At 32.0% G+C, this 61777-nt stretch overlaps 7 protein-coding genes and 1 pseudogene across 11 annotated transcripts; 2 read left to right on the forward strand and 6 right to left on the reverse strand.

Moving 5' to 3' along the window:
- Positions 1–3954: 3954 nt before the first annotated feature.
- LOC114405340 (myosin-11-like) lies at positions 3955–14960 on the forward strand. The gene is made up of 37 exons (XM_028367919.1): positions 3955–4092; positions 4199–4342; positions 4460–4605; positions 4701–4860; positions 5017–5075; positions 5437–5596; positions 5678–5827; positions 5935–6071; positions 6167–6313; positions 6402–6503; positions 6638–6695; positions 6780–6881; positions 7279–7316; positions 7510–7636; positions 7722–7892; positions 8058–8189; positions 8327–8436; positions 8561–8621; positions 8889–9066; positions 9242–9447; positions 9528–9647; positions 10069–10167; positions 10258–10479; positions 11268–11398; positions 11601–11712; positions 11804–11848; positions 11943–12197; positions 12277–12432; positions 12536–12742; positions 12859–13002; positions 13432–13502; positions 13599–13698; positions 13814–13870; positions 13977–14033; positions 14114–14194; positions 14318–14400; positions 14518–14960. Exons 1-37 carry the CDS (start codon positions 3955–3957, stop codon positions 14639–14641), a joined length of 4590 nt encoding a protein of 1529 aa, XP_028223720.1. The 3' UTR covers positions 14642–14960.
- Positions 14961–15956: 996 nt separating this feature from the next.
- LOC114407722 (F-box protein At5g03970-like) lies at positions 15957–18615 on the reverse strand. 3 transcript variants are annotated; one of them, XM_028370932.1, is made up of 2 exons: positions 18496–18615; positions 15957–17875 (listed from the first exon to the last, which is right to left on the reverse strand). In XM_028370932.1, exon 2 carries the CDS (start codon positions 17843–17845, stop codon positions 16640–16642), a length of 1206 nt encoding a protein of 401 aa, XP_028226733.1. In that variant the 5' UTR covers positions 17846–17875; positions 18496–18615; the 3' UTR covers positions 15957–16639. The 3 variants fall into 3 exon arrangements, with proteins under 3 accessions (XP_028226733.1, XP_028226734.1, XP_028226732.1); XM_028370933.1 differs by having other exon boundaries at positions 15957–17878; XM_028370931.1 differs by having other exon boundaries at positions 15957–17937.
- A 7212-nt stretch (positions 18616–25827) lies between these two features.
- Positions 25828–31916, reverse strand: LOC114407724 (inositol phosphorylceramide glucuronosyltransferase 1-like). The gene is made up of 10 exons (XM_028370934.1): positions 31414–31916; positions 31148–31268; positions 29966–30151; positions 29626–29789; positions 28679–28786; positions 28369–28506; positions 28142–28276; positions 27554–27836; positions 27318–27441; positions 25828–26214 (listed from the first exon to the last, which is right to left on the reverse strand). Exons 1-10 carry the CDS (start codon positions 31666–31668, stop codon positions 26073–26075), a joined length of 1656 nt encoding a protein of 551 aa, XP_028226735.1. The 5' UTR covers positions 31669–31916; the 3' UTR covers positions 25828–26072.
- A 1104-nt stretch (positions 31917–33020) lies between these two features.
- LOC114407725 lies at positions 33021–35146 on the reverse strand. Its single transcript, XM_028370935.1, has 6 exons — positions 35011–35146; positions 34745–34822; positions 34563–34632; positions 34108–34217; positions 33378–33492; positions 33021–33290 (listed from the first exon to the last, which is right to left on the reverse strand). Exons 2-6 carry the CDS (start codon positions 34806–34808, stop codon positions 33206–33208), a joined length of 444 nt encoding a protein of 147 aa, XP_028226736.1. The 5' UTR covers positions 34809–34822; positions 35011–35146; the 3' UTR covers positions 33021–33205.
- A 2842-nt stretch (positions 35147–37988) lies between these two features.
- On the reverse strand, positions 37989–39156 carry LOC114405341 (annotated as a pseudogene).
- Positions 39157–44152: 4996 nt separating this feature from the next.
- LOC114405342 lies at positions 44153–45274 on the reverse strand. The gene has a single exon (XM_028367921.1). The coding sequence runs from the start codon at positions 45272–45274 to the stop codon at positions 44153–44155; it is 1122 nt and encodes a 373-aa protein (XP_028223722.1).
- Positions 45275–53310: 8036 nt separating this feature from the next.
- LOC114407726 (histone-lysine N-methyltransferase SUVR4-like) lies at positions 53311–58351 on the forward strand. 3 transcript variants are annotated; one of them, XM_028370938.1, is made up of 8 exons: positions 53311–53743; positions 54461–55362; positions 55546–55811; positions 56542–56608; positions 57048–57098; positions 57365–57458; positions 57707–57790; positions 57907–58351. In XM_028370938.1, exons 1-7 carry the CDS (start codon positions 53449–53451, stop codon positions 57772–57774), a joined length of 1743 nt encoding a protein of 580 aa, XP_028226739.1. In that variant the 5' UTR covers positions 53311–53448; the 3' UTR covers positions 57775–57790; positions 57907–58351. The 3 variants fall into 3 exon arrangements, with proteins under 3 accessions (XP_028226739.1, XP_028226738.1, XP_028226740.1); XM_028370937.1 differs by having other exon boundaries at positions 57707–58351; XM_028370939.1 differs by lacking the exon at positions 53311–53743 and adding an exon at positions 53948–54075 and having other exon boundaries at positions 57707–58351.
- A 475-nt stretch (positions 58352–58826) lies between these two features.
- Positions 58827–60562, reverse strand: LOC114407727 (peroxygenase 2-like). The gene is made up of 6 exons (XM_028370940.1): positions 60224–60562; positions 59887–60036; positions 59632–59717; positions 59439–59533; positions 59234–59359; positions 58827–59141 (listed from the first exon to the last, which is right to left on the reverse strand). Exons 1-6 carry the CDS (start codon positions 60333–60335, stop codon positions 58988–58990), a joined length of 723 nt encoding a protein of 240 aa, XP_028226741.1. The 5' UTR covers positions 60336–60562; the 3' UTR covers positions 58827–58987.
- Positions 60563–61777: the final 1215 nt, after the last annotated feature.

The raw sequence follows: 61777 nt of genomic DNA on the forward strand, positions 1-61777 counted from the left end.
TTCATTCCACTGTCTGCATGCAATGAGTATTTCTCCCTCCCGAGACATCATTTTGTAAATCCCAACGGTGAAGATATACGGAAGTGAATTGCAAACCTGGTATACAAATTTCATAACGATCCAACGGTTAACAAGTCCGAGATCATAGTTATATTGGGACGGGGTTTGGGCTTCTGCGGGAAAGGAGAAAGTTACGATACGAAGGGAATTTGTATCACGTCTGATATTTTTTCACAATTTCCAACGTTGAGAATGTTCGAAAATGAGTTTTGAATCTAATGCTCAAATTTCACGACGATTCAACGGTTAAGGAATCTGAGATCCTCATTTTACTAAGACACAGGTTTGAGTGTATGCAGGAAAAAAAAAAGATTTTGGAAGGAGAAGAGAAAGTGCAAAGACCATTGTCAGTCTATAAACTAACTTGTCCCTATTTATATGTATGTACTCTTAGCTTATTATTTACTCTATTTTTTTATTATTTTATAAAAAAGATATCTATTTTATTTCCTATCAAATGAATAAATAAATTATTTTTTTTCTTTCAAACCATTATTTTAATTAATAAAATTATTTCTCCTTTTTTATTTAATTATAAAAAAAATCTTAACGTTTTTCTATAAATAAAAATCTTTTTTAATTTATTTACGAAAAATAGGTGTTACAAATGCCATTATAATAAAAAAACATTCTCAAGTTAAAAAAACTGTGATTTCTATTTTTTAAAAAATTAAAATTTAATTTACTATTACTTGTTTTTTTTTAATCTAGAATATTTATCCCATTTAACATGTATTTTTGTAACTACATATAAAATAATTATGCATACATTCTTTTATTGTACTTTTAAAAATTTTCCAATTCACTTTTTAAATTTTACTTAAATTTGGAAATACTTACTCATAAAATATATAGTACTCCTCCTGTATTCATACTTTTCTTTTTATCAATTCATAAAAATATTTGATATTAGGTTCAATTCTTACGGATAAAAAAATATAAGTAAAATTCAATCTCATTTTTACCTTATTTAATAATATTATGTTTAAAATATTCTTCATTTATTAAGATATTTGCACTTAATATCAAGTTTTAATGAATGATATTTTTAAAAAATATTTGTTTTTTAATTGGGAAAGATATAATTATTCCCAATAAAGTTAACTAATTTTTTTAATGAGTATGAAACCAATTTTTTTTCTTATAAGGAAATATATAATTAACTAGTTAATGAATAATAATTAATAAAAATAATATTATTCCTTTTTTTTTAATATAATAGTATTTTCTTTAATCCTTATTATAAAACACTTTGCTGATCAATCATACATATCAATAAAAGTAATTAATTCAGTTGTTTTTATTAAATTTTTTAAAAAGTATTACTAACGTAAAATAAGCAATAACTTGTTAAAATGTATACTTACATTACTTTATTATTATTATTATTAATTTCCTAATTAATGAATTATAAGTTTGCATTTCAGCGCTTCAATTCCACTTTTGCTATGATAAGCTGCTGCATTCTATTTCTAGGCATTGATTTAAAGGCCATAAATTCTAAATTGCACGTGGTATGACCTGTGGATCAGCCAAGATCGTTCTATTGAATCTATTCAGATCGCAACATATATCATTATTATTATAAGGCAACAAATAAAGTAATCACTAAAGAAACTGGTATTTTCTTCAAGACGTTGATATTTTGTATCATATGGTCAATAATAATTGGGTGGGGGGCAATTAAAGGGTGGTTTCCTCGAAACCAGTCTGCCTCCAACACATATTGAGATCTTTTTTGGGTAACATTTTCTAAAGTTTTGTTGCTATTTTTATATAGCTGTGTTTTGATCATGATTAAGATTTATTTTTCTATAATAGTATATAGATTATATATTCGCTCGTTATCAACGGACATTAGCTTATAAGATCATCTGCTGTTTTTTAGCAAATTAAATGAGCCGAAATCAAATTTATAAAGAGTCTTTAATTCGGGTGATGTTTGATAAAATTTTGAAGATTCTTGGATCTTGGGACATAACGACGTATGCTAAATAACATGTTCACATTAGATTTAACCAAAAAAGAAGATTTAGAATGTGTGTACTTAAAATAACTCTTAATTAATATCTACAATCTTGATCTAGATAACTTCAAGAGAAATTTTGATCTACATATTTGCAATACGATCTAATCTTGTAAAGAAAATGAGGATAATTTGGTTGCTAGTTTTTTTTTTTTTTTGAGATAATAGTTTTATTATAGTGTTTAAACATGAGTAAAAATTCCTCATTTAGACAAGTGAGATTCATTATAATGTTTTTTTTTAAAAAGCCAAAACATATATTATATAGATAGATAAGGGTTGTAACAAATGACAAAACCATAACAGTGTCTCCTATGAATGCTTAGTTAAATTATAATGTTTAGCTAAATTATACTTCATACATTTATGATAGGTATCACATTTAATTATATTTATAAGTACACTTTTTTTGTGCTTTTGTATTAGTTGGTTTAATAATAATTTATTTTCCATTAATTTTATTTTATATTTATAAGTAATAATTAGATAGTTATTTGTTTGCCTTAAAGTGTGTTAAGAATTATTTTTGTAGAATTTGATTATTTTATTTTAGTTTTTTTTTGGCTAAATTATAATTTTGTTCCCACTAATTTTCTAAATTCATGATTTTGATTCCCTTAATTTTTAATTATAACATTTGATCCCTAGTTTTATAAATTGGTAATTTTAGTCCACTGTATAAATTATTAACTAATAATTATGATTATTCGAAATATTAAATTAATTATAAATTAAATAAAAATTATTAATCATTAATTTTTTAATAAAAAATTATTAACCCTAATGTGATGGTGTTGTGGGTGGAATTATTAGTAATTTTTTATTAACTTTTTTAATAACTTATGGTTTTAATTCATTTATAATTAACTTAATAACTTAATTAATCAAAATTATTTGTTAGTAATCTATTATGAGAGTCAAAATTACTAATTTATAAAATTAGGAGATCAAATGTTACAATTAAAATTTAAAAACATCAAAATCATGAATTTAAGAAACTAGAAACACCAAAATTATAATTTATTTATTTTTAAATTTTTTATTGTAGTTCGTGATAATAACAAAAAAATCTTTAATCGGTGTTAGTCACTTTTCTTCTCTTGACCATTATTTATACGAGAATCATCTTTATTTAACAAATTAAAAAATATATGAAAAATAAATTATTACAAAAACTTAAATTTCACTTACCAATTATTCTTGTTTCTAAAAAAAATAAACTACTAATTATTTTAAATTTTAAAATTAACATATATAAGATTTAATTACGATTACATTCCTTATTAAAAAAAAACTTGAATTCATATTAAATTTGGAAATAATATATTCTTTGGAACACATTCTTTATTAATATTAATTTAAATTTATTAGATATAAAATATTGCTATTCACATTTTTTATTTATAATTTCTAATAAAATAATTAATATTAGAGAATAATACTTGGATTTTGGCAATTAAAGTAAATTGGAATGGTTTATAAAGTAGCGTAGGAAGAGAAGAGAATGGACCGAAATCCGTTAAAGGTGGGAGAGGAGAGTTGAATAGTAAGCACATCACGAAAGCAGAGGGAAGAAGTTGGCGAAGTTACAGGACGGGACGTATTGTGTCGTTTCCAAGAGCCACTCGATCAACTCGATCCACAATATTCCACTTAATACTCACTTTCACTTTCTCTTCTTTCTTTCACAATTTCTCTGCATCGATCTCTAACTCATAATTACTTGCATGTCTCTATGAACATACTGCTTAAGGCCACCAAAACTTTCCACTTTATTACACCTCAATAATGGTACGTCAATACTCCTTTCGTAGATTACATGCATAACAAAATTAACAAATTAAATGATGATCCATCTGCATGCATATATGCAGGGGACTCCAGTGAACATTATTGCGGGTTCTCATGTCTGGGTTCAAGATCCACAAGTATGTTGGATTGATGGACAGGTATCCAAAATCATCAAAGGAAATGATGCTGAAATTGAAGCAACCAATGGAAATAAGGTTAATTTGTGCTTGCTTTCTACTTTCTAGCCTCACAACAACATGATATTGTAGTAATTAAGAATTGTTACCTGTGTACGTGTGTTTGTATTTTGATTATTACTAGGTTGTCGCAAAGTTATCAAATATATATCCCAAAGATACAGAAGCTCCTCCGGGTGGAGTGGATGACATGACTAAGCTTTCCTATTTGCATGAGCCTGGAGTCCTCCAGAACTTAAAAACTAGATATGAACTGAATGAAATATACGTATGTATGACTCTCTTCCCAGCTTTAATATCATCAAATCCAGCATTGTTTATTTATTATAGCCCAACAACTTGTTACCTTTTTTATTTTATTAATTGCTGTACATGCACTTGGCAGACTTATACGGGAAATATTCTGATTGCAATAAATCCATTTCAAAGACTACCTCATATTTATGATTTGCACATGATGCAACAATACAAGGGAGCACCATTTGGAGAGTTGAGTCCTCATGTATTTGCAGTTGCTGATGTTGCATATAGGTAATCTAATTAAATTTCTTCTAATTATAAAACAAAGTCCGGTTCTGCATGCATTGAACCAAATTTTAGATTGATGAATTCATTAATAATACCAGGGCAATGATTAATCACGACGGGAAAAGCAATTCAATTCTGGTCAGTGGGGAAAGTGGAGCTGGTAAAACCGAAACTACAAAAATGCTTATGCGCTACCTTGCTTTCTTAGGAGGTAGGGCTGTCACTGAAGGACGAACCGTTGAACAACAAGTTCTTGAAGTATGATACCACAAATCACACACTTTTTTTAACTAATAATTTTTTCCTTTTTTATTTATTTCTAGCAATAACATTCCCTCTTTTTTTCTTTTTCTTTTTTCTTTCTATTAAACTTTGACTCATTTTAGACTTCTGCGTTAACTGATCTGAGTGCAGTCAAATCCTGTTCTGGAAGCATTTGGCAATGCTAAAACTGTCAGGAATAACAATTCTAGGTGAGTCTTACACGTGGAAAGTAAATAATTTCTAGTTTTATTCTCTTTGATACGTACCCTGGTATTTTGTTGAGTACTTGTTACATGTGAGCAACAAATTACAAAGGATTGTTTGTATTTCACTCTCCCCAATAGCCTGATATATAAATTAACTTTGTCGCCATTTTGTCTCATTGCATTCCCCCAGTTCTCTATTATACTGCCAGAATATAATATGTTATGACAACAGTTAAATTTATAAATTGCTGTTTATCAATTTTCTTTCCATAAATGAAACATTAACTGCTACATCATGCGAGTATCTAAGTTCAATCTTTTACCAATAAATTAGTTTCAAGTTCTCCTTCTCTTAATGGTGCAGTCGTTTTGGTAAATTTGTTGAGATCCAATTTGATAAGAGTGGAAGAATCTCAGGAGCAGCCATTCGAACATACCTTCTAGAGAGATCTCGGGTTTGCCAGATTAATGATCCTGAACGAAACTACCACTGCTTTTATCTTCTTTGTGCTGCACCACAGGAGGTTACTTGCTGCATAATCCACTTTTTTGAGGGATTTTGTTTTCAATTATATAATAAACTCATTGCATTTTTTTGCTAACAGGAAATTGAGAAATACAAATTAGGAAATCCCAAAACGTTTCATTACCTTAACCAGTCAAAATGCTATGAACTGGATGATATAAATGATTCCCGTGAGTATCTTGCTACCAGGAGAGCTATGGATATTGTCGGAATAAGCCAAAATGAGCAGGTGTTTGTTTTTCATGAGTATGAGTTTAGCTTCTTTCTTGCTAGAATATGGAACAATGATTTTCCTAGTTCTTACCTCTCCGCTTCCCCTTGATGTCTTTTTGTCAGGAAGCAATTTTCAGAGTTGTTGCTGCAATTCTTCATATAGGGAATATTGATTTTGCCAAAGGAAGGGAAGTTGATTCATCAGTTCCAAAAGATGACAAAGCCAAATTCCACTTAAAAACAACTTCTGAGCTTCTTATGTATGGATGCCACTGTATTATTACTCTCTATGCCCATATGATTTTTGACTGCCTTTTTAAGATGATTGCCATCATTGGATTTCTCATTTTATCAGGTGCGATGTTCGTGCCTTGGAAGATGCATTATGTAAGCGTGTCATGATAACCCCTGAGGAAGTTATAAAACGGAGCCTTGATCCCCAAAGTGCAGCAATCAGCAGAGATGGCTTAGCAAAAACAATTTATTGTAGGCTCTTTGACTGGTAAGATGCTGAAAATGGAAAAGGAACCCATAAAATACACGAGGTAAAAAGATTTTGATCCCTTGTGCATTAATGTGGTGGTTAACAGGTTGGTGAACAAGATTAATAGTTCAATCGGACAAGACTCCAATTCTAAATCTTTGATTGGGGTGCTTGATATCTATGGTTTTGAAAGCTTTAAATCTAACAGGTAATATATTGAGTTCAGAAGAAGAAACATGCCTATCTATACAAGTACTTCACACTACTGAAAATATTGAAAGCAACTACCTCTGCTTGTTTTCAATCCTTTGTAACTTATTTTCAGCCTATCATGCTCTGCAGTTTTGAGCAGTTCTGCATTAATTTTACAAATGAGAAGTTGCAGCAACATTTCAATCAGGCAACATCTAAGACCATGATAAGCACTTAAAGTTTTCTTATGACCATCTTTTCTCTGCTTAAACATTTTTTTTGTGAATTCCAGCACGTGTTTAAGATGGAACAAGAAGAATACAAGAAGGAGCAAATCGATTGGAGCTACATTGAATTTGTTGACAACCAAGATGTTTTGGACCTTATTGAAAAGGTCCCATCCTTCTTTCTTTTTTTTGTCACTTTCTTTGAGGACGTTTAGTTCATTTTGAGTTCGAAAGTAGTCAACTTCTATGTTCAGAAACTTAACGAAGTAGAAAGCTAATGCTACTATGCTTTTGATATGCTTATTGTCTTATCTATTTAAATTCCATTCCACAATCTATTTTGTGGACTATACATCCCCTTTAAGTAATGAAAATTCTATTAATCCCAATTGGCAAAGATCAACTAAAGATTTACAAAACAACTGCCCACATTTATACTAATTTTTTACAGGTTTCTCCCTTTAAAGTTCCACTAAAGTTCAATCCCTTTTTCAGGTTATCTTTCCAGTATTGTCCTCTTCTTCTTTTTGTACTAATCTTATACATTGTTTTTCATCATTGCAGAAACCTGGAGGAATAATTGCACTCCTTGACGAAGCTTGGTAAAATATTGTTTGCTTCCCTGAATATCTTCATTAATAGGATGGAGATTCATAGATTTCTAGATGATTTTTAGCCTTTTCCTTTCGGTGACATGGACCAGCTTTGGCCATATTGTTTTAAATAAAAAAACTCTGCTACAATCGATATTGATTTACTCCTTCATTCTAACTTCCCCCTTCTCTTGTCTTGCAGCATGTTTCCAAAGTCTACACACGAAACATTTTCAAACAAGCTTTATCAAACATTTAAGAATAATAAGCGCTTTATTAAGCCAAAATTGTCTCGAACAGATTTCACTATTTCTCATTATGCTGGCGAGGTATGACTTAATCTCATGGCACCGGCTTCTGCAAAAAATAAGAAATCTTTGTTAATTCATTATTTCAACTGTCATAAATGTGCAGGTGCAGTACCGGTCTGACCAATTTTTAGACAAAAACAAGGATTATGTGGTTCCTGAACATCAAGATTTATTGGGTGCTTCCAAATGTCCTTTTGTAGCTGGCCTTTTTCCTCCACTTCCAGAAGAGACATCGAAGTCTTCCAAGTTTTCTTCAATTGGTTCTAGATTTAAGGTATCATTCTTTTCTCTGGTCTTTATTGCCAAATGTATGGACTTTGTCAAAAAAATAATAAGCATGATGCATCAACATGTACCCATGACATGGCCATCAAAATTGAACTGTAGTCTTACAATCAGGGTGCTAACAAACCATGTTTTCATATCCCGAATGATGCAGCTGCAACTACAGCAATTAATGGAAATACTAAGCTCTACAGAGCCTCATTACATTAGATGTGTGAAACCAAACAACCTCCTCAAGCCAGCAATTTTTGAGAATGCCAATATTATACAACAACTTCGCTGTGGTGTGAGTATAGTTTGAAAATTTAACTTGATATTCCTCCGTTATTTCACTCTTTGTACGATGGCTAGTACAAAAGTAAGGCCTTGGTATCTTCACATTTTCAACCTTTCTTCAGTTGTCTCTAATGCTTGCCCATACAGGGTGTTTTGGAAGCAATCAGAATCAGTTGTGCTGGCTACCCTACTCGCCGTGCTTTCTTTGAATTTGTAAACCGATTTTCCCTTCTTGCTCCAGATGTCACAGAAGCACAGTAAGAACTCTTCTTTCATATCTTTTATGCTCAAGAGGAAGGAAGTTTTGGCTTTATGTTTTCAAACAGTTTGGTACCAAATTTCCCGAGTGCTAAATTGCTATGTTTTTTCACCTATGGGCAGCCATGATGAGAAGATTGTTTGCCAAAAGATACTGGAAAAAGCGGGGCTTAAAGGATATCAGGTACTTCAAAATGTTTCGCCAGAATAATTATTTGACTCTTGTTTTCTTTTTTACATATAATTAAAGCTCGTGTGGCCATAGCAACAGCTACAATTCATGGATAATTATATCATTAATATATAATACCTCTTTCAGCTATAACTAATAATTAATGTCAGCAAGGATATTGTGCAATCACGCATCACATAACATGCATATATGTATGTAGTTATGCTCCACTCACACTCATGGCCACAATGTTCATTTGATTGGCTGTCAATTGTGTAGATTGGAAAAACAAAGGTATTCCTAAGAGCAGGTCAGATGGCTGAACTAGATGCACAGAGAGCTAAAAAACTCAGTAATGCAGCAAAAACTATCCAACGGCGTATACGAACCCATCAAGCTCGCAAACATTATCTTGAACTACGAAACAAGACTATATATATGCAGTCTGTGTGCAGAGGTGAAATATTATAAAAGTGAAATAACCTAAATCATTTGTTAGGTAGGATAGGTGCAATATCGTATGGACTTCCTAAATAGAATGGCATATCTCAGTTCAGTAGGACATCTTACTGCTTAATCAGTCTCCTTTCTCTACATATTTTTAATTTTCACATTTATAATATGTTTTATAGGAAGACTTGCATTCAAACTTTATCAACACAAGAGAAGGGAGGCGGCTGCTGTGAAAATTCAGAAGAACATACGCAGATATGAAGCTAGGAATACCTATATTAAACTCCAAGCATCAGTACTTACTTTGCAAACAGCTTTAAGGGCAATTGCTTCCCTCAAAGAGTTCAGATTTAGGAAACAGACTAAAGCTTCCATCATTATTCAGGTTACAGTTGACTAATATATGATTAGGAGCATCCATAAGGGTCATCAGTATTCAATATTTAAATTCTCGAAAAATTGCAGGCTCGGTGGCGGTGCCACAAAGCTGCTTCATATTATAAGAAGCTCAAGAAAGGTTCAATTGTCACACAATGCCGATGGAGGGGGCGCATGGGCAGAAAAGAACTTAGGAAAATGAAAATGGTAAGTTTCTACATTTTCCATTGTTCCTAATTTATCTTTTTGAGTACCCCCATCATTTAACAGAACCCTCAGAAACAGGGGAATGAAAATGCATCCAACCTATATAACTGAAGCCATACAAGGCAAAAAAAAATCCGATATTTTCTGTTACAAAAGCAAGTTTCATATCAGAAAGGCTTATAGTTTTATACAATGTTCATATCCACATGGGCTGAAGTGAAGGTCATGCGATATTTCTCCAACACAATCCTTTTTCCTTAATAGTTTTATGAATGATCAAACGGAACCAATTAAGCTGCTCCTATGACTCATTGTTTCATGTTTAAGTAGCACAAAGCCACAAACCTTGCTTTATTTACTATTCCTGATTCGTTTACGTCTTTCTATCTACTCTCTCTTGACATTCGTATCCCTTTGCTAGGCTGCAAGAGAAACTGGCGCGCTTAAAGACGCAAAGGACAAGCTTGAAAAAAGAGTGGAGGATATCACTTGGCGTCTTCAACTAGAGAAAAGTTTAAGGGTGAGATATATGCTTTGCAGATACATAAATTTTGGAGATCAATTTCAGCATAAGAGACAGCCCTAAAGAAAACTATTTTGAATCCTGCAGACCAACCTAGAAGAATCCAAATCACAAGAGATAGCAAAACTGAAGAATGCACTGCAGGAGATGCAGAACAAAGTTGATGAATCCAATGCATTGCTTATAAAGGAGAGAGAGAATGCAAAGAAGGCCATTGAAGAAGCACCTCCTGTTGTTAAAGAAATTCAGGTTATTGTTGAAGACACTCAGAAGATTGAATCACTAACATTGGAAGTTGAGAGTCTAAAGGTAAGAAAATTCGGTTTTACAACATTTAATCTTTGTTGGGCAACCCCAATTTCAATCATGCTTCTATTTCTGCATAAAATGCTTCTTAAAGTGAAATATTGTAGAGAATATGTACTTCAACGCATACAACTTGTAACATTCTTTGAGTGGCTCGTGAATTCTTATGCCTCTTTTACTACTTTTCATTGGTTAATTGGAACAAAGTTTCATAACATTGTTGAATCCTTGGCAAGCATACCAAAGTATCATACAAATAGTATAAAATTAAAAGTATGAGAATTATATCCACAAGGACTTGTTTGTATCAAGCTATTTGTACAAATTCAACAACTAGGCAAAGGATAATTTAGGTTTTTAAGTTAAGGTGATTAAAAAAACAATAAAAGCAGAACAATTAAAAGGTGAGCATAAACACAAATAGTTGGTGGAAAAAATAAGCAAAATGCAACAAAATAAAACAGGTGAAGAATTTTGGGAATTTAGGGTTTTGGAAGCCATGGAGGATCAACAAGCTCTGTTGATGCGCGAAACAATAAAGTGGATTGACATCATTGTGCATTCTCTTCTAAATTCTAATTAATACTTGATACTCAACAAAATATATTATTCATAATAGATGAAAATCAGACAGTTAGTGTCCTACCACATGATGATAAGAATGATTAAATTAAATGTTTATGCATGAGGAAAATAATCTCTTTTTAAGCTTATAGCAGTATACTTAAGTTGTTGTGTATAATGGTTATCTCGTCTAAATGTTGTTGCCTTGGGATTTTTTCTTCTCACAGACATCCCTTGAGTCGGAGAAACAGAAAGCTGACGAGAAATATAATGAAGCCCAAGCTTGTAGTGAAGAAAGGGGGAAAAAATTAGAAGACACAGAGAAGAAGGTTCGTCAACTCCAAGAATCCTTAGCCAGGTAATATATTCTTTTTGAAGAGAGTTTCTCTCTCCTGAGGAGTATGCTAAATGTAATATTATTGGTAAACTGATCAAACATTATTCTTTCTGTCCTTCTTCCCTGAGTAAAAATAATAATTATTATTGTTACTACTATGCCGGATGAATTTATATCTAATTATGTGAGACGAATGACCAAATCCACATAATTCTTTGATTAGGCTAGAAGAGAAAATTACTAACTTAGAATCAGAGAATCAAGTTCTGCGTCAACAAGCCCTGTCCATGGCACCTAATAAGTTCCTCTCAGGACGCTCTAGATCAATCATTCGGGTACTCCTTAGCTTGGAATGAATCTTATAAACATAATAATAATATGAATACAAAGATGGTTTAAAGCATTTTTTATTATCTCTGTTGATAGAGAACGGACAGTGGACATCTTGGAGTTGAAGCAAAGACAACTTTGGTAATTAAATTCATTTTAAATCTTTGTTACTTGTTTTGGATATGTATATGAGGATTTGACTTGCCTTCGTTTTTTGACTTGATAAACTAATCAGGATATGCATAGCACATCAATGAACCACAGGGAATCTTCGGAAGTGGAGGATAAACCACAGAAGTCACTAAATGAGAAACAACTAGAGAACCAAGACTTACTCATTAAATTCATTCCTAAACAGATAGGTTTTGCTGGGAATAGACCAATTGCTGCTTGTATCATATACAAATGCCTCTTGCATTGGAGATCATTTGAAGTTGACCGTACTAGCGTTTTTGATCGTATAATTCAAACTATTGGGCATTCAATTGAGGTGTAAAATGCTGAACTTTCGTGTGATATGATTTCCTTCTTTGGCATATTTATCTCACTAAAGTTTTATTCGACCTCAGACCCAGGATAACAATGATGTTTTGGCTTATTGGTTATCCAACACCTCTACACTTGTCTTGTTACTCCAGCGCACACTTAAGGCAAGTGGTGCTGCTGGAATGGCTCCTCAACGACGTCGTTCTTCGTCAGGGACAGTGTTTGGGAGGATGACTCATGTGACGAAATACAACTTCTTATTTAAACAGATTAAGTTCAATTGAGAAACTTTCCTTCTTCAGATAAGTAAAAGTAAGGTCTTTCTTATTACTTTTGTTGCAGAGTTTCCGTGGAACTCCAGCAGGAGTCAATCTTTCCCTAATCAATGGTAGCATGAGCGGAGGCATAGATGCGTCGAGACAAGTTGAAGCCAAGTACCCTGCTCTTCTTTTCAAACAGCAGCTCACAGCTTATGTGGAAAAGATATACGGAATGATTCGAGATAACTTGAAGAAAGAAATTTCTCCCTTGCTTGGGTTATGCATCCAGGTATAACAATTTCTTCATTATCTACCATGCAAATTTATTAAGCTTTTCCTTTGCTGGATTGCCTTTTAAATTCACTGATTCAATATGTATCGTTTGAATTGAACATGGTGAGATAGGCGCCTAGAACATCCAGAGCGAGCTTTGTTAAGGGATCATCACGTTCAGCTGCAACCACTGAAGCCCAGAAAGCTTTGATTGGTCACTGGCAGGAGATAGTTAAGAGCCTTGGGAACTTTTTAAATACTTTGAAAGCAAATCATGTTAGTCCAACCTCCTTTGACTTTATCATCTTTTTTTTTCTTTCTAATTGATGCTTTCTCATAGCAAAATTCGCTAAGAAATGCTAGTTCTGGCTCTTCACGAAAACATATTAAATTACATTATTATAGTGAAATCACAGGCTTCTATTGAATTTTTTGTCTCCTGAGTTAGACATAATTTTTTTTTCTTTCTAATTTCCAATATTATATATATAAAGTTGGTTTGTGTTACTACATGATTTTGTATATAATTAAAATAAGAAGGCTAATGTATATAGGGAGGGCTACAATACATGATTTTGTGAAACCTCGGGGAGGTTCATGTATTTTATCTTCTTCCCATAATTTTCTTTTCGTTTTTTCTTTGGTGAGCCTGTATTATTTAGTGCTGTTGGAGTAAAATATGTTTGTTCTGCTTGATTTTGGCAGGTTCCCCCATTTTTGGTTCGTAAGGTGTTCACTCAAATTTTTTCCTTCATCAATGTCCAACTTTTCAATAGGTTAGTTAGTTCTACTTTCATTGTTTTGGGGCTGTTTTTTGTTCTGGAAACCAGAATTCTCATTTTTATAATCTTGCATCTTCATTTTTCTTGTAGTCTTCTTCTAAGACGGGAGTGCTGCTCATTTAGCAATGGAGAATATGTGAAATCTGGTTTGGCTGAATTGGAGAATTGGTGTAATAATGCCACTGATGAGGTGCATTACTTCACATTGCTGTTATACTATGCAATTCTTTTAATTTAATAAGGTATAAATATATACTAACCTCACCCTTCTCCCTTCCTTCTCCGGGGAAAAAATGCAAATGCAGTACGCCGGTTCAGCTTGGGATGAGCTCAAACATATAAGACAGGCTATTGGATTTTTGGTATCTATCTATCTTGCGTGTATCCATCTGATATGCATGGTACTTGTTCTAATGGTCAGTAAGATAGTAAAATATTAAAAACTGACCTTCCCTGCCCATAATTTAGGTCATACATCAGAAACCAAGGAAAACGCTGAATGAAATAACTCATGAACTGTGTCCAGTAAGTGAAAACAATCTTTTACTCTCTAGTTAATAATTCACTTTCCCAAATACCTACCATTTTCACTTCCATATTCACAGGTCCTGAGTATACAGCAGCTATATCGGATAAGCACCATGTACTGGGATGACAAGTATGGCACACATAGCGTATCCCCTGATGTAAGTCTTTATACTACTCAAACTAGCTAGATTTAAAATCTTCTATGCCAGAAAGCTAGCTATCGAAGGCGGTGTGCAGAAAAAAACTATGTTGAGCTTTGCCGTATCAATGTTTACATCTAGGTCATATCCAATATGAGAGTGTTGATGACTGAAGATTCAAATAATGCAGTTAGTAATTCTTTCCTGTTGGATGATGATTCAAGGTAAGCCGGATATTGTTCAACCATGAAATACTAATTATAAGTAATTAGTAGTTTTTATTATATTAAAAAGTTTAGACCTTGTCATTAACCAATTGGAAGCATATATCTACTTTGCAGCATTCCGTTTTCAGTTGATGACATATCGAAGTCGAAGGAACCCATAGATATCTCTGATATAGAGCCCCCACCAGTAATACGTGATAACACTGGCTTTAGTTTCTTGCTGCCACACCCAGACTGAATATTCTCGAGACATCAAATCATATTCAGCTAGATTTTATTTTGGGGAAACTAGATTTTTCTGTGCTTTGGTTACCTCAGAAAGAATATTGTATTTAACATGCCAAATTTATTTCTTACTAGTTTGAAAAAGGGATGACATGCATAGTGCAGATCTTGCGGGGCACAAGCATACAAGTCTTTTTCCATCCAATTTTCCCCATTTCCTTTTCTATCGGGATATGTCACTCGTAAGCACCTTATTTTTCTTAGGATAAGATTTTGTACCTAGAAACATAGAAATTTCACCAAATTTTACAGGAATGAACGATGATTGCCTAAGGCCAACAGTTTCTATCAACAAAATACTTTATTTATAGACTTTTTAAAAAAAATTAATCAAAAAAGTTATCTAGAAATTTAGAATAACTCACACAACTTCTTCAATGAGTCTTAACACTTTTAGATCTACTTATTCACATTCTCATTCTATTTTATTTTCCAGTTCTTTTTTAACCTATTACTATGAAACAATGAATTTTGACATACTATCTTAACAATAAACAGTGAATAAGGGTCCAGACTAGTTCATGACATTATAAGTATCGATGATTTTATTTCATATATTTTATAAATTTTCATTTAGTCTTCGATTGTGTGAAAAATCATTTACTAAAAAATGAAAGACTTTACAAACTAAAAAGAATTAAGAGTTAAAAACAATCAAAGAATGAAGTGGTGAATACTTACAATTTTGAAAAATGTCATTTATACAACAATACAATAGTTTATACAACATCTTGAGTTTATCTCTACTTTGTACATCATTTATTAAAGGTCATAATGATAGAGATATAGAAAAAAAATGTAATTGTTGTTATAAGTATACTTTACAATTTCATATTAATTTAATGAGTTATCTCCCTCACACATATTTTTACTCTCTAAATAATCAATTTTAGAAGTTGCTTTATGAATAATTTAAAAGAAATCCAAAGCACCTTTGTAGCGTGTTTGGAATCGCGTTAACAATAGAAGAATCACATTTCGTTAAAAGCTGTAATTATTCTCTTCTGAAAATTACATTCGTTTTTATTTTAATACTTAATCGGCTGAAAATTACATCCGTAACAGAATCCGTAAGGTGGAATCAAACACGCTATTAATCTTTTAACAGCTGAGTTAAGGTGAAAATTACACCCATACTTCGCATTAGTAAAAGTTCCAAAAGATCCCGAACCTACAGGATTCATACGAATTTACATTCGTAGCCGTACCAACATATTGTACTTTCTAATATATACACAATGCTATATTTCTCTAGAAAATACACAATGTATGAAAACTAGCGTAGAATAGCTTCCACTGGTGCTGTTCTCTAGTAGAAACAAAACTACCACCCTTGAGCACACCGAATGTGTTTTGCTAAAGGACATCAGTTTTCAATGTATGAAATTCATATACATAGTTACCATAATCAAACAAAACTATATTCAAATTCTACTTTAACAAAACCAAACAAAAACGGTTAAAAACAAGAGTCTTGCATCTTCATCTTTGGAAACCATTATATGCAGCTTGTTGCGACTGTATCAGGCTGCAATTCTGAATTCTTCTACGAGAAGACTAAATAGAACACAATCAAAAGAGTAATATTTTTCAGCGTTTTGATAAAACAGCAACCTCTAGGCATGTACAAGAGAAATGAAGGACCTACTAATACTATGGCTAGACTTCAAAACAGAACAAACAAGTTTAAAGCGTAGGGTCCGTTTACTTTGACAAAATGTTTTTTGGTTTTTACTTTTAATTATAAAATTGTTACCTTGTTTTCAATTTATTTCCAGTTTTCAAAGATTTGTATAGAAACTAGTGAAAACAACTTTTAGATTGAAAACAAGATGATAGTTTTCTAATTAAAAGTGAAATCAGAAAATAAAAACAAACCCTTAACTTTTAGATTGAAAAGACCAAGTGCATATAGATTGAAAAACGACAAGTTTTCCCTTGTTCCATGATGTCATGACACCGACACCGAGGAAGTGTGTGGCCAAGCTGGTAGAAAGTAAGGAACTACTTTGCTAGATTCCCATGAAATGGTACCTCCACGACCCTGATAATTAACAATTTCCACCGTTTTGGTCTCCAAATCACACAGCAAAATGTTCCACCCCGACCTAATGAAGATAGATGTAGAATTCTGAGGAAGGAATGACAATATCTGAGTTTCTTTAGAATGTGTGCTTAAAGACGGCATCTGCTTCCATAATACTTTAAAGTTTAATCTCCACCTCAGAATCCACTTGTACTTCAGATGAGTGCAGTTGCAGTAAATAGATGAGTTGGCTCCTGCTTCCTTCTCAAGTATCCATATCTCCAGACCCAAGTTATTGCTCTGGCCATACTGCAAAAGCCCATCAGATGACTCCCCAAGAACAGATTCCTCATGCTCGTGTGTTAACACACCTGTTGGTAGTTTTATCAAGGCTATATACCTGTCTCCAAGACGAGGATCATAAATGGCAAGTTTTCCCCACATTGCAAACCAGTGTACAACCCCTCCAACCACCATAGCTGCCGTCCTCGGGCACAATGCTAAGGTTGTGGAGCACATCAGAGTGGATTGCTTCCATTGTCTACTTTTTGATGAGTAAGTCTCAATTGAGACAGTGTTGCGTTCCTTTAGTTTGCATTCACATCTTGCACGGATCACCTTGTAGCATATGTCACTATCCAGATATTCCTCAACAATCAATGCCATGCACAGAACTTTATAGAATTGCTGAGGTTCTGGGAGTTCATACTTTTGCTTGGTCACAGTATTGTACACATAATATGCCTTTGGATGGAAACCAGAAAGAATAATGCCTTTGGAACTATCAACGAAGTACCCAAGATGTTTGAGGATTCCAGAAAGTTTCAAATCATCACCGTCTTTGCAAGTGGACAAGATTGGGAGGGCAGGCTCCCAACGAGGGCGACGATAGCCATCACGAGGTCTTCCAAGATATAAAAAATTGCATACAAAAAAACCCAAAAGTCGAAAACTTTGTCCCCATTGCCTCACGTAGCATTGACGAAATGAAGGACTGCATATCACACGCAGCCATATTTTTGATACGATAATTAATTTGGAGATAGTTGGTGGTGGTATTCGAAGTAGGATCTCATGCAGGATGTCATCACAGTTAAGTGCAGCGGGATAAACACTATTATTACGTTTCATCCTCTCAGTTTCTGTCAGGCCAGTTATATCCTGCTGAGCATAAACTAACAACATCTTCAGAAGAGCCAAAAAGAAGTACAGACATCTCTTAACTGATAATGAGATACATAAGTTCAGTCATCGACAATATAATAATAAATAAATAAAAAATAAGCCAACCCCATGTTCACCACTAGTCTAGATTTTGCAACTGTGATGACAAATTCAAACCCACTTATTCAGGGTTTCAGACATCAGAGGCAAAACTTAAATACAATGTGCATGAATATCTGACCAAGTATAAAACACGGTTTTCATATGAATTAACATAACCATCTTTTGTTTCATCGGGACAACCTGAATGTGGCTTTATATCAGTTAAAAGTAAAAGCATATTTATAATTTATGCTATTTCACTTGGTTCTTCTACTTTTCTGAGGCTAGTAAGTATTTATTAACACAATTTGCAGGAGACCCAGTTCCTAATCAAAAGTTTTTCTTTTTTTTAACTTCTTTTTGTGAAACACACATGCAATCGGTTAAAAGAATTGAACAATAAATGTATTCCTTCTGCGAAGAAATAAAATCGAAAAGGGGAAGTGGAGGGTACAGGATAATTGAATGCAAAGAATAACATTGACAGAAACAGAAATGGAAATGGATTGACTCACTCTTCAAAATTGGGGCTTCAAAGGTGAGAGCTTGCCCTCGTCGAAAGTCGATTGATCAAGCCAAGAACGAATTTTTAATATTAGAATCACATTTTATGAGTTGGGCATTTACTGTGCTGTTATTGCGTCCGCTTAAATTGTGGATCTGTCTTGCAATAGCCCATTTACACCATCTTATTTTTTTAATCTTTACACCCCGTCTCTCTCACTTTTTTTTAACATATATTCCGAAAATTAGTTTTGGAAATTTTTGGAATATAAATATAATGGGGTGTGCGAAAATCAGTTACTCCGAATGTTATACCATAATGTGTGTTTTTCTACTTTTGTATAGATGGGTAACTTTATTTTAATTTAAATATGTTTTTTTTATATAAACTAGCATAAGAGTTTAATTTTTATATATAGTCAATGTAAAAAAAAAATTATAGTATCATGATTGGGTGACAAAAGTAATTTACACAATTTATGGTTATACAATAATGTGAAGAAAAGAAAAGCGTACTGTCGATTCTAATTTAATTCTTTACATTTTTATTTTATTTTTATTGATAACAATGCCAAAATTATATAGTTTTGAAGAAAATTTCTTCTTCTATATTAGCATGGTTGGTACACCATTTTTTTATAAAACAAAATGTATGCCATTTTTTAAAGAGAAAAATATCAATTGAGAGGTGTATTTTCTTATGTATCCATTAAAAATAAAGGAAGTAAAAATTATAATAGAAAAAATAGCATCAAAGTATCAATTTTTAACACCAAACATGAGCTTATGGTTATTCTTTTTCTTGTCTACTAATATGTAACATTAGCCTCATCAATGCTTCTTTAGTTGTGTAAAGGGGTTTCATAATTGTTCCGACTACTCTGATTTTCTAAAACTTTTTTGTTTATATTTTTTATATATGCTTTTTTTTACACTTCCTATATTCTTCAAAGTTTTTTCATATTATTCATCCATTCTCTTACTTCTCCTTTTTCCCCTTCTTATGCCTCACTTTCTCGATGGAATATATATATTTGTTGAATGTGGAAATTTATTTATGAATTCTGTACTATATGCAGTTATATTAAACAGCTCGTAACCTTTAAAACAAATAATATGGTTGGGTATTTTCATAAAATATTAAAAATTTTCTAAACATTTTAATTACCATGGTAATGTGCAAAAAAAATTTACCGGCAAAATCCATATGTATACACTCAGACTCAAAGATGTCAAAGAAACTCCTTATTTAGATCTTCAATTTTAAAATCATTAGCAACAAATGCAAAATCTCATTTTGTTTTCTTTTGGTAAAGTAGAGGGGGGCACATGTATGTATAGTGCTCTTACTTTATTTAACTACAAATGAAATTAATTTTTATAACTTTTTAATTTACTACAAAATTATTTTCTGTATTACTCTTTATTTTTACCACCATTTTTTTAGTATTTGTATTTTTTTTATGGGCCCAATGACTCGATCCCCTCGTTTCAGCTATAATTCGCGGAATCTTAACCCAATTGGGTAATAGAATATTCATTTCCATTTATCTTCCAAGTTCCAACAATAAATAGATACTACACTACAAAATTAGGTTTTATCACTTTTACTTTTATCTTTTCCATAGTATTTGTTTTTTTTTTCTCAGTGGACCCAATACTTTAGATTCAAATTCTAATTTTAGTAAAATCTAAGAGCTAATAAGGTAATAATATATTCCATTAATAATTTTAATAGGTTGTTAGTGCAAAATATTTGTATTGCCAACTAATTATAATAATTCACGATTAAAATATTATACGACCATGTAAAACAAATATTAATTATTAGTTTATTCTAATAAAATGCAAAATAATTTTAAAAAATGTTATATCTCACTTCGAAATCTATGTCTCTTTATAAATACAACTTGTAATCTCCGGATTCTCAACAAATCTAATCCCCTCTTTCCTAACTTTCTTCTTCGTCTTCAAAGTGTTTTTGAAGAAAAACGTGATGAGACTCTCAAGGTTGAAAACAACATCAGTTTGGTGCAAGATCAAGTATTTGTTTGTGGGGATGTCGCTGCGGTTATTGGAGCCATGGCCAAATATAATACCACAAGAAAAGAGGTAGCAAGAAAGAAACCTGAAGAAATGTGCACTCTAGGCAAGTCTGATGCTTGGCTTTAATTTCATCGATCGATCTATGTTGTAAAACAAGGAGGAGGATTATATGATTTTCTGTTTTATTACAATGTCTTTCAATTCGACCAACCCCTCCCCTCTCCTTGGACATAGATAGATAGATGTGTTATGTTGTTTTCTCTTTCTATTATGTATATGCAGCACTGCAGCTGCATTTATTTTAATTTTTAACTTGTATGAAGTTCTTTTGTTTCATTTTTTCTCTTCTTACTTGTTGTTCAACATGAAATAGAACAATAAAAATAATTAAGCTACTACTGCTTTCTGTTAATAAATTAAGCAAAAACATGCTGGATTCATCATATAGGCTCATAGTTGGGGGTAGTGAGAGCATAATTAATGTTCTGTGGGGTTCATCTTACTTCTCAACTAGCTAGGTGTGGTTGTGGTATTAATTATTTATCCTCACAAAATACTAGCTATATATAGCTAGCATTTTTCACAGCAAATTGGCAATTAATACTAATTAAATAACTAGGTTGCCAAACAAATCGGTTTCATAAGGAGAGTTGTTATTTGTTAACAAACATATGTTTGCGATGAAAATGATGGGGATTCATTCAGTGACTTATGGATAAAGATTAGTTTTGGCTTAGTCGTCCTATAGTTCTCCTAAATTCTGTCGTTGACCGATCACTATATAGCATATATAGAGGTCTTTTCAGGTGTAAAGGCGAAACAGTTTGGCTTAATTGTGTACAAATCAGTTTGCTCTACTGGGTTTGGTTGCTTTCGATCAAGACTGAAGTTTTTTTTATGTGTGTTGGGTATCGGATTTGATAAATTTGAGGTGTTAGACTCGGTTCGCTATTATTAGTGATAATATAATTTCCCTTTCTGGTTGCTGTAAGAGTCCACTTGTGTGTATATTTATATATAATCCTAAACAGTAAACAGGGACCATCTAATAATATACCTAACTGGCTCTAGTAATGATCTGAGTTTGTGTATGTCTTGTACTCATCTAATAATATTTTCGGCTTTTTTATAACAAAAAAATAATTAAGCACGTGTTCCACTCTGGCTGTGTCTACCTGAAACAATTCATCCATGATAACCATCCACTTCCCTGATGCTCTATAGTTGTAGCTTATGCTATTGACGAGGCATTAATTAAACCATATTTCAAATTGTACTTGAATATATCGAATTAAATTATAATGTTGCATATTTCTCATCGCTCGATGATATAGTTGTATATAAATATTTGGGAGTAACCTTTATAGTTTTTGGATCAAATTGAATTAAGTTTAAATTCAAATTTAAAAATGATGTTAATTAAGTCTATTTTAGTGATTATATTCTGGTACTTATCAGACCACTTAAATATTGAATTACTTACAAATGTTTAGATCTATAAATTTTACATTTAAGATGTCGGTATTGGAGTGATGAAAATCTCACATCATCTGATAATAACTACAATAGACTATATAACTGAGTCATCTTTTTAAGATGATTTTTGCAATTGAGTTAAACCGATATATACTTGCTTCAGTTTGTGTTGTGGCTGATGAATACTAGCTAGCATGCAATTTCAGTCCAGTGGCAGTGTTAACCACGACACGTACACTTACAAACTGATACAATAAGCATGCCAATTATATAGGCATAGGCATGCATGCTTCTGCATATAGCCATATATATATTTTGTTTCTCACGCTTCAAAGTTAAAAGGGTCATCGATTAATAACTTCAGGAAAAAGTAAGTGTTGAATACTTATGGATAAGATTCATTAAATATATCTGCCTACAATTCACAGCTGCAGAAATTCAGAAGGGGACCAATTAACGTTCACCCTATGCCAAGTAAATAAGAACGATTATTCGTTCGTGACATATACTGACATGATTATTTTAGAAAACCAGTTGAATCTATTATCTATATTATTATATCCAATTAAAAGAGTTTAACAGCAAATCTGTAAAACAAACAAATACGATTAATCATATTGAATTTTTGTCGCAGTTTCAAATTTCCAATGTGTATTTCCTACATTATTAATGAGCTAAATATATATTCTAACAAATTAAGATGAGTCTAATTGATAATTGAAGTACTCTTATCCCACAAGAATATATGCATGGGTTCAAATTGCATTACTAATACTAGAACTTTGTTGGTCGACAATTTATAAGAATCTTTCTGAGTCTTGAAGTGACCTAATCCTAATACAACTCTAATGAGTTTCATAACTCAACTTATCTATATATATATATAATGTATTATTATACATGATACAGTGCGTTGATATATAGTACACTTGGGTTTCACCTTTTTTTCTTTCTGCAACTATATAGCGTGCATGAATAGTTTGTTGTTTCTTAATGAATCTTTTCATAAGTGAATTTAATTACCTTTTATATTATTAATTATGACTCATTACATATTAACTAACATGCATTATTATACATGATACTTGACAATATTTTTTTTCTAACACTTAGTAAAAATATTACTAAAAGCTTATAACAATATTTAAAAAATGAAACCAAATATAAATATGTTATTAATATATTTTCGCGATATTTTATCAAATGCTATATATATCCTATGTCACTAAAATTACGTAAACAAGTTATTCATATTTAACAATATTTTTTAAATATTGTTAAAAGATTTTAGCAATATTTTTACTAATTGTTTTGACAAAAAAATATTAGTAAAGGTCACATGTATACTAGTGATGAAGTGCACCAATAAATTGTTGATTCAATGATACTAGAGTGATTCTTTAAATAAAATCTCGAGTTCTCAAAATTTATGGACGAAAAAAATGTAATTTTGAAAAGATAAAATTTCGTTAAAGGTATCGAGTTTTCTAACAAAGATTAATTATCAACAAAGTTAATAAATATTTTGATATAATAATATAATAAAAATAATAATCTAATGTAAAGTGTTAATTAATATAGAGGATACATGTAATACACTAGTTTTTTTTTTCTTTTTAAGAATGAAATATAGATATTAGATAATTATAACAACTTATGCATATTACTTAATTAATAAGTTAAATTTCTATTGAGAATATCGATATCATTATTTATAAAGTTAATTGTTTTTATCTACCATACTTTATTACTTTAGGATAAGGATTATGTCGTCAACTCCTTCCTCCTTTTGTCCATTATCTTCTTTTTAATTTCATTATCAGATGTGTTAGTCACCTTGTGTTCCCACCTGAAGTAAAGTGATGCGCACCACAACAAAATGTAGTGTAAAGTTTAAAGTTTAAAGAGTTGATTAACACATTTCTACTGGTTTATGAGTCATCTATGGCCAAAACGACAAGGCAAATATGATGATTGACTTTGACAACTTCAATGACATTTCAATTAAACTGAACAAAATCCAGAATTAATGCAATATGAGCTAGCTAGCAAACATGTTAAATTTACTTGAGAAAGTATCTTTATGAAAAACTTAAAAGGCATATATATATATATATATATATATAGCTCGATTATGCATCATATTCAACCGGTTCACTCAGGCAAAATTTGTCCTTGCAAAAGCTTTTTTAAAAGATATTCACTTAATTTTTGCATATTATTTTTACGCTGCTAATTGACCTGAAAATTGTGTTTCCTTAATAGTAGAATAAATAATACATGTACTCACGGTATAAAGATTTCTTACAATACTATAATTTAATTACAAACTATTATGTGTGATAAATTGATTGATTTTTATAAAATTATTTTAAAATTATATTAAACATGATTTTTTATTAATTGATGGTCGGCACATATCTATTAGAGAGAGAGGGAAGGAGGGAAGAAACTCCAATAAAATAAAGCATGAATAACATAATATTTTCCTATGATAATAAGGTTCACATAAAAACCTGAAAAACGTTACTTTTTTAAAAAAAATATTTCATATTATACTTTAAAGTGACTTTTCCAAAAGTTATAAATAAATATTTTTAATAATACTATTAGTGTACGGATTTTTTTTCCCGCATTTTTGTTATTTCCCATTCATTGTGTTGACTTTAAGTGGGAGTATAGGATATCTCTAGTGAATTACTCCTGACTAACAGTGACGAACCACTTGAGAAGTCACGCTTGTACGATTTTCAACTTGTTAATTTCAACTATTAAGGATAGTTGAAAAGATATTAATAAATAATTTTAAAAAATCTCTTTAGAAGTGCTTGTTACACTAAAATTTAATTATAGATATATTCTATGAATTAGTCCATTATATGGTTTTCTAGTGCGAATTCCACTAGCAAGAAGGCTATGATAGGAAGCTCGCTTAATACACTAGTTTTATTGAAATGAAAATATACTATTTTTAATTTTAACTCTAATTTTGTTTCATTTTTAGAATACATCATATACAAAATAAAAATCATCATCAATTATTTTTATCAAATGCAACCTTAGTATAAATTCGAAACGAAATAAAAAATAATAATCTAAATGGGACGATCTATTTTGTTTTCTTTCATTGTTCTTTTCTTAATGAAATTAAAAGGAAGGAGAATAAAACAAATGATGAACTTTATATCTTCCTTTTTGTTGTTTATTGGAGATATGTTATTATTATATTCTCTAACATGTTCTTTTTATATTTTTTTGTTATTAATAAAAAAAATCATAAATTATGGAGTTAAGAATAGGGCACTAAATAAGAAGTGAAAGTCAGACATTAATTTAATTAAAACAAGTGTATTGAAATAGTTTGTTAGAGAGTACGTTAGTATTATTTCTCCAATAAATAATAAAAATGATCTGAGTTGGCAGAGTTACCCCTCATTAGTCATTACTTGGCCAACCCTTGTGCAGTGCCATCATAACAATAACTTATGCTTAATCTCCTGCACTTTATTAAATCGAGAGTAAATGATGTTCATTAACTTGTTTTAATGATTTTTTTAAAGAAAAATAGACAACTATAAAAAATTTAAAATGATTATTTTAAAATAATTTAAAATAGTAACTTAGGATTAAATAATAGTATAAAACAATTTTATATTATAAGTGTATAGACATTAAACTCTTTTTAATCTAAAAAAACTGTAAAAGAAAATCCAAAATAAACTAGCTCGCAACATTAAATGATAAGTTAACAATTTACCCTCTAAAATATACTGGACAAAACTAATCTTATTTTATGAACCATGTTTATGCCCACAACCACGTCAAATCAAAGAGCTGTTTGGAGCCACCATTATGCGTGATTTCAATAGAATAAGGTCATTTTCTGAAAGAATAACAATAATATTACAACAGGACCTCGGCAAAATACATTGTTAGAAGATAGACAAAATAGACAAAAATTCCTTAAATACATTTTCCACTAGAACAGCATTAGATATGTAAGCTGAAAAAGGGAAGAAAATATCGACCATAGTTTACATCACCACTTGCTATTGTCACAATCAAATCAACATAAGAAACACGAGCTACTATTTCGAGCATTATCGCGCTCATCAATGCCTTTAAGAAATGATCGGATTGCAAGATGTTCGGAAGCATATGTCATGAAAGACGCCAATATTATGCCCCCAACAACCATCAAACCTAACCTGTTAAAAATAAAAATGCAAATTTAATTTCAAGGAAATATTTGATAAATGATCTTTTAATACCAAAACTACTTTGAATTAACGGAAAAATAATGGCTAAATCCACTTCAAAATTAGAGAAGGCACTTTAGGAGGTTTCATTGACTTTCAACCACCACAGATAGTTGCTAGTTCTTACAATGTGATGTGATGTGATGATGTAGGGCAAAAAGTCAAGACAAAAATCTATCAAAAATTAGAGAATGACTGGGAAAAAAGAAAATTATAGTAGTATTTGATAATTTTGGGTTTATTATTCACCTAAAGGATCTTCCATTCAAAGACTAAGCTTTAGCTTCTATCATGATACAAGCTTAAGACCTCTCAATTCTCATATTGCATCTCTTCTTAGGGATTTCAGATTACAAGTACTAACCTACAACTTCCTAGGCTCAACTTACTAAAAAGCAAGTTACTAGTACACGAAAACAACTCCATAAATCTGACCTTTGACACTAACTACCCCAAGCTAATTAAGAGTCATGGGGCCTTTAAAATATGAAACAAAGTCTTAAATACATAACATAAAGTTAACCTGAAATACTACCCATACATAGAAGCCGCAAAAATTAACTAAAATATCTTGAAATTATAAAGATAGAGAACCCTGCATTAATTATAATTTACTATTTGTTTACTGCTCCTATATCATGAGTACAAACAAGTTATCGATGAAATAATAGCCAATTGGGCAGACATTGGACATTGGAAGTTCTTTTATGGTGTGTTTAAATGAAAGGGTAAAAAATAAAGGAGAAAATACGAAAACAATACATTTTCTTTGGTTTGGTTGAAGAGAAAATGAACAAAAGAGAAAAGTTTGCTTCTAGAAACAAAAATTCAAAAATTTCTTTCATTTTCTCTCCAATTCCTCATTTTCTTTCCTCTGAAACATGAAGAGGGTTATTGTAGAATTTTGACATTTCAAAATTGTCTAATAGTCAATGATATTGATAATAACAAAGACATGCCATTGCGAACAAAGATACAAGTTTCCTGAAAAAGAAAAAAAGTTTAGAAGTATTTTAACTAGACTAGCCATAATATATTAGAACATAAATTACCTTAAAAACAAAGCAGTTATTCCAAAAAGACAAGGCAACGATGGAGCTGCAATGGCCAACAAGGCCATCCCTAAACCATAGTACCATGTAGCAGAATCACAAGATGATATCTGTCGCTGATGAACTGTAAATACAGATAACATATAGATTCAATTAAAAAAAAAAAAAAAGTACCTCAACATCACAATTAAATGAAAAACAGAACCACAAAAGAAGCTTTACTCTTGAGAACATACATTTTTCTGAATCATAATCGGACCCAGGCTGTGACAAGGAAGATGCTGCTCGTGATCCCACTATTTTTCCCCACTGATAAATCAAATGGATATAACCTCCAAATAATATAAAAAAAATTGTGAATGTCCATTCATACATCAAAAGCAATCCAGTCCATGGCATCACTTGCTGAGGAACAATCAAGAGAGCTAGTCCCAGAGACACCACTGCAACCATAAAACAGACACAGACAGAAATGCCACCCAAATAAGCAGGAACCTTGTTCTGAGCACCATTTAAGAGCTGTTAGACACCATAGAAACAAAAATTAGTATGTTGAAAATATATAAATCCAACCATTAGGTACATCCAACTATAGGATATGCATTCTCTCGTTTGAAGCCATAACATGACCAGGTCATTTGATGATAGATAGTCATATAGACATAACTTCCTGTGCAGGAAAGAATGTGGGACTCAGTGTCAGGATTTGGGGAAATCACACATGCAGGGCATTGTGTTTGTCTTTCATCAAATGATTCCATCATGTGAGGTCATTGCATGGCAGGATACAAATCCTCAACTAGAAGACAGAAGAGAAAACCAACCTGATGGACAGAATTGGTAGTTGATGCCGAAATACTAGTATATGCAAGTGGCCCATTTGATCTAATCCTATAATAAAGGTGTCTGACTTGATCACATAGTGAGCTTCTACAAAGTGTACTGAAGTACCCTTGATTCTGCAGAAAATACAATTTTATAAGACTTATGTAAAGCCATATTAGCTTAATGCAAAGAGAATAGACAAGAATATCAATCCATGATAGCTGACCTTTGTAAATGAATGATAGCAGCAGAAGAGTAAAGCACAGAATGGTAGCAGAAAGAGAAATTTCACAAGAAAACTGTCTTTAGGATTCTGGCCCCCTCCTGTTCCAGGAAGGGATTCATCAAGCTGTTCCCTTACATCCTAAACATCCCACCAAGGTTCGAACAAACAAGTAAGTATACTTTTTGTAACAAGCTTCAACTGGGAAAACATGGTTACTTAGGCAAATGTGGTCTTTATAAATATGAGGATGAGACCATTTTTTTTTATATTAATAGAAAACCAAAAAAAGGATGATGAGTTGCGGAAGTACCTGCCAAACATCAACAGGTTTCAAAAGCCAAGACGTCCACCAGTCCCAAGGCTTAAGGGGGCCCAGTGTATAGTGAATCACACGGAGTTCATTCTCATCTACCATCCACTGGATAGATCAGCATGAATAGTTAGAATGTTAGACAATAGAATTGAAAGATGCAATACAAATGAATGCTCAGAGACAAATGCATGTAGTATTTGGTATGCAGGGTGTTATACTAAATCTTCTACAAAGTACTTGTTATTTAGGCTAGGTGCCCTATAATAGGACATAATAAAACAAAAATCTTAACAAGAATCTGAACTACTGATTTCTAAATGAAACAATTGTCACACACCTATCACTAATTTTATAAATTAGTGAAACATTTCAGAATTGATTGAAATCAGAAGTTTTGACAGACCACACATGCCCAAAAATTAAACTTCTAACACTAACTAAAGGAAAATGAAAATATGATGATGGAAAATCTTAAGATTTCTCAGATCATCACCTTGACCCATTAGTAAGCTCAGATTAACAAATATTGATTCTAACTGCTGCATGTGTGTTTGGTTTTCCATTGGGAAAGAGCCTAATGTATGTTTGCCTGCACACAACTAGTTATTACTTTTTTGTTTGCATGCTAGGGAATTTGTGCTAATGGAAAACCACACACTGTAAAACTACCACATTGCTAACAGTAATATAGGGTCACTTGAATGCCATAATTTATTCCAATGATCACACAGAATATCTGTTGAAAAGACAGTACATGTAAAACAAATCACATCATAATCATAGAACATCACAATAATTAAACATCATATACATTAAAGTGTGGGACTCTTTCAGAAAAGTTAACCATTGATTTGTAAAAACGACATCTCTCATGCAGTCATGCCTCACTGACTCTAGTTACTTAAAAGGAAAGTACTATCCAGTCATTATCTATATTATAGTACCTTGTTAGCAAGCATGTAAAGACCAACATCAGCGTTATACAGTGTTGATAGTCGCTCCATTTCAGGAATGGGTCTGGAACTCAACACCTCTGAGCTCAAATTTGGCTCAAAAACATGTGCATTGGGAAATCCAGAGTAATATGAATTGAGAAATCCTTGATCGCCTGTCAAAGGGAGAAAGACAGATGAAGACCATTGTTAAAAGCTATCAGGTTTAAATCGACATCTAGCATATATGGTCCTTGAAACAAAAAAATAAATAAAACAAAATAAAATAATAAATAAATAAATAAATAAAACCAAAGTAATAGAATATAGAAGTACCCAAAATTTGTTTTACCTCCAGTGTAAGATGCAGTAGTTTTTATTTTGCTCATCATGTCATTAAAAAGAGTAGCAGATGGCTCCACCACCATGACTCCCGAATTCAACCTCTCAGAATGCTTTAAGTTAGCACAGAATTTCCCACACTTGAAAAGATCATCAATATTTCTAACCACAATAGTGTCCGCATCAAGGTAAACAACTGCACATTCACATTCAACGCATAAACAACCAATAAACCACACATTGTACCACTTATAAGATAGAAAGCTTAAAACTTGAAACCTAAACTGTCTCCCCCAGTTTCACTTTATTCAAAAGCAACTAATAACTAACTGGAAATAAAAGGAAAAGTTTAACTAAACAGCACAGCATAGTAATTACTCCCATTTTTCAATGGCGAGAATTTAATTAGAATACACAGATTTTTATATTATCATTCAATCACATATTATTGGTATTGTCTACTTTAAAAACCATACTTGAGATTATTTTTGTATTGATTGTTAGTGCAAAAGTCTTTAACCAGGGAGTGCATAAAAATTAAACTCATAACCTAAATGAGAATTGTACACCATCCGGAATGGGTATCCAGGGAAACCGATTATGACAAAGGGAACGACTCACCCTTAAGCATTTATGCTACTAGGCTTAATTGGAGGGTTGTACACTATCCAGAATGGATATCTCGGGAATACCGACTCACCCTGAGGGTACTGGTTCTTACAACCGAGTAGCTGAAGCGACGCCCAACTTCCACTACGGCCGATTAGCCAAATCGATGGGAAGTACGGTACAAAATCGTACTCCAGAAACGTGTTGACAGGGTCAGGGAAACGCCGCGACCTAACATGTCAAACACACACAACCATGCACCCCATACAGTGTACAAGGGGGACAGGACTGAATCCGCACAATGGCGTGGCAAAAAGGAACCAACAAGACCCTTACACGTGAACACCATTGTCAGAGAACACCATTGTCAGAGAACACCATGTATAAATAGAGGTGAGCTGCATGGCTCATCTCAGGTTCATGGTTAGGCAGACCTAGGGGTAGACATTGATGGCGGCTTGAGCTAGAGCCCTCCGCCCTCTCTCCTTGGTATTCTCCAAGGTGAACAAGAATTATAAAGTTCCATCCTTATTTCTACAACCAGATGATATATACACACAAAAGGCCAAAAGAAAAAGGTTACCTTTCTTGTAGTCGGTCATGTTAAATATTTTGAGCTTTGTGTAGACACCCCAAAACCTCTTTGGACGCACTCGATTAGGATTAGCAAGTAAACTAATCATCTCCACTATCCACCCATCAGCCTTCACAAAATTCAAACACAAATCCACCAAATAAAGAGTTAAAATCACAAACTACACAAAACTCAGGTGTCAACAGATTCATGTCAAACATAGAGTTCAAATTTCAAATTTGAGGAAGACCCATTAAAAAGAAGATGATGAATACCCGGAGAAGGCTTTTGGCATAATCAGACACACCATCGGAGACCAACACTACCATGTCCTTGTTGGATCCAGTGTTCCGTATTGATTTTCCCAGAACTCTAACACCCAACAAGAATTCATCTCCGTACAAAAGAGTGACGTATGCCTCGTCCGTTTTCTTAGTCTTGGATGCCACACACCCTTCAAATTGAACACAAACTAAAACTATGCAAACTAGTATAGAACATAACCACCATGTAACACCATTTGCTTTCATTGCAACTCGATTCCGATTCGCCACCTTTTTTTCTTCCGTAGGACTCTGACTTTAATTTATAGTTGCGGATTAAATAAAGGTTGGAAGTTGAATTGAATTTTCGAAGTTTTGTTTTCTCCGTCGTCTCTGACAAGAACTCTGGCGGTCTTCTCTGGCTGCGTGCTTACGATTTGTGATCCGCTGCAGTGAGTTCCACGGGAAAACGCTGCCTCCTCCGCTGTCATTTTCAGGGAATCCAAGAATAAATCGCAACAATTCTACAAAAGCCTTTTTTTTTCCTGTTCTTTAACCCTTTGTTCGAAAATGAGGTATGGGAATTTATTTTTTGAAAAAAAAATTAAAAAAAAAAAGAAAAAATTGTTTTTAAAAATTAAGTCCTTTTATGTTCTTTACAACTAAAAAAACCATTATATGTATTTTTCATTTATACATTTTTTCTCTTGCTTAAAAATATCATAAAAATTCATTTTATATATTAAAAATATTTAACAAATATTAATCATTAACAAAATTAATAAATACTTTATACTGATTATAGTGATAAAAAAAATATTCAACAAAAGGGATATATTCAAACAAAATCTTGGTAAGTTAGTTGGATTTAAGTACTAGTTCATCCAATCTCAAATATAAGAAAATTAATTAATCATATTTAATTACATCAATCTTAATTAAAAATTACATAATAATCATTGTATAAAAAACAAAAATATATCCCAAAATGATTATTATTTTAATTTTTTAATGTAACATTAATATTTTTTTACTCATATCTCTAAGAACATCTATAATGCATAATACATAATTGTTTATATGGATTATTTATCATGATTTTAATTTTGTAAGACCTTACAATTTTACATAAATTTAAACATTCTACATTAAATTCACTTAAATGCTAAAGTTGTTGAACTGAGTAATTAATTTAATTTCACAGATCCTACTATGTTTGAAAAATATTCTATTGTATAAATTTACTAAGCAACAGTTACTCATATGAACAACACGATGTCATCTACTCCAATGAAAACGTCACTTAATAAAGTTAAACAATGTAAACACTCTCATAGGAGGATCTTCTAAGAATTTCAACATTCAAGTTAGTTAATATGTTAATATATGCAAGATATATCATTTCAAAAAATATGTGCAAGATACGAGTAAAAGGTAAAAATTAGAGAGATATCTTAGACCTTATCTCCTTTATTTATATTATTGTTGATCTAAGATATGCTCGCTTGTGACAGGAAGAGATGGCAAGTTAAACAGGAATAAGTGAATAACATTCCATCTCCCATGCAATTAGTCGACCCCTTTGGACCGTTTGGCCCACACAAGCTCTCCACAGAAAATTTAACAAAGATCGAAAGCAGATCTATCAACTCATCTATTTCAAAACGTATATCATACATAATGGCAGGACCTGTAATGATTCTACCACCAAGATACTTAGCGGCAACCATCTAAACAAAAATCGGAGTGAAAACAGAAAAATTATCCCTTTGGTAAGTGCATGCTACAGATCTGAAGGATTAATTTAAAGATTTTTTCGCCCTAATTGCCAAGTTAACTGATCAGCAGCTGCCATAGCCCTAGATGCTGGACCAATGGAACCTTCGTACCTGTGAAACAAAAAGATGAGTATACAGAGAGAGTAAATTGCATTAATAGGCCATGATAAATATGATGAATTTGAATTATATGCTTACATAGCAACCAAGATATAAGCTGCTGTTTGTATAACAATAGCACCTTCACCAGCAGGCTTTGATGTGTTTATACACCTTGCACTAAACCAGTTCTCATGAATTGACGTGATCAAGTCTGCTATGCAAATTTCCATTAGTAAAGTATAAGAAGGTAAACTACAATGCACCATGGCAGTAGATAAAGTTACAGATAAGGTATAAAAAGTGTAATGACTCAAATGACATGCATTATCATAACACATATATTATAACATGTATTTCCATGTATATCTGCAATCCACTCCAGGACATGGTAAATTTTCAAACTTTTTTACACATACGTGAGATGTATGAACACACACCTTGTGTGTTATTTATGATCTCCTAAAATAATTAGTAAATGTTCTAATGGAAAACAACTATGCATTTTATTCACAGACAGCCATATATACTTAAGCAATAAGTATAATTCCTTTTTTAAATCTCCTCAACTAACCTCTTAAACCTCTAAAAGATAGCAGGCGTTTAGTTTATATCTATATATGTAGGACTAGAATGCAGGTTATGAGCCCTCCAAGATTCTTAAATTCCTATTACCTAGATATGTGAGAGAATTCTTAAAATAGTGTATTCTTTTGTTTCAGAACCTTCAAATGTCCTTATAGTAGAGGGCATAAAAAAAGAAGTTGAAAAACAGAAAGCTGCAAGTAATTATTTAGGCAAATTAAAATACAGCTGAGTTTGAGCTTACACTGATTGGACCCAATAATGAAGAGCTCTGTCTGGAGTTTATTTTGTTTGATGAAGTCCACAAAGTGACTCAATTCAATGGGATTGGCTCTCATCCCTTCTTGCTCAGCACTGCCAGCATCAAATAACTCAATTGATAAATCCAATATTTCTAGAAATAACAAAGAAAATTCCGAATATGCAATAGAAGTGCCACAACAAAGGCAGCATGAAGTTTACCAGGCAGTTTGTGCAATTTTTCAGAAATAAATTATTAAACTTCTTCAACCACTGACAGTACTAAAGAGATTTTCAAAAAAGAAAAACACAGAATAACTGACAATGTTACAACCACTTTTGTGTTTAGATTAAAAACAATGTAGCAATAACAATACAGCTTCTTCTTAACAGCTTTGCTAAAAAAAAAAAAAAAACCTAAAATTGATAACAAGAATGAAACAAAATAAGCCTTCTTACATGGTAGATAATAATCGAGATGGTCCAGTCGGGTCATAATTAATAAGCAAAGCAGCTTTTAACGGATGACCTAGAAGATACGAGGATCAGATAAATCTCACCAATCTGACAATATGTACAATTTAATTTTTCAAACAGTTTGTATGCATATCAGCGTGGCTTGAAAGCAAGATGTTGCTGACCAGAATAACCAATGTTCGTAGAAGCCCACTTATCCCAGGTTTTATGCACAAAAGCCCAATCCATTGCGTTGATTGCGTCTGAAAAGAAGAAGAAGTTGAAAAAGGAATATAGTTTAGGGATTAGATTAGAGTAACCTTGTTTGCAGTTTAACTGGAAGAAAAGAGATAATTGATGATGTTACAGAGTAGGAAAAAGGGGTATTGATCTGTAATGTATATAGCTAGCCAGGATGACAAATAGAAGAAGCATTAAGTCAAATCAAAACCTTGATACAGTACAGGAAGATGCAGAGAGTGCCCTGCCCTTAACCACTTCAAGAACACAGCGTTTGAATCTCAAGTGCGGTACGGGTGCCAGGAGTACAATAAAGAGTAATTTTCTATTTCTACCTCGTTCCTGAATATAAAGAACGAGTAATCATTAACTGCAATCACGTTATATATATATATATATAAAAGATGGGAGATAGTATTATCTTAAAACTTTTCTTATAAATTCTCCTCTTATGATAAAAAAAAATATATTGAATAAGAAATGAGTAAAAAAGTTATTATTGAAAACAATGGAAACTATTATTCATTTTACATTTTAAAACCAATAAATCAATAAACATAGGTTAAATTAATATTTTGATGACTCTAATTTATTATTTAGGTTTAATTTTATTATTTAAGTTAAATTTAATCTTTTGTTTTTTTAAATTTGGTTCTCTAATTTTTTTTTTGTTCAATTTAATTATCTAATTTTTAAAATTGATTATTTTTTAAAAAAATATATATATTTTGTGACCATGTAACACTGCCTAATGTGCAATTTTAAGTCATTACAAAATATGATTTCTTATAATTTAAACTAAAGGAGTAACTTAAATGATTTAAATAAGCAGAGGGCCAACTTGAATCAAACAAAATTAGAGAACCAAATTAAACTTAAATAATAAATTAAAAAACCAAAATACTAATTTAACCAACATAAATATTCATCAACCTTCTCTTTTGTTTATTCTTTCATCCTATTCTTTTCAACTACATCATTACATTTTGATTTATCTTTTAAATGGGTTATTTCATCCAACTTTTACAAAAAAAATATAATTAGGTTGAGTGTTGAGTTGATTTCTCACTCTATCTAGGTGAGTTTTGACTTAGCTGAGCAATCCAATTTACTTGCTCTATTAAAAGTTACAAAATTATATTAAAAATATTATTTATAATAAAATATGAAGAAAAAATATTATTTCTAATAAATTTTAACAATAAAAAAATATATTAAAAAAAGTGTGGTTAAATACACTCCTAATATTTCTCAAACTATAATAAAGACAATAGTTGGTTGTATTTTTTCTCGTATTAAAATTAAAGCCTTACCTAACTTAGGCTCCCTAGTTGTGATCCTTAAAATAATCCTATAAATAGTATTTGGGTTGTTTGTTCAGTTATTAGTGAGTAGGATCACTTTAGATTTCAGTCTCTTTTTACACCAACAAAATAATTCACTCCGTTTAACAAAATACTAGTAGTACATACTACATAGCACAGTAACAGAGAAGAATTGATGAAGCAAAGACGGAGTGAGGGACTAGTAGCAGTTTTGTGTATGTATAGAACCGTGTTAGTTTTTATTGGACGTGTGTTAATATTCGTCAAACATGAATATTGATATTGATCAAGATATTTGGATTTTGCATCGTAATTGATTAAGTTCGGAAGACTGTGTTCTTGTTCAAGCTGTTCAAAGTAACTTATAAATCCAACAAAATTAATTTTTGTGAATATTTTTTATTATTTATGATTTTATCCTTCTTCTTTTTTTTTTGCTTTTGAATAGTCAACAATCGTAATATATTTTCATTCTAGCATTTATATCTTTTCTCACCAACCTATCCGTGTATTAAATACTCTTTCACTAATAAATATAAAAATAAGTTATTATTAGAAAATGTGCTGCAGTTTATCCTGCCCAAAAAGAATATCAACTTAAATTTTACTTACTTAACAACATATTTAATATAATAACTCCACGAGGCTTTCCAAGTCCTTCACATTCCTTCAACTGCATGTTCATATTCATGTTTTAGTGCTTTTGTTTTGATTCAAAGGTTTTTTCAACCCTTCTCCTTCTACTACACTAAGTCACCCGAATTCCATCACTTTCTTCCCTCCATCCGTAACTTCTATCTACTATTAACCATTTAAATTATTTTTTTATCATTTTTAAATTTTAACATATTTTTAATATGTGTGATATTACCATAATTTTATTAGAAAAAACGCTGAAAGTGATATTGACTTTAATCATTATAAAGATGAAAACATAATTCTTAATTTATATGATAATTATTACAGTAAAATTGGCTTGGTTCAAACTCAAATTCTAAATGTTATTTTTTTCATCCGAGATGGAATGTGTTTGAGATTCAATAAGAGATCAAATTATAGAATTAAAAAAAAAACTAATAATATTATTGTAAGTCAAAAGTGTATGGTACTTTAAATTATTTTGTATCTATTGCTATTTTATATTTAATTGTTATGCTAATTTAGTTTTGTAAACTTTATTAAATATGTATGCTTTATTTTGTAAATTAATATATTATGCAAATGTTTTCAATTATTAATTTTATTGTACAAAAATATGATATAAATTTAATTATTTATTTTTAAATTATTAATATATATATATATATATATTTAGTGTTCAATTTTTATGTATCTAATATAAAATATCCCCAATTATGTTTTATTTTTAACTATTTAAAATATGTTTAATACAAAATACTTTTCCAAACAATTAATGTCCATTTTAGTAATTTACATATTTAAAATTGATTTTGAGAACGAATTTTCAAATAATATTAAATGTGGAAATCAATTTTCACATACAAGTATTCAAACAAAAATCAATTTTATAGAATCATATTGATTTAGAATCGATTCTACAAAAGCATATTCAAACACGCACTTCATCTCCAACCCAGTTGGCCTTTCCCTTTGGACCAATTGGCCCCTCCTCACCATAAAGCTCCGTAGGAAACAATTCAAACAAATTCACCAAAGAAAATCTAACAAACACAGGAAGCAGGTCTATCAACTTATCTATTTCAGAACGTGAGTCATACACAACTGTAGGACCCCACTCTCATGTAACCAACATGTTTCAGCAATAGCTCCCTCACCAAGATACTCAGCCGCAACAACCTTGTATCTGGTGCTGGAATCCACTGTTAGTTTACTTCTAGCTGCTTCATTCTTTGCTCCTATTCCAAGTGTGGATGATCCCTGAAGGTAGCTCCCAGGATGAGGGAAACTTTGCTCCTCCCAGAGCTGTTTTTACATGAACATAAAGCTCTGCACTCTCTATGTCTCCCTTCTTTACATTATTTCTAGCATCATCATTAGTAGGCAAATCTATCCAATAAGCACCATCATTTGTTCCTCCACTAGGTAATTTTGATCCCTGGTAATCTATTGCTTTACCCTTCTCACTGTCTGTTGAATATGCAAGTGCTCCTTTCTTGAAAAACCATTGCACTGATGATGGCAAGTATACTCATCAGGGTGGAAGTATGCAGTGGGGCCATAATGATTGATGAGTGCATGAACTTGGTTTATGTTTGGCATGGCATGTAAGGTGGAGTCAAGATTCTTCAAGCAAGCAATATCTGCTATTTTTCCAGAGTTATTAGAATAGGTGCTGCAGAAGAATGTCCCGACTGATACACCTCTACCCCGCGTCCCTCTTTTGCATGCCCTTGTGTTCCAAACCTTGAATGAAATTTTTGAAAAAAATTTAGTTCATAGATAGTAATAGATCACAAGTCTCACATGTTTCTGTCAAATCGGTTCGCACACATCTTACTTCTTCAACTTCAGGTTCATCTGGTTTGTTAGTAACTACTAAGCCCATTGCTTTGTGTCCGAGTGGAGGATTTGGCAACCAAAAATAACCACATCCATCATGTGGTGAATCAGCACTCCATATCAAAGAGTAGTTAATTGGTTTTTTAAGAGCTGGAGATTCGGCTTCAGGTTCAGAACAAGTTTCACGAGCCACGAGAGCATGTCCTCTTAATGGCTGATCACTGGACTGGCAATAGTGACCTAGGCAGGAAAAATCATCTGGAATCTCTAAAGGTTTGTAAAATACATGACCCGATGATTTACCATGCGAACTTGGGCAGCTCCAAACTCTCTCAAACTTTCTTACTTTTAAAACTTCTAGTCTTCCAAGGCTTATTATTCCACTAGCAAAACCAACACCTGCACCATATCATTCACAAGTTTAGATAAAGAATATAATAATTACGCCACAAACATTTGATGGCACGGCAATAGAAAGTCAAATACATAATTAAAGAATTATTGATAACAGGATCGGAATTCAATTTTGTAATTAAACCTGCGCCAGACATTATGCTAGTCAATTTTGCAATTATGGCATGTTATTGATGCATTAATTAAGAGCCAAACAAACATCCATTAGAGGCATCATGAAGAACAAGCTGAATTAATAAGAAGTCTCAATAATTTAAAAAAATTATGGCGGTATGGAGGTTAGCATCTAAAATTTCATAAAAATTACCTAAATCCCTCACCACAAGACCGACCTTAAATGGGTCTCAATAATAATTGATAAGACATTAATCAAGTGGAATCAGGATAAGAAACTACAGTTGGAGTACAAGAACAAGAATAGGTAAGTCATGTGGTACTTTGTTTTCCAAAACAAAAACCACAATGGTTGTTACTGCAAAAGGAAGTATTCGGGTACAAATCAATGGCATTTCTCACGTAATATCAGATGTATACTATGCTCCTGAGCTTAAGACCAATCTATTAAGTCTAGGGCAACTCCAAGAAAAAGGTTTAGCCATTCTAATTCAAAATGGCACGTGCAAGATATTTTACCCAGACAGAGGCTTAATTATTCACACTACCATGAAAGGAAACAGGATGTTCTACTTGTCAGCATCTATAGGTCCTAAACACCCCCTGTGCCTCCAAGCTGAAGACGTCTCGGAAAAGGAAACTCAACTATGGCATAGTCGTTTTGAACACCTCAACTACAAAGGACTTAGCACACTCGCAAGCAAACAAATGGTACTTGGGCTACCCTCTCTGAAATCTCCCAAAACAATCTGCACTACCTGCCTCGTTGGAAAACAACATAGAGACTCCATACCAAAGCAAAGCTCATGGAAGGCGTCAACGAAGCTTCAGCTAATCCATGCCGACATCTGTGGTCCCATCTCGCCTCCCTCACACAGCAACAAAAGGTACGTTCTAAGCTTTATTGATGATTATTCACGTAAAGCTTGGATTTACTTTTTGCATGAAAAATCTGAAACAATTACTGTGTTCAAAAGCTTCAAAGCCTGTGTTGAAAAGGAAGCTGGTATCTAAATTGTTTGTCTAAGAAAAGATAGAGGTGGTGAATTCACCTCTAAGGAGTTTACAGAATTATGCACTAATCAAGGTATCTCTAGGCAATTGACGGCTGCCTACACCCCACAACAGAAAGGAGTCGCCGAACGCAAAAACCGAACTATCATGAATGTTGTACGAGCAGTATTACACGAGAAGCAAGTTCCAAAATCGTTCTGGCCCGAGGCGGTTCGGTGGTGTGTACACGTATCGTTCTGGCCCGAGGCGGTTCGGTGGTGTGTACACGTCCAAAACAGAAGTCCAACCTCCGGGGTAGATCAACAAACTCCAGAAGAAATATGGAGTGGAGTCAAGCCACGAGTGGATTACTTTCGGATATTTGGGTGTGTTGCACACACTCATGTTCCAGACCAAAAGAGACACAAGTTAGATGACAAAAGCCTAAAATGTGTTCTCTTGGGAGTGAGTGATGAGTCTAAAGCCTACAAACTATTTGATCCTATTTCAAAGAAAGTCATTGGGAGCAGAGACGTAGTGTTCGAAGAAGATAAAAGCTGGAACTGGCACGGACATGCAGAAGAGAATAAAGCCAATGTTCTTGATTGGGAAGACAAGGAAACTGAAGAAGATGCAGAACTTGTACAACATGAATTAATAGACGGATATGACAGCAATCAAGACGTACTTGAACCTCCCTCAAACTTAGAAAGCAATGCTAACCAAGATTCCCCAGTTGACGCATTACCAGTTGAAGGGAGGGTAACAAGGACTAGAAGACAACCAGCGTGGATGACTGATTACGAAACCAATCTCTCAACAGAGGAAGAGAGCTTAATGGCAATGATGATTGCTAACTCTGACGATCCACACTCCTTCGAAGAAGCACGTACAAGTCTGAAGTGGAGAGAAGCAATGAATACGGAGATGAAGGCAATTGAAAAGAATAATACTTAGGAACTTGTTGATCCTCTAGAAGGTGTTACACCCATTGGAGTTAAATGGATTTTCAAGACCAAATTCAATGAAAGTGGCAATATAGAAAAGTACAAGGCCAGATAAGTGGCCAAAGGATATGCCCAAAGATATGGAGTAGACTATATGAAGGTGCTTGCACCAGTTGCTAGACTTGACACTGTGAGGGTACTTTTAGCTTTGGCAGCTCAAGGTGCATGGGAAGTATTTCAACTTGATGTAAAAAGCGCCATTTTACTCGGTGAACTCCAAGAAGAAGTGTTTGTCCAGCAGCCCGCAGGATTTATCAAGAAAGGAAAAGAAGATCAAATATACCGGTTAAAGAAAGCACTATATGGACTTAAACAAGCACCAAGAGCTTGGTATAGCAAAATTGAGACTTACTTTGCAAAGGAACAGTTTGAAAGATGCCACAATGAACACACCTTGTTCACCAAAAAGGATCACGACAATATTCTAATAGTTAGCCTCTACGTTGACGATTTGATTATTACTGGAAATAGCAGAAACATGTGTGAAGAATTCAAAAGTTCAATGAAGCTGGAGTTTGATATGACCGACTTAGGTAAAATGAGACGCTTTCTTGGAATAGAAGTCATACAAAGTGATGCTGGAATTTTCATTTGTCAAAGGAGATATGCTTGTGAAATTCTAGCCAGATTCAATATGACAGATATTAATCCTGTGCGAAATCCTATTGTTCCAGGAACCATACTATCAAAGGATGATGAAGGTGCTGCAGTAGACGCTATAAAATTTAAACAAGCAATTGGAAGTCTCATGTATCTAACAGTAACTCGACCAGACTTGATGTTTGGAGTAAGTCTGATCAGCAGGTACATGGCAAATCCAAAGGAGTCACATTGGGCTGCAACAAAAAGACTCTTAAGGTATCTAAAAGGAACCACTGAGTACGGCCTATTCTATAAAAGGGGAAGAAAAACTGGTCTCATAGCTTACAGCGATAGCAATTATGCAGGAGATTTAGATGATAGAAGAAACACCTCTGGCTCAGTATTTATAATAGGGATTGGAGCTGTTTCATGGGCTTCGAAAAAACAGCCTGTGGTAAGTTTATCTACCACTGAGGCTGAATACATTGTTGCAGCATTCTGCACCTGTCAATGTACCTGGATCCGAAGAATCTTAGAGCATCTTGGATCGGAGGAAAAGGAAGAAACTGAGATTTTATGTGACAACAGCTCTACTATCCAACTATCCAAGAATCCTGTCCTTCACGGAAGATGTAAGCACATTGCAATAAGATTTCACTTTCTCAGAGATTTGGTACACGACCAAGTAGTGCGCCTGAGATACTGCAGTTCTGATGAGCAACTAGCTGACATAATGATCAAACCATTGAAGCTTGATCAATTTGAAAGGACTCGATGCATGCTTGGAGTAGTAAAAGCCACTAAGTAAGCTAAAATACAGCAGATGCATATAGCTTAAGGGAGGGAATATTGGTCAAATTTTGTGTGTTTTATTTACTGTTATGTGTGTCAGTTAATAAAATCCCTACTTTCAAGGGTTGTTCTATTCTTTAGGTTAGTTGGGTTACTTGTTCCTATTTTATTGTCATACAGAATGAACGTAACTCTATTTTCTGTTTTGTAAGGCTTATATAAGCCAACTATTGCTTATGAATAAAACACATTCTCTCTGAATTCATTTGAGTTCCTGCCCACTAAAAACAAAACGAAAAGGTTGTTTGTGGGTTACAGTGAGTTAACTGATTGTGGATGTCACTATCAATTTGGACACAAGTCCCCGTCCCGCCATTAGCCCTCTGTTTGTTTTGTTAGGAAAGCAGATAATCGTAAATAAGACGTTGGTTTCAGCATTAAGATATGCTTGGTTAGCTATTAAGAAAAAGTGAAGTCGCACCGAAAATTAAGTTATAAGTTCTTCACATTCCTAGGGTAATTGCCTCCTTCATGTCAAATGTTGTCCCTTTTTCCTTGATAGCATACATTGACTTCACTTGATTGTTTTCATTCTCATTTCCTCTTTGTATTATGATGATTCGCTTCATTTTCAAGCCTTATTCAAACATTTACGAGGTTTAATTATTCCAATATTTGCACGCACTATAACAATATATAGCTTTCTACTAACAGTATTGTATGGTATCACTTACCAAACCAAGACACTAGCTAAGACTACATTATAAAACTGCAAAAGAAAGACTTGGTTGAGTTCTGAAAAATCACATAAAAAATATAGCAACAATTTCAGACATATAAAAATTGTCAAACCACTACTAGCTACTCGCAGATATGTGTTTTTGCAACTTACAGAGGATGAAGATAAAGAGAAGAAAGGTGATGAATTAGGTGTGTGGAGGAAAGGAGTCGTGGGCAACGAACGTATCACAAGAGTCATAATTAAGCAATTGTGGCTTCAACGTAGTTGCAAACTTGCTCATTTGGCACCAAATATTTACTGGAAAATAATTGGGAGAGAAAGCATTAATTACAATTTCAAGGATGACGTTGTTCTATAAATAAACCCTTTAGATAATTGGAAAGGTTGAGATTATCTCTAATGTAGGGAGAACAAGAAAAGTGGACTAATTTTGTCAAAAAAACAAAAAAAAAATGGACTGATCATAAAGCATCGAAATCCCATGCTGCATGCATGTGATTGGATTCCGGTAGCCTATTTTCTCATTAAAATTATCTCAAACCAATAATTTGTTGTATTTGTATATTTTTTAAAAGAAAAATACATTAAAATGTAAAAAGGCCTTGTAAAATAACACACGACCAAGAAGATAAAGAGAATACATATGAATTGAATGACACAAGAAAATGAATATTTAAATAAAGAATTGAAAGAAAAAAAAAATACATGACGTAGGTAAACAAAACCCCTTTTGGCTCAATGGACAATGTCTAAACATAAATGTCAAGAAAAGAAGACGAAAGAAAAAAAGAAAGTAGATCGATGAGATAAGAGGCTGTTCTTCTATCTCAGTATTCCGTGACAAGGTTTATATATACCCATTCCATTCCATTAATTCACAGCCACATGCATCCTGTACGTTCCTCAAATATAGGAATCATCGTAAGTGAGTTCAGACGACGCACTAGTTACACGACCCTTGTCACCTCCCCGCCCTTTCCGCCGGTTCCCGCCGCCGCAAGTAATCGAAATCTCAACCCCAAACACCGACCCGAAACACGAACACGGCCCACCGCCCTGCCCGCGCCGCCTCGGCGTCCGACCCACGCGCTTCGACGTCTGCCTCAACACCTTCCGCTCATCAACGTAGTCCTCATACGCCGGAGTAAGCTCGTTCCTCCACCTCTCAATCTTCGTCTTCATCCCCTCCGTGCCGCTATTCTCCGACCACCCATCCATCGTGGAGCTCTCCACCGTGCGCGGCGCTGGCGGCGGCATGGGGTACAGCCCCTTCGCAATCGCAGCCGCCACCACCGACGGAGAGGGGCCCACGTCGGAAATAAGCGAGCCTTCGTTAAAAACGGCACCTTTCCGCATACCCACATCGGAATCCTGCCCGTCGTAACCGTAATGTTTTGCATTGCCATGGTAGGCGTAATCGTTAACGGTGGAGTCGTTTTTCTCACTCTGACAACGTTGTAGCGTCAAAAGACTAGAATCCAAGGGCGAGTGATGATGGTGAGTATTGTCGTCGTCCTCCTCGGATTTCTTTTTTTTCTTAGATGATTCCATGATGTCCCAATAGCCGACAGTGGAGGAGCTGAGTTCAGAATAAAGCGGCATGCTCCGCATGGTGCTGTCGAGGAGGTTGACGCCGATGTTGAGAATCCCTTGCGGGCGGCCGGAGGGTCGGCGAATTTGGAGGGCGACGAAGCGGAGCTTGGGTTTTCGGTTGGGAGGGAGGAGGTTGGTGAGTTGGACGGCGACGGTGCCGATGAGGACGTGGCGGAGCCAGGCGTGGGAATAGATCTCGATCATGATGACGGAGTTGTCGGAATTGAGGAAGCTGTCGTCGACGCGGAAGACGAACTTCTCGTTCCAGGTGGGATTGGTGTGGCCTTCTTGGTCCACTTGGGTGGCCAATTTGCGCTCAGGGTGGAGCCACGCCACCGCGTAGCCCCGAACGGATTTCGACACTTGGGCCAGGTCTTGGGCCGAGATCACGTTGATCTCAAGGAGCTGGTATGGGGGTGCAACCACCGACATGGTTGGATTTGAATAGGGGAGGGATCAACGATCACAACCACACACTCAGCCGTCGTGCCAATTCAAAACTCAAAACTCAAAACTCAAAAAAACTCTTTCTCTCTATTCGTTAATAATTTTGGGTTATGTTGTTCATCATTATATTGGAAGCCTCAACCTTTTTATTTTTGGGTTATGAAACTTACGGGATGACAACATGCGCTGGGAACGGAAAATACACAGCGAACCCTAACCAATTGTAAAAGAATTGGGTGAGTATCGTTTTAGGAAGGGGACTGTTGGAGATACGTTCGGAAGTGCAGCAGCTAGCTGAGTTGCATTTGTTGAACAATTTTGAGCTAGCTAGCCAGCTTGAATTCAATGTGACACCACCAACACACCCGATTCTGTTAGGACTTGGTGCACCAGATAAGCTAGCCTACATGCGTTCAACACAACACGTTAATTCAACCAAACAATTCTAATAATTAAAACATGTTTTTCGTTACTTTAAAATTAAAAATTTTGAAATTTATTTCGGTGAAAAAAATTATATATTTTTTATCTTCATAAAATTAAAATATGTTGTTTTTTCCTCGGAGCTGCAACTACTTACATGTTTTTTGTCTTATGAATACATTTTTAAAAACTTTAATTAAAAGTTAAAATACATTTTTCATCCCTATAAATAGAAATATTGAAAATTCATCTTACAAAAATTTGAATTTTTTTTCCTTGAAAAAATTAAAATATGTTAAATTCAAACCTATTTATCACTCTTTTTTTTATTGGCTTCATTGATGATTATGAGAGTGAGTGATTTATAGGGGTTAAAACCCCACACAAAATACAAGAAAAAACACTCACAAATTTGTAAATCTCTCATTTCCAAACTTTTCTTTCCTAACTTTCTTCATCTTTAAGAGAGAGGTGAATTTGGATGTCAGATTGTTGAATTTGTGGATGACATTTAATTTTACAAGAACATTGGAATTGGTAGTCTTAACATTGAGTTTGAGAATGAATGTGTTAGTTTTAGGGGCAAATTTCAAACATGTCAATATTTATATGGATGGAAACATATTTTAATATATGATTTAAGTTTTAAAATATGTCACGTAGACTCGGATTGGTTTAAGCTTAATTTTGGATCAAAAAATAACATATTCCAATTTTAGAGGATGAAAAACATATCAAAAATTTTACAGGTTCAAATTTCAAATTTTTTGATATTTGCAAGAACGAATTTCAAACTTTTTGATATTTACATGGACAAAAAATATATTTTAACCTAATTTTTAAATATTAAACATTGTTTATTTTTCATGCACTAAAGTATTAAATTTACTATTTTCACATTTTTATATTATTATGATTTTATAAAATATATGTGTTAATATATATATACATATATATATATATTAAAATTTACAAAATATATTATTATCGTTGATCTATAAAAACTTAAATAAAAAAAACATACACAAATTTTTCCACTAAACAAACATTCTCATGTATAAACGCACCATACGTTAACACTATGAATTTAATGGTTTATTCATATGACTATTAATTCTACATTTCAACCAGAAATGCTTATTTAAACAATTAATCACATAATTATTAGAATCATAATAGTTTTTAAAAATTAAATTATTTATGATAATGGAATGTTAGCTAATTGACCTAATATTTGAAATTCAAATATTTACAAATCATTAATTTGATTCAAATTTACTGCAAAATCAAATTAAAAAATTCCATGATTTGTTCATTTAAATTAATGGTTCATAATTTAATATATAATGATTACTTAAAATCAAGACAAGTATTTATTTATTTGGTCATAAATATTAATGAAGGATAGTTATATATTTTTTTATCCGTCGAAATTTAAGATAGGACCAAAAAATTTACATCGATTGCAGATGTTCAACTAAAAAAATTACTTAAAATCAAGATTTTCACGACAAGTATTTATATTATTTGATAAAAGTGACGTAATATTTTTATTAAGGTAAAAAAATCAAACCAAAAAAGCTAAATTTTCACCTTTTATGGAATTTTTTAAGACAAATATAATAATTTTTTTTTGATGAAATAATGTTTTCTGATAATATTATTCTTAAAATAATAAATAAAACATGAAAAAATATTCTAAATTAAAATTTTCTCTTATACTATCAAACGCCATAATATTGTTTGTTATCCCCTATTTATTATGCTCTAACGGACTCGGCGTGAAAATAGACGATTCTGCTTCCGCCGCTCTCTCTCTCTCATCTTTTCATTAGCACGCCTCTGGAAGGTTTAATTCTCAGCACAGGGCTGTGTGGCTGTGAATCTTTGCTCTTTTTTCAGGTAAATAACTGCTTCAACTATTTACTTTTTAACATTTCAGAGTAATGTATCTGTCTACTTCTACTCTTTTAAAGTGTGCCCGTGGTTGCAATTTCTTCACAATCCTTCATACTATAGGAGATTGTTAGCAATGCCACCATTGATAACATATTTTTTTATAGTTAATAAGCTTAAATATCTTTTTAATTTTTATAATTTCATTTTTTTATTTTTTCTTTTTATAAAACTATTTTTCTTTTTATTTCTTCAAAATTATGTTTGTTTTATTTTTTTGTTTTTATAACATGTTTTAGATAATATTTTTTTATTGTTGAAAGTATTATTTACGACATTTTAAGGACCGAAAGTAAAACAAGTTGTAAGTCTAAAAAAAATATAAGAAAGAAAAACAAAAAATGCTAAATTGTAAGAATTACAAAGATATTTAAATTTAATTAATATTGGCAACCAAAATAAATTCTATATTTTGTTAATGTGACTTTTGAGGATCACAATTTGGATTAGATTTGTCATATGGGAGAAGTGTTGGGAATACATTGTTTATTACACTCTCAAACATATTTTTTAATTTACTTAAATTTATTAAAAATAATAAAATCAAGTGAAAATTGATTTTAAACAAATCAGTTTATATTTTTTAAAAAAAAGAAAAACTGATTTCAAACAATATGAATAAAATCACCAAATATTTATTTATAATATAGATTATTGTTCACTTTTTAAGATGATAAATTAATAAAAAAATAAAATAAAATATTAAATATGTCTTTTTATGTCATTTGACACTTATCAACTAATTTGTTTGGCAAATTAGCTGAAAAGTTAAGGTCAAAAGCTAATCGGTTGAATCATAACTATTTAGTAAAATTATATGTTGAAATAGTTGAAAAATATGAATTATATAAAAGATAAAACTAATAAAATTTTTCCTTAAATATAAGAAATCAAAAGGGGAATCTAATAACTATTGAAAAACAAAAAATGAATAAATATAAAAAGCTAGAATCTAGAAAGTTAGGTATTTTAAAAAACATTACTTCAAAGTATAATCTCAAATAATATTAAAAACTACTAAAAAAATTTATTTACTAAACAATCATCCAAATTTTCTAGCTAATAAAAAAAATTAAAAATCAGTTGAAATATATTACCAAACACACTCGTTGAAATATACTACTAAAAAAATTAAAAATCAGTTGAAATATACTACTAAAAAATTTATTTACTAAATAATCATCCAAATTTATTTAGTTAGTTTGACCAACTACAAGATCATATTGAACACATCATATTGTTAAATTCATTTCATTCCTTTCTATTTCTCTCTTTCTATCACATCATATAACATAATATCTATAATTTTCTCTTTTTCCCTCCCTCTTACTAAGTGTAAAGTAGCATAATTGGTGTTCAAATATATTTTTCCATACTATAATTTTAGTTTCTTAGGTTTTAATTGTGTATCATAAGTATTACAAACTTACAATTTTAGTCTTAATTTTTTATTATGTCAATTCAGTTCTCAAGTATCCCTTGTTTTAGTCCCTCCTTTTTTATGGACTAACATTATTCTTGATAATTTATTTGAGATACTACTTCTATTTTTAAATATAAAATTATTTTAAACTAGTTCACACCTTTTAAGAAAGTCAGGTGTTTTAGTTAGAGACATTAAATTTGTTATAAATTTGTATTATATTTTAAAATTATTCTTAAAAATATTAGGACTTATCATCACTTAATTACTTTCTTCCTAATTAATCATTGTAAGCTAATCTTTTCTTTGATCCTTATAACAAAGATAAAAAAAATTTGACCTTGTTAATTCATAAAATTTATTTTAAAGTAATTAAGGGTATTTTGGTCCAAAGATATTTAGTGCAAAAGACAAATTGTTTATTTTACCTTATTAATTTATAGCATTTATTTAAGGGTTTAATGATTATGCAATGATAGTATAAAACAATTTTATACCTTCATTCCATCTCAAATCTTCATTTGAATGACTTTTAAATTAATTATTATAAAAGTCAACAAATTTATTATACAAGATATTGTGATTACATAACTATGTAATATTATTTTATATTATCCGCACATAATATTTTTTTATCTTTATTTTAAAGTAGTTAAGGGTATTTTGGTCAAAATACAACTTAAAAATAATCTAATAATAATGGACAGATAAATATAAAAAGTCTTATATTTAAGAAAAGATAATAATACATATTCTATTAAAAAAGGTAGTAATATGTATAGATTAAAATCATTTGTAGTAACCAATAATTATTTTTATATAAATATATTTTTGCCAATTATGTATGTTATTCAATAAAATTTAAATGTGGAAATGGGTTGGATTGAGTCAGGCCTTGCCTCTAACCTGTATTATATATTTATAGTCCAAGTCTAAGTCTTTTATCCATTACGAGCTTGATTCTAGCCTTTATAAAAGTTGGTCAGACCAACTTATATTAAGAAATGTAAAAATATATATATATTTTAAACAAAATCAAAGATTTTTCATTACAAATAATAAAATAATTTTAAATAACAAGATATAGACAAAATTTGCCTACAAATATTATGTATGATATGCTACTAAAGTCTTTTAAATTCCACCAAAAGCAAAAATCAATATTCATGCTACCCATCAATGCTTATGTGAATTAACCTATTTCAAACATGAGTTAAAATGATTAAAATCATCAAGCTATAAAATAATTTTGTAATTTAAATAAAATAATTCTAACACTATATATCATATTAATAATAATATTTTTATTATAAAATATTATATTACTAAATGGGTAGGCCTATCGGACTTCATAGGTTTTTCTAACCAATTTAACTAAATAGGACTTTTTAAAAATCTTAAGATGAACCTTTTACGAAATGAACTAAGTTACATCAAATCTTAAATGGATTGAGTCAACCGATGGTTCAACCTATATCCAATTTTTTTTTTGTTTAATATATTAAATTTAGATACCAATATTTAGATATATTCAATTTCAGTACTTATAATATATTATCCTTGAATCAATAATACAGTAAAAAAAAAAATCTTTGAACCAACCATGTACCTAAGTCAAATATATTTTGTTTATTTTTTTTGTAGATATTATTATTTAAATTTATGTGAAAATTTGAAATTCATAAAATTAAATTTTGACACTCCATATTACACTAGTATCTTAATAATTGATCCACCCAATCTACTTTTAAAATTTAAAAATACTATCTTTTTAATTTATTTCATTCAAAAGTCTTATTTCTTTAATTTATTATGATCATGATACTATACAATAATTTTTTGTCCTTGAAAATGAAGAAATATATTCTATTATATTTTATTTCATATTAAGAGACATGAATTTATCATAATAATGATAATATTTTTTCTTTTTATATATTTTTCTTTGAAATTATATTTTTGAATTGATCTAAATCTTAAAATATTTGTGCAATACTCTAAACCTTCAAAAAACCAGAAGGAAATACAAACAAATGAAAGTAATGGTACTCTTTAAATTGAAGAGTAATTTTTCTTTGGTAGTGAACGAGAAAAGACTAACAAAACCGAAGGAAAGATAAACTACTCCCTAAATTTAATGTATTAAAATTCAAGTTATAGTTTATTAAGATAAGTTAAATATTTCAACTTAATATGAGATTTTGAGTTTGAGATCTTAACATGCTGGCAACTATATTAAATATTTTCAATGGAGTAAACTTGTGATTCATATTAAAAATATATTAAATAAGTTATTTTATTTATTTTCATTCCTGTGCCCAAAGGCGGAAAGGAAGGAAAGTGAAAAAAAGAGAGGGTTATGAAATGGAATTGAGCTCCCAATTTCATTCTTTTCCCTTGGAAAGATGGTTTTGCCATTTGGTTTCATTTTTCGTTCTTTTCTTACCATAATTTCCTTTTCTTTTCTTTACTATCAATTCAAACCAACAACCCAAAAATGATATAACATTGCGTCTGAATTTAATATTAGACATAGGTACAAGTAGTTTAATAATGTTAAATGTTGCAAACGTGTTCGATTTTGTTTCTCTGCAATTTTGGAAAGACACTCATTTTATTGAAGATAACGCTGTCCTGGAATTTTCTCATTGCTTACTTCAGACTTCAGAGATCTATTGCAAGATGTTTCACCTTCATAATTTCAAGCTCCCCTAACATTGTTTTATATATATTGAACCTGTACAGGACTCAAGTCTTTTGTACAAGTGACTCCTGAGATAGTGGTAGATTCAGGTGACACTTTATTTTTTGGAACTTTCATGGCCCCTAATCCAAGAGTTAATAAGGCCTTTAGCTTTATGAAGGCCTTAGGAATTTCTGATAAGGATGTGAAGCCAGTGTTGATAAAGCTGTTCCGAGTTTATGAAGGAAACTGGGAACTTATTGAAGATGACAATTACCACACACTTGTAGATGCATACTTTGATTTTGAGAAACACAAGGTTCCTCTATATTCATTCTTTGTTTTTTTAAGTATATTTAAGCATATTTTATAAATTACCATGTGAATAATCTATAAATTTAGTGATTATTCACCAACGTTAATATTGTAAAACATTTTTAATTGTGATTAAATTATAAATTATTGTTTGTACGATTTTTAAAATAATTATTATAAAAATTAATAAACTTATTATACATAGTTATTTGTGATTAAATATTTCTGTAAAATTATTTTATATTATAAGAAAATAATTTTTTTTCTCATGATCTATTTATGTTGACTTATGACTTATGTAGACATACTTTTTGGGCTTACATTCTTCGTATTAGATAGTAATTATACTATTTTAATCTTTTAATTTTTAATTTTACAAATTATATTTTTCAAGTATATAATTTTTTTGATTTTGTTTGACATGACACTTAATGATGTTGTGGTAATAATAACTTGATTGTATCGTTTAACATGTTTGATTTTGATTCATAGATAAGTTTGACTTGATGATCAGTCTATGGTTTAGTCTTTGATTAAGATGATTAGATTTTTTCGTGACTAAGATTGGCTCAATGATTAATTCATATACTAACATGACTTAATTTTTCTTTTGATCTCTTTAAAATAATTGACCTATTTATTATTAATGTTAATTGTCACATCTTTGACATTTCATTATCCACTTTAAAAAATAGAAAATAAAAAGTGAACCGATTTAAATTTTTCTTATAAGTTAAAATTCACTTAATATTTTTTTTTGGTTTAATTATGTTTTTATTCATTTATACAAGAGAGGGTAACCATTTAGGCTGAGTTAGTACGTGTGTAGTTGTGAAGAAATAAATGAAAAAATGAGAGAAGTTTTCAAAATTTTGTATGAATCTCGGATTCTTTATCTTTTTTTTTCTTCTCTATTTTAATTCAAATATTTCTTATAATTTCTCTTTCATTCTTTTCTCTTCTAAACAAATAAATATTTCCTACTCTCAATTTTAATTCAAATATTTAGTTACTATTTTTATTTGAGGGGAATGATTAAAAGAAATTATCTAAATTAGGCCCTGTTACCTGTTTAATGCCCGTGTACTTGTTAGCATCTTGAGAAGATGAGAAGAGAATTATTTAATGCTCAGTAGTATCTTTGGTTGTATTGTATCATTGGAATGTGCATCAGACAGCTTTTTCCCCTTTTGTTTTTTGTTTTTCTTTTTTCTGCACATCTTAACATTTATTAATACCTTCTTCAAATAGGGAGTCGAAGGTGAGAGAAAAGCTAATGACAGTTGTCATGGTGGAGAAAAACCAAAACGGGGACCGCTTTTGGTAGATGATGATGATGACGACAAGGATTTGCAAACAATGGACAGTTCAAGTCAAATGTTAAGTGCAGAAGACAATAAAATATCACCAAAGACATTTGAACAGAAAATCATTGAGCCATCTCAAACATTCATGAAAGATATTAAGCCCAAAACCAGTTCACAAGCATCACATACAATGTTGAGTGAGGTAGAAAAGATCTCAAATTTACCTCGTGTGGCAGCTAAAGATAGAAAATCATACCCTGAGAATGCATCATCTGCAGTTGAGAAAGTGCTAGTGAAGCCAAGAACTAAGAAACTCAAGATGCAACTTGCTTCAACGAATCATATTGGTAATCATGCCTACTTTTTCGAGTATTAAGTTTTTTTTTTATTAAATACAACTTTGGTTCTTTATTTTTTTAAATTTACAAATTTTGTCCCCCTGTTTCAAAATAGACATTTCACCTTCTTATTTTAAAAAAATTATCATTTTGTTTCAATCTTTAATTTTGCTAATATTTAATTCTTACATTTTGATTAATTAAATCAATTTAAAGATCCCCTCAAATGTTTTTCCATCATCATTCATAGTCACTTTCCATGTTTTCCATAGCCTTCAACGCTCTTGGTCTCTGCATCCAAAAGAGAATTAGGGGGAAAACTCATGCCTAATTTTTAGTGGGTTAGTGACTTAGTGATACTATGAGTTTTAGCTGTTTTTTATTTCTGATGTAGATTAAGCGTGTGATTAGTTTAACATTGGAGAATTAATTTTGGATCCTGAATTGATTTTAGATAAATTTTTACATCTTTGGTTTCACGTTGGGCAGAGGATTTAATAAATAGGATCTCTCTCCTGTTAATGGTAAACCGTAAATAGGAGAGGATCCAAATCCAAGGAAAAAAACTTTCTTTAAAATAAATCCTTAATTTTAGAGAGTCCAACATCCATTGATTCCTTTAGCCAATCTTTTGTAGTGGCGCAATGAATGGTTGTTCTCGTTTTATATTGTTTCTTCTTATATAAAAAATTGCTATGTAGTTAAATTTTTGTTGATTTTCTCTAGGTTTACCTGATGCGTCGGATGAAAAACTGTGTCTCAAACCTCTGTCAACTCAGGATCAGGATATGGAAAGTAAAGATGATGTTATATCCGCCTGCGACCGTAATACCCCAGCTTATAATGGAAATATTACGATTGCTAGTTCTTCACGTCTGGGAGAAGTAAAAATATCTTTGAATTGTGACTCTGCGTTGGGACAACCAAACTTCAGTATTCCTAATTTGGATATTGTTATGAAGTTCATGGACAAGAAGTACATTCGCTCTTGCAACACTGTTGAGCCTCAATTTTCTATGGCAAAGCTATTGGATGACCTTTGCAGGATTTATCTCAAGTTGGGATATCGAAAGGGATCAAATTCCAAGCGTGCCAATTTACAGCAATATGTTAATCAAGGTGAAAGGAATCCCTTTCGTTTTATCAGTGACATAACAAAAGGTTCAGAAAAGGTGAAAATATCATTAATAGATGAAACTGGCAGTGAAGACTTGCCAAAGTTTAATTACATACCATGTAATATAACTTATCAAAGTGCTAATGTAAATATTTCTTTGGCTCGGATTTCGGATGAGGGTTGCTGTTCTGATTGTTCAGGCAACTGTCTTTCCTCACCATTGCCTTGTGCATGTGCTCAGGAAACTGGTGGAGAGTTTGCTTACACTCCTCATGGTTTGTTGAAAGAAGAATTTTTAACAGCTTGTGTATCTATGAAGAATGAACCTCAAGACCATCATTATGTGTACTGTCAAGAGTGCCCTTTGGAGAAGTCCAAGAATGAGTACATGCCCGAACGATGCAAGGGCCATATGGTTAGAAAATTTATAAAGGAATGTTGGAGAAAATGTGGATGTGACATGCAATGTGGGAATCGGATAGTGCAACGGGGCATAGCATGCAAATTGCAGGTAAGCAATTCTCTGAATACTGTTACAACGTAGAGCATATGCTTGAATTTTTGTTTGGGGTGCTCTAAATTCAGTTTGGAAAGTAAACTCAGTTTTTTGGCATGTTTGGTTATGAAAAGTATGTTTGCTTGGCGCTACCAATGTTAGCTGTTGATGAATACATTGTCATCTTTCCTTCTTCAGGTGTTTTCAACTCGTGAAGGAAAAGGCTGGGGCCTTAGAACGTTAGAAGATTTACCAAAAGGAACTTTTGTATGTGAATATGTAGGAGAAATATTAACCAATATGGAGTTATATGAGAGGATTATGCAGGATACTGGCAACGAGAGACATACATATCCTGTAACTCTTGATGCGGACTGGGGCTCAGAACAGGGGTTAAAGGACGAGGAGGCACTATGTTTAGATGCAACAAAGAATGGAAATGTCGGAAGGTTCATCAATCATAGGTAACCATATACCAAAAATTATACTACCTCTGGTCCCATATATAAGAAACAAAAGGCAACATTTTCTTGATCCTAATTATAAAAATCATATAACTACTTTATTGCTAAATTTCCTTTTTACCCCTAATTAATTGTAAGGCCTATTGATAATACACTCATTTCCCCATGAAAGTGAGTGTGTTTATTGAGTTGTCATCAAAAGAAGACATACTCATTGCTTGAAAAATTATCTTTTGAAAAATAACCTCTTTAATCATTAATGTAATGGATAGTCTTGAAATGAAATTAAAATTTATGACTAGTTAACTAACCTTACTACTTTTATTGATTTTGATAAATTAGGTAATTATTTCTTATATACAGGACAAGAAGTTTACCGTTTTGAAATTCATCAATAGCATTTTCCATTTAAAATTAGAATTACAATGTACCGATTTTTTACACTATCATCTAATTACAAATAATCGTGTGTGATAATTTTGTAAACTTTTGTCATAACTACCTTAAAAGTCATACCTTAGATGATTCCTAATTGGTTGAAAATATAAAAAAAAAAAAATTAAAGTGAAAATATAAAAATCCTTACAATGACAGTATGAAAAGTAATCTCTTAAAATTACTATTTGCAGGACCAAACATAAAATTTTGGCATCTTTAATGGCCATGTTCAGTTTTATGTTTCACTGTCTACTGTTCACCAACCATTATTGATCTTTGTTTGTTATTGCAGATGCTATGATGCAAATCTCATAGACATTCCTGTCGAAATAGAGAGTCCTGATCATCATTATTATCATGTAATGATTAGTTTCTCTTATATTTGCATAGTTCTCTTTTACCATACTGATTTACTTAATTTCTGTGCAAGAGGATAAAATTAAAGGTTTAATTGTACTTTTGATCTCTCAGATATAATAATTGTGTGATTTTGGTATCTCAGTTTCCAATTGCACGAATTAAGTCCTCCAGTTATCACAATTGTGCAATTTTAGTCACACTTTTAGTCCCTATGATATCACATTTGTGAGAGACCAAACATGATGTCATCATATGTGTCAAGCAACATGTCAGCTGCCACCATCATCTAGTGTCATGCCAACAAAATATATTTTACAGAAGAATGATAGAGGGATCAAAATTGCACAATTGCAATACCTGGAGAACCAACATTGTTATGAAGCTGAAATTAAATTCGGGCATATACTTAGATTTTTGTGTTTTGTTCCTTTTGTGCAGCTTGCCTTCTTCACCAACAGGACAGTGAGTGCAAATGAGGAGTTGACATGGGTAAGTCAGTTGGACCGATTTAAGACATACTTTTTGTTGTGCATTTGCATTAGTTTATGAATTTAGTTTAATGCACTGATGTTGTAAAGAGTTTTTGCATTATCATTTAGTTATAAATTGTCCTGCAACGTGACGGGTTTTAGAGAGCTTTTGGCAAAAAAAAAATAAAAAATCCTTCAACATTGGTGAAAAGCGTGCTTTTGTTTTGGCACCAGGCATGGCTTTCTGGTGTTAGGTCCACAATACTTATATGACATTATCTGCAGGATTATGGTATTGATTTTGATGATCACGACCATCCTATTAAAGCATTTCGGTGTTGTTGTGGAAGCGTCTTTTGCTGTGATAAGAAACAAAAAGGTTAGTTCAATTAAACAAGTGTTGTTTTGCTTAGATATTGTTTTTCTGTGATAGTTTGACTGGCTTCTCCATTCTCATCAAGCTTTATCCGTATATTGTTTATGCTTCCAAAAAAAATATCTGTATATTGTTTGTTACGTTCTAATAAATAATGTTTAGGAGGCTTTTGGTCTTTGACTATGTTGTTAAAAAGAGTATGAGAAGACTGATGAAGTTTCTACTTTCATTTATGATGATTCAACTTGTAGGAAAAGGAAAAATAGAAAATCAGATTAATGTAACAAGAGGGATGTCTGAACTCAAACAATTGGAGTAAAGTGAAGAACTCGAAGGTGGGAAACAAATAAATTCCTTGAGGGATTCCTTGTTCTATTTTCATTATGTGTCTAAACTGTTATTTCACCTCCATTTGGTTCACTTCATATATTGAAGCATCATGTTCGTACAGATTATCACTTTTAATTAGATGATTGTCTGGAAATTTTTCTCTCCAATGATGTCTTCTATGAAGCACTCTTTGATCTGCTTGGTGCCTTGGCTTAAGATGCCGTTGCCTGTCTACTACTATTCATCATTTGGGGAAGGAAGTACAATGCTGAAAATGAAAACTATGAAACTCAGGTGTCTAGATGTACAGGTGGGAGTAGTTTAGACTTTTTATGTTATTTTTGTCTGCAAATGTTTTAGGCATTTGTTGTTAATTGATTTGTAATTGTAACATCCTACCCAAAGTGGGAATATAAATAACTCAATTTGAATTTAAGTCAGAATTTTATTGTAGTCAATTAGGATTGAATCATCCTTTTAGTTAAGGATAATTTGAGATAACAATCCGAGGGATCGTTCTATATGGAAATTATCTTAAAGTATGCCTTCTTAGGCTATTTGACAAATTCAACTGAAAAGTGAAAGTTGATAACTGTTTATTTATTGAATTATAAATATTTGATAAGAAAAGAATTATTCATTAACAATGTAAAATAATTTTGTATAATCACACATTATCATGTAAGATGTTAATTTTTATTATAATTACTTTACAAATTATAAAAACAGTGATTTATAATTATTTAATATAAATGTATGTTGGTTAACTCTTGATAAAATTATCTATGATAGTCAATAAATATAAAATGACAAAATTAGACACAAATTGCAACAATCATGGAAGATTTGTAGCTACATCTCATCTCTCTTTCATATATTTGTTCTCTTTCTCTTTTCCAAATTACCATTAGGAAGGATAAAGGAGATTCTGATACCTAAATTTTCTAAAACTGTTTAATTGTGTTCTTCATTCTTGCAATTCGTTCAAATTCTAAAAATTTCAGAAAATTCTTTCGTATTTTTTGGATTAAAAACTAATTATTTTTTTAATAAACTAGAAAGTAAGTATATATATACCATATAATAATTAGACTTCTATAAGACAGCACACATACAATACAACTGCAAGACAATTTTGCACCGAAGGACGTTCTGTTTTGCAAATTTCGGTGAACTTAAAATACAGTAGGGAACAATAACTGTCAAGCCATCTTTCCAGCAGCACCTCTGGGGTTTTTAGCACAATACTCAAATAAGCTCCCATCAAAGCAACGCCTCACAGCTTCTTTTGACAGATACCCTTGTTCATCTCTTGCTAGGACATACAAAACTCCCCACTCAAATTTACTGGCAGCCCTGCAGTTAGTTAAAAAAAAATCACCCATTTTCGGTTCAAGATTCCCAACATGTGTGTGTATGCAAAAAGTTGAAAGAGAAAGATAGAGGACCAGCCAAAGAAGTCATATGCAACTCTATTTCCTTCAGTCATGTGCCACAGCTCCTTCAATGTCAATTTATCAGGCACCTCACGTGCGTACTTACTAAAAATGAATTCCAAATTTGCTGGCATGAACCTGCAAATTGCAATACTTGATGTTACCATTCACCCAAAACAGGCATAAACATGTCACTCTTATTATTAATTTTACTTACCTTCCCTCTGTGTCATAGGTACCAGTGTCACTTCCATGCTTTGCCCTATGTATGTTTTTTATGTAAATTGGGAAAAAAGGTGAAGGCAGCCATGTCTGTGTTAGAAATCATAACATGTTACAAGTAAGTGGGAGTAGTAATGGTAAGGTAAATCAAATACACTTGGGCCAGTTCCATGTAAAGGGTGACTCACAGGAAGAGTAGGGTAACTGAGAGTCACATGAATACCAATCGAAAATATGAAGGAAAGAATCACATTGAAACCGAGTGCACGGAATCCTGCAAAATTATGAAAAAAAAAAAAAAAAAGGTGTCTCCTTCGTATTAAAATAATACTACAAAATTGATCAAATTAACAATAGACACGTATTCAAAAGAAAATGGGTGAGGTGTATTAAAATCATGAAGATAAGCATAGAAACAATAAACAAGATTGAGAGTGGAGTACCCTTATATGTCTCCAATGGGTAGACCACACCATCATTGTTTAGGTCGAAGAAGGATACATGCTGCTGAAGAACGGACATGTCGTTGTGTTTGTGGCCCCGCGTGCCATTCACATTCTCCGTGTCAGGGGCACTCAAAGCTCGTGGCAAATCTGAATTGATTAAAAATAACAGATAAAAGTCCAATTCCCACAAGTGCAAAAGACAAACTTGATCAAACCCCATTAAAATTTCCTCCTTTGGAACCCTTAATTAGATGACATCTTAGGCTAGCTAGAATATCATATTCTTTAATCCCATCAAACACACACAAAAAAAGAAGAAGAAGAGAATGATTACATGGTTTGGGGAGTTTGGTGTCCAAGTCCTCAGGGAGCTTTCTCTCAGAAGTGATTGGTGCCTTGTTGGCCACTGTAGCCATAGCTTCATGGGATGTTTCTACTGTTGCCATTACAATATATTGTATTAGCGAACTTGGATGAAGTAAGAAGTTCCTTGTGTTTTCTTTTCTTTGTTTTGGATGCCGAATAATAGTAATATGCTAGGGAAGAAGAAGAACTTAAGAAGTGTGGCGAAGAGAGAAGAAGGGAAGCTACACGCTAACAGTAACAGATTCTTCCTCGTGACTAGCGTTGCAATGGGGCACACAATCTTTAACAAGTTGAGTTTTGACACCTTACCATACCATACCAAACATGCATTATTGCATTTTTTTTTCAAACAATGTTCGATTATGATTTGGCTACTCAAGAAAGTAAACTTGACGTTCTAACTTAGCGTCACGTCACAATCAGATTTAACGCAAAAGCTTGAAATGGTATTAGCATTTTAGTTTCACGTCCATTAAGCTACGCGCACCTAACAGTCACCCAGACGCAAAACCAACCTCTAGCCTCTATCTTGATCTTAATTATAGACCGAGCCGTGCAAGTCCATGCCTCTTTACCTATTTTAATTTTAAAAAATAATGGATAATTATTAGGAGAGAAATAATCAAAATTTAAAAACTGTCAAAGGATAAAATGATATAGTAAAATGCCTACACCAAATGAAAATGTTTTCTTTATTATTAGTATTAGTACAGATGTATAAATGATTTCATTAATTTTTTTATATTGATTTGATATTAGAGGTTATTTATTACCCTTTCTAATGGAACAAACTTACACTCTCTAAGGGACAGGCAACTTAAACTTTGAAAAACATTAATAAATATTTTTTCTTTTTATCACCATCATTCGTATATTCTCTATATTTTTGTTCTCGTCTTTATTCTTCTTGTTTCTTGTCAATGTTTATGATTATGAGGTTCAAATGCAGGAACCCCGAACCGAACTACAAGTGGAGTTGGATTTTTTTCTTCTTGCTGCCGTGGGCTAAGCCCAATTTGCTTGTCTTTTGGATCCTACACTCCTACTCCACTATTGCATCTTGCACCTCAAATTGCATTTCAAAAAACTTATTTGGGATTATGGGCATGTTTGGGTAAGCTTCTTTAGAAGCACTTCTAAAAGAAGAAAAAAGATGAGATGAATTTTTTCATAAACAAAAATAAGCTCTTCATAAATTAATTTTTAGAAGCTCACCAATATAGCTTCTCTAAAAGATGAGATGACATCTACAAATTATCTAATGGAAATCTCATTTTAGCTAATGGAGAATCTCATTTCATTTTTTTTTTCTTATTTTCTTCTAGAAGTACTTCTAGAGAAGCTTACACCCAAACAGACCCTATAAATTTGTATTCTGGATTAGATTTTTCGGAATACAAGAGAAGGAAGATATAATAGTAGTAGCGTAAGAAATAAGAAAATTATTATTTCCACTCCCTCTAGTTAGTAATACACTCCCCTTTATAATTATTTTTCCTAAAATAGCCTGGAAATTATAATT

This window comes from Glycine soja, chromosome 3 (assembly GCF_004193775.1).
Source record: "Glycine soja cultivar W05 chromosome 3, ASM419377v2, whole genome shotgun sequence".
Classification (NCBI taxonomy): Eukaryota; Viridiplantae; Streptophyta; class Magnoliopsida; order Fabales; family Fabaceae; genus Glycine; species Glycine soja.

Bases quoted from the DNA above. Each gene is read 5' to 3' on its own strand.
- LOC114405340 (XM_028367919.1), top strand. From the start codon at position 3,955: ATGCAGGGGACTCCAGTGAACATTATTGCGGGTTCTCATGTCTGGGTT. The intron at 6,882-7,278 runs GTCCCATCCTTC...TCATCATTGCAG, and splicing joins TTTTGGACCTTATTGAAAAG to AAACCTGGAGGAATAATTGC. The intron at 13,503-13,598 runs GTTAGTTAGTTC...TTTTTCTTGTAG, and splicing joins AATGTCCAACTTTTCAATAG to TCTTCTTCTAAGACGGGAGT.
- LOC114407722 (XM_028370931.1), bottom strand. From the start codon at position 17,899: ATGTTGTTAGTTTATGCTCAGCAGGATATAACTGGCCTGACAGAAACT.
- LOC114407724 (XM_028370934.1), bottom strand. From the start codon at position 31,668: ATGAAAGCAAATGGTGTTACATGGTGGTTATGTTCTATACTAGTTTGC. The intron at 29,790-29,965 runs GTAAAACAAATT...TCCCTTTGACAG, and splicing joins TACTGCATCTTACACTGGAG to GCGATCAAGGATTTCTCAAT. The intron at 28,507-28,678 runs GTACTTCCGCAA...TGGGATGTTTAG, and splicing joins AACCTGTTGATGTTTGGCAG to GATGTAAGGGAACAGCTTGA.
- LOC114407725 (XM_028370935.1), bottom strand. From the start codon at position 34,808: ATGGATTGGGCTTTTGTGCATAAAACCTGGGATAAGTGGGCTTCTACG. The intron at 34,218-34,562 runs GTAAGAAGGCTT...TGATGCTGGCAG, and splicing joins TCTCGATTATTATCTACCAT to TGCTGAGCAAGAAGGGATGA. The intron at 33,493-34,107 runs GTAAGCTCAAAC...TTTGCATAGCAG, and splicing joins CATTATTGGGTCCAATCAGT to ACTTGATCACGTCAATTCAT.
- LOC114405342 (XM_028367921.1), bottom strand. From the start codon at position 45,274: ATGTCGGTGGTTGCACCCCCATACCAGCTCCTTGAGATCAACGTGATC.
- LOC114407726 (XM_028370937.1), top strand. From the start codon at position 53,449: ATGGACAGTTCAAGTCAAATGTTAAGTGCAGAAGACAATAAAATATCA. The intron at 53,744-54,460 runs GTAATCATGCCT...GATTTTCTCTAG, and splicing joins TGCTTCAACGAATCATATTG to GTTTACCTGATGCGTCGGAT. The intron at 57,099-57,364 runs GTAAGTCAGTTG...CATTATCTGCAG, and splicing joins CAAATGAGGAGTTGACATGG to GATTATGGTATTGATTTTGA.
- LOC114407727 (XM_028370940.1), bottom strand. From the start codon at position 60,335: ATGGCAACAGTAGAAACATCCCATGAAGCTATGGCTACAGTGGCCAAC. The intron at 59,360-59,438 runs GTAAGTAAAATT...TGCAATTTGCAG, and splicing joins ACCTATGACACAGAGGGAAG to GTTCATGCCAGCAAATTTGG. The intron at 59,142-59,233 runs GTCCTCTATCTT...AACTAACTGCAG, and splicing joins GCATATGACTTCTTTGGCTG to GGCTGCCAGTAAATTTGAGT.